Genomic DNA, 67,226 nt, shown 5'->3' on the forward strand with positions numbered 1-67,226 from the left:
GTGAGCTTCTGCGGGAATTCTTGTCACAGCCTTTTAACTGCACCTGCTCACTCAGGAGCCCTGGTCTCCACGTGCTGACTGTGGCTGTTAGGCAACCGCACAGAGCTCACTGCAGATCGCTCAGAACACCCGCAGTTCCCGTGGAGGCTAGCCATGTTACTGAAGCCTCTCTGTCCACTGGCCTGAAGCTTATCTCTGATGGGAGGCTCAGTTTGTGGGACCATGCATGGCAGGGACTTTATGAACATGATGTCTGGATGTGGGGGTGTATGTGTGTGTGTGTGTGTGTGTGTGTGTGTGTGTGTGGAGGGGGTGGTGTATGTGCCCTGGGGGTGGGAGTCGTGTCCTCTGGGATGATTCACCTGTATCAGGAGGGAGAGTGCATGAAATCCGCCCCTCAGCAGCCATTGTGAATAAAGTTTTATTGGAACACTGTGTGTTCATTAAGACAGTGTTGATGGGTATCCTGGCACTACAACAAAGCAAGTAGTTGTCTGCCCCTTCCAGACATTTTGGCTGAGCCCTGCTCCAAGTTAGACTGGGATCACCCTTGTTAGGGCTGTGCAACCTTCATTCCTATCAGCATCCCCTCCTAGGACTCACCAAGTCCTCTCCCGATCACAGCACCACCTGGGAGATGTGAGTTCAGCTGAACTCAAGCGCTTGCCTGCTGCTGTCCCCAGAGAGTGAATGTGCCTCGCCTTCCAGGTCTCCCCTCTGTGTGCTCAGCAGAGACGCTGCCCCTGCCGGGAGCTGCAGCTGAGTGTATAGGAGCCCTGAGTGATCAGGCAGCTCCCGCTGCAGTTTGCCATCAGGGTGTGCCCACTGCAGGCCAACAGGGAGGCACCCAACAAATAGGTGGAGGCCAGTTGCCCCCACCCCTCAGCCCCAGGCCCTCAGAGCAGTTCCTGGGCTGGCACAAGCAGCTCACCTCATCCCTCCTTTTTTCTCCCAGCTCTGACTGCAGCCAGCCAGCCAGCCAGCCAGGGAACAGCCATGCGTTACCTCCATCAAGACTCAGGACCCCAGGCGCACCAGACCCCCAAAGATGCCCGGATCACTCACTCCTTGGGCCAGAGCTTCGAGCAACTGAGGCAGGGGTGCCTGAGTAGGGGCACCCTGTTTGAGGATCCAGACTTTCCGGCCAGCAACTCATCTCTGTTCTACAGCGAGAGGCCTCCAGTCCCCTTCGTGTGGAAACGGCCAGGGGTGAGTGGGGATGAGCAGGCTGGGGCTGTAACACCATTGTAACTGAGAGGGCAGTGAGCTCCTGGCATGGGGGAGCAGCCATACTTGCATCTGCCCGCTCTTCCAGGGAAAACAGAGCTGGGTGAAAGCAGAAAACAGGAAATGCTGTGTGAGACTGAGACGCCCTGGGTGGGTGCCCAGGGTGTGTGGCGGCCCCTCTGCTTCTTCTCCGAGCTCTCTGATTGCCCTCAGGACCAGAGCCCTGGAGTCAGCAGAGGGTCTTGTCAGCAGGTGGTGGGACCCAAGGGCACGGGGCTGAAGGAGGGCACAGGGAACTGCCCGCTTCCCTTGCATGCATGACAGTGTGGGACTGATGAATAGATAGTGCTGCTTTGTGGCTTAGTGAATTCCCTATTGATGGGTAATGACTGCGTGTTCCCCAAGGAGGAAGAAGAGGAGAATCAGGGTCAGGGCTGCCCCACACCGACAGGCTGGAGGAGGTAGGTCCCCCGAGGTACCAGCTGGTCCCTGGACTCAAAGTCAATATTTGCTGCATTAGCCGGGGCTCTGCCTCTGACCTGGCGCTGGCTAGCTGCCATTGCCTTGGGGTGGGTGCTGGCCAGGAAGTGACTCCCAGGGGAACGGGCTGCTGCCAGGCAAGAAAGGGTGATGCCAAGGCTTTTAGACCCAAAGCAAGACCCTCAGTACTGGGCTACTCAGCCACTAACTTGTCCCGTGACTGTGGTCTCATCACTTCACTTCTCTGTGCTTCAGTCTTTTTGCCTATGAGATGAGAACAATAGTGAGTCATACAGCTCATTGACTAGTGCTCAGAAAGTGTTCAGTATCATTGCTGTCATACCATCACTAGTTCTGAATCTCACTTACCAGAAGCAAAGGACTCACCATAACTGTCTGTATCCTCCCACACCAAATAATGCTGGAATTCTGACTGCATGACACATTTACTTGGAAAACTGCACACAAGAAAACCTCTGGACTCTTTAGGCATGGGATCAAAGCATACATAAGTTGTTCTTTATGAAATAGTAAGGTCTGTGTTGCTATCTCCTGCTGGAAGGTGTGTGAGCAGTGTGAATGTGAGTATACAAGTGCATGTATGCACATCTGACCAAGTATGGGCGAGTGTGTGTGTGTGTGTGTGTGTACACAGCTATCCCTGAGATGCATGACCCTGAAGGGACTCGCTCCCACAGCCAGGCCTAAAGAGGCTAGCGCTCCTAGCAGTGGGGGCAAACCCTTTCTCCACAAAGGAGCAATAGACCACAGCAGCCACCAGAGTCTCAGATTTCCCTTTCATAAAATGGTGACAATTAGGCCACTTCTCCAGGGTCACTGTGTGACCAGCGCTTAGAAGAGCATTTGGCCCATACATACAGTAAATATTAGTAGCTGCCACATCTACAGCTGTGGCTGCAGCCTCTCACTTGCATTGCCCACCTGGGAAGGTCCCCAGCTCTCGCAGTTTGCTCTGACATCACTTGGCCTGCAACGCCCCTCTGTCACCTCCAATACACCTATTTGCTAAGTTGGAATTCCCAAGATAAAAGCTCCAGTTCAGGGCTCAAGAGACCAGCCCAGGAATATCAGAATCTCAAACTTCAGCTCCAAGAAGCTGTCATCTCCAATGGGTCTCTCTTCTCAACTCTTCCCCCAAATACTGGGGGAGGCCTGGAACCCCAGGCCAGAGCTCTTACCTACAGGTCCTTCCACTGTGCTCGTCCTCCCCTTCCAGCCCTCCCTCTCTTGCCCTTCTGTCTTTTTCTCTTAGTCACATGGTCCCCACCCAGGACTGAACAATTCCCTTATTTACCTTAACTCAGGTGCACTGGGTTGCTGCCCTTCCTGTTAATTCATTCTCAGAATCCATCCTACCCTTTGTCTGCCTCTAAGATTGTCTTCCGTGTCTCAGCCCACTCACAGAGACAGGGAGAGCTGGTGGCTTGGGTTGAGGCTTTGCACTGAGTCCTGTAGACTCCAGAAAAAGCAGGCACCTCACCACTGGCCCGTTGCGGCTCACTTGGGGAGTGAAACATCGGATGGAAGATCTTCCTCTCTGTCTCTCCTCCTCTCTGTATATCCAGCTTTCCAATAATAATAAAATCTTAAACAAAACAAAACAAAACAAAAAAGCAGGTACCAAGGGGCTTTGCCGGGGGTGGGGGGCCAGCATGGAGAGTCATCCTACAGGGCAGAGGGGCAAGGTCCCTGGCTGCTTTCACTTGTTGTAGACACAGAGCACCTCTCAATAGCAAGAACAGAGTGGCCATGGGCTTGGGACAGGGCACAGGAGGAAGGGTTGCCCTCCCCAGCACCATCTGCTTGCTAAATACAGCCAGGGCAGGGGAGGGGCGGGCAGGTAGCGTGCAAAATCACAGGTGATTAGAGGGTGATGTGCAGCCAGATTTGCTCTCTACAGAAACCAGGGCAGGCAACACTTAAACGAGAGGCTGTGAGAGAAGGTAGGATTCTGCTCCAGGAGGTGTGTGTCTAAGTGCAGCTGAGTCCTCAGAGAGGCAAGGGTAGGTAGGGGGTTTCTCCCAGTCGCTGCACAACCTCACTCTAAGCCTGCAGGCTGAGGGCACACCCTCCGGGGGTGCAACCCGACCCCCCCCCCATGGTGCCTCCTTGCTCTCTTCCTGTCTGTCTGTGAGTACCCATCTGCTTTCTCCCTGCAGGTCCTTCCGGGCCCTCAGCCCACATGTACTCAGGACCCTCCTCCCTGAAGGTGCCCTCTAGCATGCCCTTCACACACTTTGCCCATGACTAAGAGCTCTCATACACAGAAACTCTGCACTAACTCTGCGGCTCCCCCAGACCAGCAGTTATCCTGGGACATCCCTGGGGTCTCCACAGCCGCCAGTGTTGGGCACACAGTTATGGAGTGCGCCAACCAACATCTCCAGACTGTATTACAACAGTGGCATTTCCTGCTTAAAAGCTCTACTTTGTCCCCCATCCCTGGGTTCTAGGACATTTGGGAAGATGAGTGTGGCTTCTGCCTTTAACTCTCCCCTTCCCCCAGAGACAAGAAGAAATAGAGAATTTGGAAACAATGATTTCATCCACTTTTTCCTAACCCTCAATCCTTCCCACTCTGGTCAATCATGTGATCATCTTAAAAATTAAAAATTGAAAAAAATAAAAGCTCTGCTTTGGAGAGGCCTTTGGCTAGCCCTGTGATGCTGTATAATGATCATGAGAGGCCCTGAAAGCAGCCATCCCAGCATGCTCAGTGTTAATGCCCGGGGAAAGCCGCCTTATGCTGCAGTGGGGCTGTCGCCCTGGGGGGTCCTGGGGTCCCCAGGCACAATCTGAATTCACTTGATGCTTGTCAAGACTCCTGTGGTGGAAACTTCGTTATCACTTGGTGATTATTTCTGAGTTTTTCTCCTTTTGTATTTTCTCCTAGCTGCATGCAATTTGATAAATACTTTCTAAACAAAACAACTGGTTGGACCCAGTGACAGTTGCAGATGCATCTGGTTGGGCCAGGCCAGTGAGGGGTTGCATAATGGAAAAGAACAGCAAAGATGGAAAGGAGATAGGGCGTTGAGCAGAACAGCCTACCCTGGGAGGCTGGTCAAACCTGCGGGCAGGAATCTACAGGATTTCAGAGCCTGTTTTATGTCCCCCATGAGTGGGTGGCAGCAGGGACATTGCTGTTTAGGAGAGTTCCCTGGGCTGCGGGACCCCAAGCTGATGATCCTTGAGGATACAGCCTTGGAAGTTAAGTGGCCTGCCTGCAGTCTCTCCTGGTTTTTTATATCAAACATTTTCCTGGTTTGCATTGTCCCTTTGGGCTCAGTTCTGAGCCTGTGGCAAACACTTATGCTGGTCCAGGTCAAGGAGGGCACACTATGCCTCCTTGTCCAAATGGAAGGAATGAAGGGGTGGCAGAAGCAAGCCAGGACACTGGCGCCAAGGCACCGCCTCCCTGCCCTGGTTGCCTAGTCCCCCACACTGGAGAGTAGGAACAGTGAATGAAAAGTCTCCCAGGCTACTGGGCACTGAGGGCCGGAATGCACAAACGTGTAAGGCCTCCCAAGAGGAGAGGCTGGTGTTCCCAATGCAGTGACTCTGCTAGGCTGGGCTTTGGGAGCCCTGTGACACAGCCTCCTTCCTGGCTCAGCTTACATGTGTACTTTAGGAGCTAGCCAATCCAGGCAGCCACCCCAGGGCAGGTGGCCCAGGGTTCTGTCACCCCCAGGCTGGTGCATTATAGAGGAGGCAGATGGCAGAGCCATTTCAGAGCTCAGCTTTTTGCCCTGGAAATCTCTTTGACATCAACCATCCCCCAATCCCTCGGATTCCTCTATTTTCTGTTGCTAATACCACCATGGCAGAGACTGGGTGCGTCATAAAGAACAGAGGGTCACTTGGGCTTCTGGATCTGGAGGTCCAAGAGTCAAGGGTGGCATCTGGAGGTGGCTTTTTTGCTGGCAGAGGTCCAAGAGGGCACTGGGCTTCACGTGGGAACAGGACAGGGAACACACATCTTAGTCTCATCTGGCCTCCCTCAGTTCCTATAAAAGCCATCAATATTTACCCATGGGGCCCCATTTAATCCTGATTAGCCCCCATAAGGCCCTGCTCTATACACTGCAGTCAGAGTAAGCACCCACCCTCTGAATACCTCACCGTGGGGACTGAACACCATTAAGAGCTTCACAAGGGACAAACCACATCCAGAGCACAGCACTCTGTTGGTTCCTCTGAGACCAGAGAGGATATTGTGTCCTAGGGTGCCTGAGGATAACCAATCCAGGCCCCAGGAGCTTCACCAAGATCTTCAATACTGGCACATCAGCCCATGCAGTTTGGGCCATCTTCCACTGCTTTTGCAAGTGCATTAGCAGGAAGCTGGATCAGAAGCAGAGCAGCTGGGACTCCAACCAGAACTCATACAGGTTGTTGGCTTTGTGGGTAGTGGCTTAACTCTTTATGCACAGTGCTGGTTCCAATATACGTGTTTTCACCTTGGTGCATCTCTGAAGAACAGGGTGGGGAGTGCAGATCAGTGTTTGATCCCAGGCACATGCCTGGGTGCATGCTCACCTCACCTCACCTCATACTAAGATCACGAACTTCATAGGTGGGGAGTTGGGACTGGAACACTTAGCCCTTGCCTCCCAGTGCACAGCCTAGGTGATAAGAACCCTCTGGGTGGAGCTGCCAGCCTGCTCTGCAGCCAGGTATGGCATGAAGGGCTGATGGCTGAGAACTCAGGACCTCGCCCTCCACAGACACAAGCAACAAAAGAGCCTGGGTGCAAGGACATAGAGCCTGGGCAGCGCTTCCCTCCTCTTGGCCCATGCAGAGAAATAAATCACCTCCTGTCCAGAGGTCCCCTCTAGTAATACTCTGTGTTCCTCCAGGAAATTGTGAAAAACCCAGAATTCATTCTTGGAGGGGCCACCAGGACTGACATCTGCCAGGGGGAACTTGGTAAGTGTTGAGACAGGTGGCCAGGGTGTGGCACTTGGCTAGAGGGGTGCTGGGCAAAAAGCACTGTGGGGTCAGCACCACAAGGCTGTGAACTGCACAGAGGAGGCCCCTGGCTTAAGGGAGCACTGCTGCGACCCTTGCCACTTGCTCCTCCCCAGGGTGGGACCATGCCCCTCTGAACAGAGCTCTGTGGCCTCCACTATCCTGGCACTCACACATCTCTGGGGCTGTGGTTGATACTTAGGACCTCCATACTGAGCAACTGAATGAGCCCCAACACAGAATCCAAAAATCACAAACCTGCACTGATGATGGTTAATGAAACAGGTGGGTAGAGCCTTGATCTGCTTGTGCCGCTGTGCTGAAGTTCTGAGACAGTGATTTGTCAGGAACAGGAGCTTACTGCTCCATTCTGGAGGTTGGAAGCTCAAGGTCCAGGCCTGGAGACACATGGTTCCATGCATCCCCTCTTCTTGAGAGAGGGGTTGGAGGTTTAAGCGTCCTCCTGTGCCAGAAGGGATACATGCGACAATGGGGACCATTGCAGTGACCTCGCATGACAGAATGGCAGTAAAGCAGATAGGCTCCTTGTGTGAAGTCTCTTGTTAAAGGACCTCACTTTCGCGCACAAGGGACGTGCTTTGTGATCCGTTGTCCTGCCGAAGGCCTCACTTCTTGGCACCATTCTACTGATCACTTGATGGGGAGAGGGGATAAAGTGACAACATAATTGCCTGGCTGGTGTGTACTTAGGCATGTAGACAGATCAACACATACAAGGATGACTGACAGATAAGGAGGCAGGCAGATAGAGGGCAATTGGGTAGCTGATAGTTGAAAGAAGAAAGTAGCTGATACCTATGTATACATGGCCACACAGGGAAGGTAGATAGATGTGTAGATCATGATAGGTATGAAAGCACAGAGCAAGGTAAGCGAGCAGATGACAGATGCTTGGATGGAGAGGATTGCACGTTCTAGAAATAACTTGACTTTTCAAAACTTTGCATCCAGGCAGTCTTCCTTGGCCATGTTGAGCCTTCCCTAGGAGATTGTTTCTACCCTTCCCTTCACCACCCACTCCTCCACCTCTTTTCCAGAGTCCTACGTTGCAATATGATAGCAAAATATTTGTACCAACTCCTTTGTTTTCCAAAATTTTGGCTTGGGACAGTGGTGTAAAAAATATAGAGTTTCACTTTATATTTCTCCTTAATAGAAAGTTGATTCAAAATATCACTTTGTGACATTTTATTATACCCAAACATAGTACATAGCGTATGGCCAACCTATGAAGGACAATAATGAAATGAACCCCTGCGAGCTATCTTCACCTGCAGTAAGAAACAGATGTCACCAGCACCACTGGTTGCTCCTCCTGGTAGTGTCCTGAAGCCATCATCCAACTGGCCATATGACAAAGTGACCTGCAGAGATTGCCTCCTCTTGGGCCTCTCACTGGGTGGCCAGTCTTGTCCGCTGCGCAGGCCCTACAGAGAGAAAAGCCATCTTGTTCTATTGCTGACTGCATAATGGCTTGTGAATTGTGTAAGGAGTATGAGCCAAGTCTCCACTTCAACAGCTCACAGCATTCCCAGCTAGACGGATGTTGAGTGGCATGCTCTGGCCAGAAACAGACATGTGTTCTGTAACATGGAAGAGAAGCTGGAGATCATCTCACAACGGCAGTGACTCCGTCGGACTTGGGCTGGCCCTGTTTGCCTCTGACCTGAGCATCTTTCCTCATCTTTGCATCTGGTAGCGATGTCAGCTACCAGAAAGCTACTCAGCAGCTGTCAAACTGATGCTCTTGCAAACCTGTAGCCCATATCACTCCCCACTGGCAACCCTTTAAGTCCACCTGAGGCTCTCCCAGGTCACCAGAGGATATATCAGGTACCAGTGTGTGTGCTGGAGCTGAAGCTGGGCTGGCCCACGCCCTGCCTAGAGACCCTCGGAGAGCCAGGATGGAGTGAGTCCATTACCGACATCTGGGCCCTGGTGAGCCTCTCTTGCTTGTGTCTGATAACCGCAAAATGGTTCTATTACAGTGTCCAGAGTCCCGGGGGACCTAGCCCTTTCCAGAAATGTGCTCTTTGAGCAACTGATGCTGAGTGAGATGGTGATACTTTTTACTAAACACAAAGAGAACAGGATGAAGCTCAAGCTCCTATCGGATAACTGGGTAGGCCCCGGATATACCACCACATCTTCCAGGCTGCGAGGCACATCCGGTGCAGACAAAGGAACAGAAAAGACGCTGCTGGATGTTGGACATCACTTCTCAGTCTTCTTCCAGATACGTATCAATCTAAAGACATTGCTGGCAAGTTCAGAAGATGAGTCAACATGTCTGAAGAAGGCAAGGTGTTTGAAAGTACACAGAGCTGCCCTGAGCTGCTGCTGCTGCTGTGTAACCACCGACTATCACCACCGATGCCCACTTTGAGTCCTCGTGGGGGAGGGAGTAGAGGAGCTGCAGCTGCACATTTGGGCCTCCCCAGGCCTACAGGGGCCATTTCCACATCCCCCTCCCCACCACGCCTGCTCCTTCAGCCCACGTGGGACACCATGCAGCCTTGGTTACCTGGAGAGGAAGTTGCTGGAATTTCACAGCCGCAGGGCCTAATGGAACCATCTGTCTTAATTCCACATGAGCAAATCCTCCAACAGTGCCAAGGAGCAGGCAGTGTCTGTCTTTGCCAGGCTGAACAGGACAAGGGCAGGCCAAGGGAGCTGAAAGGAAGGACAGAGGCACTTGTCCATTTTCTAAATGTAGAAAAGATGTGGCCACCCCCGGACCTACCCACCTGTCCTCCTGGCACCAAGTCCACCTCTCATCACACACACAAATATACCCCCACCCCATCTGCTGTGAAGCAGCACTGGGAACCAGGCCCTCTGATTTTATTTTGTAGGTGACTGTTGGCTGCTAGCTGCCATTGCTTCGCTCACGCTTAATGACAGAGCGCTGGCCAGAGTGGTCCCCCACGACCAAAGCTTTGGCCCTGGTTACGCTGGGATATTCCATTTCCAGGTAAGAAGGAGGTCTGGGCTGGTGGAATTGCTTCTCTGTGGCCCAGTGACAAGATGCCACGTGTCTTTTCCCTGCCCAGTCACCCTGGAATGAACATGATCTTGTCTGTGTAAGAGGCAGGATCCTGAAAGACACAAAAACCACCTGTTTATTGTAGAATCACATCTAAATGCATCAGAGCAATAAAAGCACTGTGTGCTGGGTTCTGACAGCAAGCATGCAGGAAAGCTGTGAGTGATATTTTGGCAAACACAGAGGGGTTTTATGTTATAATCTTATTTGGGATTTCTTGTGCTGCATGCATAAATGGCCTAGACCATTTATACCTCTGGGAGAACTGGATAATGTCCACCAACAGAAAAGCTCTCCTTGCTGATGAAATTGAAATTACGGGGGGGAACCCCACAGAGACAGCTTTGGTTGGAGTCTGTGTAACCCAGTACTGAGCCATTGACACTGGCCAGGCTGAAACTAGGAGCTAAGCACTCCTCAAGGGCGGGTATCAGCATGTGAGCCTTCCCCTACAGCATCCCAGGGTGTGCATGAGCAGGACTTGGGACTCACATCCTCATATGGAGCTAGCACTCAAACCCAGGCACTCCCATCTGGCTCGCACATGTCCCAAAGAACCTCTTAGCCACTCCATCAAGCACCTGCTCTTTCCTTTGGTCCTCACTCAAGTGGTAGTTTCAGGCAGATTTCTCAATGAGCCTTCCCATGCTAGTCTGAGAAAAGGGAAGACTGGAAGCTTTCCATGGTTTGGGGCAGCAGGCCATCACAAAGGCAGACCTGCCCCCAGCCCTGGCTGTTCACACACAGGCCTGCCCTTGGGGTCGGTGCTGTCCCTCTGCCCCTGAGCCTGCAGTGTAGAAGCAGTTCTGGTCCTGACAGCATGTAAGTGTCTTATGGGCTGAGCCAAGGCAGCAGACAGGAAGCTTAGATTGCAGGGAGGTCATGGCCATGGTCAGTACTCAGGCCTCCTGTGCCTGCTGGGGCAGAGCCACTTTGCAGTCCAAACAAATTTCATTCCTATCCTCCAGAGGCAGGACCCCAGCTCTCCAGGACTCCTGCCTCTGGCCCAACACAACATTTCTGAAACATGCTGTGGAGCCAGGCAGGGGAGGTAGGGTGCAGGTGGTAAATTCAGAAATTGCAGACCACCACCGCCTGGCCTGGGGTCCCCTGGGTCCTGTGCAATGTCACAGCTGAGAAGTCCCTTGGCAATATTCTGATTCTCATTTTACTGAGTCCCAGGGAGGAAAAAGTGGCTGATCCAAGGTCACAAAACAATCAGCCACTAAGCCACTAAGCAAGGCCAGTGGTCTGGCACGCTGCTCCCAGGCTGCCCCATCAAGCAGGGGGCTGGAATGCCCCTGCCTGGCTGGGAACTGGCCCCTTGGGTGCTGAAAATGCTCCACTTGCTTCCCACTCCAGCCTACTGGGAGGCACAGCATTAGAAACAGACCCCTTCCATCTGTCACACTCCGCTCCTGTCCCTCAGCATCAGGCAGGAGTGTGACAGAGCCATCTCTCTGTCCCTGTCAGGTCCCCTGAGCCTGGCCCTCCAAGGCAGATCTCCCTTGCATACCCTTCCCTCTGCTTTCTCCAACCCTCCTTCACCCTGTGTCCTGGCCTGGAACTTAAATTTCTGCTGAACCTGAAGCCACAGGTGTCTCCCCCAAGAACCTAAAAGGATGATGTGCCAGGAGGCAAGGTGTCAGGTGAAAGCCCCATGCGGAAGTTTAGCTTGGGCAGGTAGCAGGAAGGTTCCTTAAAACATAACACAACCTCAGGTCAGGCCTGATCGAATTTGGATTGCTGATGTCAAGGGATGCTCAGGATACCATGGCAACACTGTTTAAATAAATGGCTTCCGGAGGCACAGCACCCATCCTCCTTTTTTGACATTTTCTTTGTTCTCACACTTCACTTCACTGTTGCCCTGGCATCACCTTCTGGCCAACTGAACCAGGAGAAATGGGGGAGAGGTAGGTCCCCACAGAGCCAAAGATAGGCAGAGGAACTAACGTGACCCCTGCTCACACCAGCCCTCCTGCATTTGCGGACCACACATACATGTGCACATAGGCACACAAACACACATACTGCTCTGGCAGACATGTGAGCAAATGCAGACATTTCCACGTATACAAGACATAAATGAGTGTGTGCATGCCTGTGCAGCCTCCATATGAGTGTGCTCACATGCACACACATGTAATCACACTTGCCCACACTGCCCTCACAGCTCAAACCCCCGGCACACAGGAAAGCCAGGTCCAACTGGCATTCCTTGTGTAGATGGACACAAAATCAGCCTTAGGGTTCCACCTATGGGCAAAAAGTGAGTTCACCACAGAGCAAAAAACTGGTGGGGACAATGGGGCCCTGTGAGTGGAGAGATCACACACTGTCATCCTCAAACCCCTATCAACAAGTCATTCTTATGAAGAAGAACAATGGGGCCAACGCCCCGTGGAGTGTCTGCCTGTGACTGTTGTCCCCCAGCACTTGGCTAACCCTGAAATGCAGAGCTGTTGTCAGTGGTGGGGAGAAAGCTCAGTACCAGAGGCAGTGGTCGACATCCCAGGGGTCCCTCCACGGGGTCCATGAGAGGCCTTTCTCAGGCTTGTGAAGGCAGTTTGCTCAGAGGGGAGCAGGGGCAATGGTTAAGGGGGCAGCATTACTTCCTGTGTGACTCACCCTCCATGCTTTCTGTCTGCACCCTGGGCCACAGTTCTGGCAGCACAGCGAGTGGCTGGATGTGGTGATTGATGACCGACTGCCCACCTTCAGGGACCGCTTGGTTTTCCTCCACTCTGCTGACCACCGGGAATTCTGGGCCGCCTTGCTGGAAAAGGCCTATGCCAAGTGAGTAGCAGCATGCCCTTTGGGGAAAGCCTGGTCTCCACTCTGCAGGGTATGGCAGGGAAGGCCGAGGGCCTGAGTCTGCAGGTGAGGCAAGGGTGGGGACCTCCGGCCTGGTTTTCCCCTTACAGTCTAGATGTGCAAGAGCCACACATGCCCCCTTCTTCTCCCACCCCCCAAGTCACTATTCTTGCCTTTGGAGACCTGGTGGGAGAAGAATTGGGTGGGGGGAAGCAAGTGGCAGGCAGCTGTGGCCGTGCCGGCACCACGTGGCTCTTTGCATTCTCATGAGACCCTGCTGTGGCTAAAACCTCTGGGCTGTTGAGAAGGTGGCTGTTGAGGCACTCATTATCCCTCTTTTGGGATGCTTTTTGGGTAAAAGCCCAGGTCCACATCAGCTACCTACAGATGCTTCAAGCACTGCTACTCATAGTTGCAAAAAAAAAAAAAAAAAAAAAAAAACTGGAACAACCAAGATGAATAATGGGCAAGCTATGGCATTTAATGGGATACTAATCAAAGATTAAAAGCAATGAATCTTAAATGCCTATTGCTAAGAAGCGAAGAAATCAACCTGAAAAGGCCATTGCTGCAGGAGCCCAACGACATGCCTTTCTGGAAAAGGCGAAACCACGAAGACAGGAAATAGGCCTGCAGTTGCCAAGGTTTCGTGGGGAAAGGGGAAGGGAGGGGACTGAGCAGCAGGCAGAGCACAGCCTGTCACCGATTTCTTTGTGAAACTGCCCTGTGTGATACTGTCAGGGTGGACAGGTGACAATAGGCATGTGTCACATCTGTAGAAGTTCACAGCCAAGAGTAAGCTGCCTATATGCAAAAGTTAGGAGTCGCCCAACAGGATAGGGGCTTCTAGGCTGAAACACAGACTACGGCAAAATAACCCAACTGCATTACAAACCAAGAAACAACCTCCCTGAAGGGAGAGAAGGGCAAGGTACTGACTGGAAATGAGTGCGGTCTGTAGGATTGCAGGCCAAAGAAATTGCACATCAAATTGTTTTTCAAAGAGCACAGGAGGAAACTCCTGGCACAGTTAAAGCTGTATCCTGAATGGGAGAGTCAGTTAGTCAGGGTGGTGCAAGGCAGGTTTCCCATTTTCGGGACAGGAGGTCTAAGAGGAGGTGGCTGGAACCATCCATGGCTTGGTGGCTTAGAACTGAGTGCACCCTAATGAACAGAGATTAGCCATGTGTTCACACATGGCTTAATGTGCATGCTCACTGTGCACACCTTGCTTTGCCAACTTGAGAAGATCTAGAAGTGACTGCAACCCATGGCCACAAGCACATCTGCTTCCCAAGTCTTAGTTCTTCCTTTTCCACTGAAAGGAACCAGGATTCCTTGGAGATATGGCTGATGTAGAAAATAACACAGAATGAACATCTTATAGTTCCTGAAAGTGAGAAAACACACACACACACACACAATTAATGTCTCAAGACTACAGAGCCAATTGAAGGGACTCCCAATAACCAAAACTACAGCAGAACAATTCAACTCAGAAAATAAACAAAGCAGTAGCAGATTATGAAATGAAGCCAATGTCCATGCGTCTGTACTGATTTTAATATGTGATTGAATAAATACATGGACGTGAATGGACAAATCTCCCCGTGCAGAATAATTCCAGGTCAATTGTATTGATCCGACCTCACGGGAGCAGTTTAAGTTTGCACTTCTGAAGTGTGCCCTGCCAATGTGACTTCCTTCCCACGAGTGAGGTGCAGCAAGCACAGGGAAGCGCTGCTTCTCCCCGGGACACCTCCCCACCACATCACCCAGGCGCCCAGGGCCGCTTCCAGTAGTCATCACTCATGTGGAGAGCATGAGCCATCGATAATGTGACTACGATACTTTACCTGTGTGGCCTCCCCCCCGACTTCCCCCCCAAAAAAAACCCGGTGAGAGAAGTAACAGCTGCATCTAAGAAACAAGCACGCTCAAACCTACCTTATCAGCATTCCTCCGATCCACCTGTCACCATCATCAAAAGTGAAAGCTCAGCCGTCGTCCTGGACACAGGGAGCCTGCAGTGTCCCCAGTACGATCCTGGAACAGCCAAAGGACGTGAAATAAAAACTCAGAGCATCTGAAGCAGCTGTGGACTGCAGGTAGCACGAACCGACTGGCCCAGTCATCGTGACGCACGATGGAAGTGGGGTATGGAGAATGGGGGAGCACTACACATTCCTCTGCAAGTTCTACAGCGAAGTTTTATCCAAATATTCAAACAGAGTCTGTTGCTTATCTCATATTAATACGAGAGATGACCACGAGGCCAGAAAAGAAGGGTAACGGCCTCAACTCTTGGTGCACACACCATGAGTGTCTGCCCCCAGGCGCTGGCTGAGGGCTGCCCCCTGGTGGCCGCTCCGGTTCCCTGCTGCAGTGGTTGCGCTCTCTTGCAGGCTGAATGGGAGCTACGAGGCTCTGAAGGGTGGCAGCACCATTGAGGCCATGGAGGACTTCACCGGGGGCGTGGCAGAGAACTTCCTAACCAGAGATGCTCCGGAGAATTTCTACGAGATTCTTGAGAAAGCTTTGAAGAGGGGCTCCTTGCTGGGCTGCTCCATTGACGTAAGTTTGCATCACTCTTCACGCACTGGCTTCCTTCCCAGGGTGCAGAGGAGCTGCAGGGCGACTCCAGGAGTCCCGGCCACCCTAAGGGCAGGGGATGACCATGCTGGGGAGGGTCCGTGCTGATTTCTGTGCATTAAGACACTTGTTCTTATTTAATATTCTCCAAGTCACTCAGATAGACTACTCTTGCTCTGCAGGTGGAGTGATCCCAAGATATACAAAGGCACATTGTCTCTCTCCCCCCACACTTCCTGTCTTTCTCTCTCCAACACTTTCTGTGCTGTCTTCTCCAGCCCCACCACAAGCCCCTTTGCACTTCTCTCTCTCTCTTTAAATATTTATTTATTTTTATTGGAAAGGCAGATATACAGAGAGCAGGAGAGACAGAGAGGGAGATCCTCCATGCATTGATTCATTCCCCAAGCAGCCACAACAGCCAGAGCTGAGTTGAGCTGAAGCCAGGAGCCCAGAGCCTCTTCCGGGTCTCCCACACAGGTGCGGGATTCCAAGGCTTTCCCAGGTCACAAGCAGAAAGCTGGATGGCAAGCAGGGCTGCTGAGATTAGAACCAGGGCCCATATGGGATCCCGGGTGTGCAAGGCGAGGACTTTAACTGCTAGGCTATCACGCCGGGCCCCCTTTGTACTTATCATTCAGACAGCCACACTTATCCACACAGAAACATAGGGGTAGATGGCTTTCATTTTACTAAAATGGAAGTCTTCTATAGAACTTTCTCAAATTTGTTTTTCTTCTAATTTCATACATTGTGAAAAATACATCACACCAACTGATAAAAATCAAATAGCAGTTTTCCAATTACCTCTTGCAGATTAATGCACAGGTGCAATTTCACCTCAACTATGCTTTTGTAATTTATTCATATTTTCTCTTTTGCTAACAAATTATCCTCCACACTTTCAAATTTGTGACACAGAGCCACCTACTTCTCGGTATCTCGTTGGTATATGTAATTGTCTCTCATGCTATTCCTCATGTCAGTAATAGTCAAATTGTTCTGTCTTGGGGACTGAAAAATGAAGTCTTCCCTGGAGTGCGTGCTATGATCGAGGGTTCCCCACCCTTGGAGGAAACTGGCCTTGCTGCCACTGACAGGCATTCTAGAGGTGTCCTGTGTACCCAATTTAAATGGCCCACGCATGTGGCCCGCACCTGAGGGAGCAGGAGGCATTGGTGGGTGTGATGGGGCTGGGCGTGGAGCTGAGTTGGGGAAGGTTTGTCTTAGCCAATGGCTCTGACCCTGTTTATCCTGTTTTAGACCAGAAACGCTGCCGAATCGGAAGCCCGGACACCTTTTGGTCTGATTAGGGGCCACGCCTACACTGTAACTGGGATAGACCAGGTAGGTGAGCAGAACCGCTATTACAGGGTACGGAAGAGATGTGGCAATGCCGCCCCCTGCTGCATGGATTAGGGCATAGCAGCCTGGACCAACTCAACACGTTAGAGGTTTCCTCTGAACGAGGTAAACTGGAATTCAAAACAGAAGAGAGCGCAGGTGAGAGCTGTGTGAGTCCATCATGGCTCCATCATGGGAGCCCAGTGTTATTTGTTTGTGGTTGTTCCTTTCTTTCCCAGTCCCCTATCACTCCCGAGTTAGGATTTTCCAAAGAAACGGCGCTAGCAGCAGGTGTACTGGATGGACTTGGACCCGCACTTACAGAGACAGAGAGAGGCCAGGAAAGCCCCTGGTTTATTTCTAGTCCCAAGCTGAAGGGAAGCCCAAGAACCAGATGGTCAAATACAAGACCAGAAAACCATCATGTCCCACTCCACCGGTGGGCCAAAAGAGAGTTCTCCTGGCCTCTGCCTTTTTGTTCAGAGAGCAAGACGAGGCCCGTCCACGTGGGACAGACAGCAGTTGGCCTCAGTCTGCCAGCTGGAACTCAACTCCATCTAGGAGCAGCCTTGCGGACATGAGCAGAATTAACTGCTAAGCAGGTGTCTGGGGACTCCCCTGGCCTAGTGTGGCAGACACTTCAATATGAACCACCACAAGTAGGTCCTCTACGGTTGTCATCCAAGGGGCCACCCAGACCCCAGAAAGCTTCTCACTGACTTGTGCAAGTGCTGGTTTGGGGAGGCACAGTGAGGGACCTGAGAGAGAGAGAAAGGAAGAGCATAGGCTGCAAGAGGAAGACAAGAACTGAAGTTTTCACCCAGTCCCTCTGAGCCCCCAACTGTAAGCTGAGCACCAGGCCCGGAAGCTGCCCCTGCCAGTGCCACGGCCCTCCTGGGTGCGCCTCAAGCCCTGGGGCGGTGGCACAGGTGCCTCTGTTGTCCCACCACAGCTCACAGGTTGAGTGATGTGTTCTGTATGTTTGGAGAATAAGAAACCCTAGGAGATCCCACCCACTTCCCCCGTCACTGGCTGGATTCTCCAAGATAGAATTTCAGTCGCTTGTGTTGGTGCCTTTGGTCCTTCATGCCTGGCGACACAGGCTTCGCCGATCACTCCCTTGAGAAGATGTGCGATCTGGGGACAGATCCTTTACAACATTCTTCCATTGGAGCAACAGTGCCCTCCTATCACTTCGGTTCAGTTGTTTCTTCCACCTTCAAGGAACGTATTTTCCTTGCACATTTCCAATCAATGAGCTCCCTCGACGGGGAGCTACAAGCTATATCATGGGCTCCGGACAGCTGACATTGTTTGAATTATTTTTATACATTGGAAATACAGACTAAGCCAAATGCAAGAAGACTAAGCATTATGATAGTGGAAGTTTCTGGTGAGTCGATAGATGGAAGTCTCATTTCCCTTCTCTCGCATCCGAAATCTTTCTCAGCTGCATTGGCCTTGTCTTGTTCCAGGGCACAGCAGGAGGGCATGGCTGAACTGACTCTGTTCCCTGGCTCAAGAGTTATCAAGGTCAAGCACAAACCTTCACTTGGTACCCAAAAGGGGGCTATTAGATTTAGAAGACAGAAACTTTCTTTATCCTTGCTGTTATTTAAGTTCTTTATTAACAGATTTATATTATTATCTATTTGAGAGGGAGAGTTACAGAAAGAGGAGGAAGGACAGAGAGATCTTTCATTGCTGGTTTGCTCCCCAAATGGTGCCATGGCTGAGGCTGCACCTGGGTGAAGCCAGGAGCCGGGAATTCCATCTGGATCCCCCAAGTCTTGAGTCAACTTTTACTGCTTTCTCGGGCACATTAGCAGGAAGCTGGATTGGAATAGGAGCAGCCAGGATTGCAGCTGGCACTCACGTATGGGATGAACCTGCACTTCCATTTGGGTTGTCTGCATGGCAAACTGTGGTTTATCCCGCTATACCATGCTGCCAGCCCCAGGGACACCTCTGCCCTGCTAAGCTAGAAGTGGGGACACTCTAACAAACAGGCCCTAAGGGATTCTAGTTTAAGGAAAATGACTCATTCATGTGAAGATTTACGTGAACTCATGCCTAGACTCTGCTTTCCAGATGTGACAAAGCCACTCTGAAGTGATCATCAAAGCATCGTTGGAAACACTAGCAACGATGGCCCATAGGAATTAGGACATTGTGAGTGCTCGTTAAGAACTGATGAACTAGGTTTAGTGTGGCATTCTAGTGGCTAAAGTTCTTGCCTTGCATGTACCGAAATCCCATATGGGCGTCGGTTCTAATCCCAGCTGCCCTATTTCCCATCCAACTCCCCGCTTGTGACCTGGAAAAGCAGTTGAGGATAACCTAAAGCCTTGAGACCCTGCACCTATGTAGGAGACCTGGAAGAAGTTCCTCCTCTTGGCTTTGGATTGGTTCAGCTCCAGCTGTTGTAGCCACCTAAGAAGTGAATCAGCAGATGGAAGATCTTTCCCTCTTTCTCTCCTCTCTGCAGATTTGATTTTCCAATTATATATGTAATATATAATAGTATATATTAATATATAATATATGTTATATATAATTTTTACATTAATATATGCTATGTTATATATAATTTAATATCAATATGTTATATATTGATATGTAATATATGATATATAATATATATTTAATATGTATACATATATATGATTATATAAAGAACTGATGAGCTTTTATCTCTCCTCAGAATTGTGCTAGCTCTGGATACAGAGGAACCATCCCGGAGACTAAAGATAGAGGTGTCCTGTCCCCGCCTTATGGGTCATTTCACATTTACCTGATGCTTTTCCCTTCAGGTAAACTTTCGTGGCCAGAAAGTGGAACTCATCAGAGTCCGGAACCCCTGGGGCCATGTCGAGTGGAACGGGTCCTGGAGCGACAGGTCAGTCACCTTGTGCCAGCTCTCCAGCTGGTTCCGAGAGTGTGGGGTCAGAACTGCCTTGTGCCAACCTGTGAGGGAGACGTGGCTTGTCCGTAACTCTCCCTGGCTCCCACTCTGCTTTGGAGGTAGCTTCCCTTCCTCCTTTTTAGGACCCTGGGTCCAGTGACTGTTGAACCTCTCAAGAAACATTTTTAGACCAGCTCTGTTGAACTGTCGCATAACTGTACATATGTCAATGAATGTCTTACGTTCCATGGAGACAGTTTATATCTCCATGATGCTGTCAAAGGCTTTATCTAGTTATAGGTAATTCCCATAAGAGGTGTGTGTGTGTTTGGGGAGTAGTGTCTTGGCAAGGAGTATCCGGGGTACTGATATCCCTGAAATGGTCAAGTCAGGTGGGCAGCTAAGAGGTTTGTCTCTGATGGTCACTGACCCTGCGGAGGCTCCTTGGCCCAGCAGAGATAGAGGAAGTGGGATAGGAAATTCATACCTTGCAATTAACAAGCATGATACATTTGGCTCTCAATTACAAAGAAAAGTTTGTCTCTGCTGAGTGTTCCTTTTCTCCATGGTCCCTTGGTAAGCTGCTCCAGTGACTGGGAATTAAGGACATTGGGTGTGGGTGTGGCCAGGCCACTGGGTGGGAGCTGTCCCTCTTCACCCTCTGTCTTGGGTTCTGGCAGTCCTTCCTTGCCTTCAACCCATAGTTTATGGGGCTTTGGGAGCCCTGAAATTAGCATAAAATTTGGGTGAAATTGAGCTGGTGTGTGTGTGCGTGCTCAGACCTAAGATAGTTCCCCCAGTCCCCACACATCACTCTGGTGCCTGTTTTATGAACCAGACCCTGGTGTGGAAGCAGAGGCTACAGCTGCACCTCTCCAACTGCTGGCATCTCCATCCAGGCTCTGGTGCCCACCCTCCCTTGTCTCAACCTTGGCTTCCATCTGCTCAGAACCCAAGGACTGGGGATAAGTGCAGGCCATACCTATGTGGAAAGAGAGAAGGGACCAGCCAACCTCTCCTGACAGAAACAAAGAACTGGAAACCACTGTGGCAAAGACCATGTGATGTCATAAGATGGACCATACCCCTCATTATAACAGGAACACAGCTGTTTCCCCTTCTCTCCACAGTTCCCCTACAGGCAGAAAGAAAGAGAAAGCTTTGGGTCTGGAGGTCAAGGGTGGACAGATACTTGGCTCCTCCCACACAGCCTCCAGGTTGCGTGGCACCTGTTGTAGGAGAGCAGCATAGAAACTTGTGTGGACTGCTGTGTGGGTGATCCACATTGGAGCCATTTAGAATACCTCTTAAGGCAAGTCACGGCACTGGTATGGTTTGAGTAGAACTCGCAGTAAACTGTGAAGGCCTGAGCTGTGGACTGAGGAGACTGAGAAGTAGAGACTTGTCTAATGATGGCGTCGAAGAGATGGGCCTAGGCCATGGCAAGAGTGTCCTTGGAAGATAGTTCTCAAGAAGATTGGTTACAAAAACACCGAGTTGGGTATGCTCTGCTTCCCGGCACGTGGTGGTCCTTCATATACACTCTGCCATGCCATCTTCTGGCTTCCCAAGATGGCTGAACCTACAAGTCCACCTAGTCTCAGCTTGTGAACCCCAAACCTATGAGTCAAGATAGCTTCCTGGGGACTCTGGGATAGCACCAGAAACTGACTGGAGTTCGTGGCTGCAAGAGCCACCTGGAGGGATGTTCCTGCTAAGTTCTTCACTTAGATTTCCTGCACTCACCACCCTCGCCAGCACTGGAGATGAAGCTAAGGTGTAGATGAACGGTCCCCATCTAAGCGCCACCCACACTTCACTGTGATTTCCATTTCTGCCGATTCAGCTACCTCTAGTTAATCTTGGTCTGAACATACAGTCTTAAATGGAAAATCCTGAAGAACAAACGATCCATAAGCTTTACGCTGAGTTCTGAGAGGTGGAGGAATCCCACACTGTCCTGCTTTGTCCTCCCTGGGATGGGAATCATCCCTTTCTCCAGTATCCTCATGCTGTATATATATACTATCCACTGCCCAGGTTATCAGATTGACTGTTGTGGTCTTAAATTGCTTGTGCTCAAGTAAGCCTTATTTTGCTTATTTATTTTACCTCAAGGTGCAAAAGAAGGGATGCTGACAATTTGGATATGTCAGGGAGACACCACAAAGTTTTTTAAAGTGAAAAGTTTCAACTTAAGAAGAAAATAGATAAAACTGAGTTGTGGGAGTTGCCAAGATTTGCAGTACATTAAATCATTTGGTGGGACATTGGGTCAATACAGTTACATAATTCATGATAGTATATTGTTGTAATTATTTTATTAATAGTTTCTATTGTTAATCTCCTACTATGCCTAATTTACAAATTGAACATTATCATTGCTGTAATTGTACAGGAAAACACATCATATGTATTTATATATGGGCTTTGGTACTGTCCAAGGTTTCAGTTATCTGCTGGGACCCTGGGCCAAATCCTCCACAGTAAAGGAGACCACTGGATTTGGAGCAGCTGTCAGGAATTTAAAAACCACAGTGAACTTGGAGACATGATTTCTGGGTTTGGAGGGAGCTGGGTGGCTGCTTGCTCACCAGCTCTTCCTTGAGAGCTGGTCTGTGGGCCCACCTGAGTCATTCATTTCCACGGAACCAACTCCATAGAGTCCTGCCTAACTTCCCAGCGAGCTCAGGTAAAGAAAGTGCTTGGCACATAAAACACCAAGCATGGACAGTGTCAGCTTATAAACTGGGCCATGTCAAATGCTGGAACCCAGAACAAGAGTCAGTCAGCCTGGGTTCCCACAGAGCTCTCCAGTAACTGCTTTGGCATTCAACTCTGTCCATGGTAATCTTGTACATGGGAAGATCAGATGGCCCTGCAGCACCTGAGCAGCCCTCATGCTTGGGAGCCTCAATCTCTGTGTCCCTGGTGCATTTCGGGGGCCCAGCATGTAGTTACGGAGGAGGACTTATTCCCTACAAAAATCCATGCCAGTGCTCCAAGGCATGACAGCCCCTCACATTGAGGTTGTTCTCTGTGACCTTGCCCTAAACATTGCTTTGTTTGCTCCTAGCTCTCCTGAGTGGCGCTCTGTCAACCTGGCTGAGCAAAAGCGCCTGTGCCACATGGCTCTGGATGATGGTGAATTCTGGTATGGTACCCCTCTCTTTTTGCACTTCTGTATTGAGTGTCAAGCAGGTACGAGTGTACCTCACCTTCCTGACGTGAATGAAGCACCATTCTCCTTCCTCCTCCACGGTCTTCCTTCCATCCTTCATCAACAATCTGCCTTGACCCTTCTCCCCACCAACACACACCCCCACTCACTCAGTACGGCACTCACTGCCTCCTGGGCTGCCATGCTGCCCTGAGCCATCCTCGCCTCTTACCTGAACCATAGCACTAACCTTTAGTGGATCTTCCTGCTTCTAGCTATGTCCTGACGTCTGTTCTCAATGTAGCAGCTGTGGACCTCCAAACACCTTCTCCTGGCTTCCCGTCTTCTCAGGGCCACAGCACAAATCCCTACATCTCCTGACCTACCAGTCCTCCTGGCCTTACTCCTTACTGATGCCTAATGTCTCATTGGCTTCCTGAGCACCTTAGGGCCTTGCTTCCTGTCTGCCCGGCGTCACTCTGCCCCATCCTCAACTTCAGGTCTCCAAGGAACACGTGCTTAAGCCATCGGGCCTTCCCTTAACTCCTTCTTTAAATCCTCTAATTTCCAACTCCTACACGCCCATCCTCCAGCCTGACTTAACTCTTCTCTGCAGCCCTTTTATCATCAATCTTTATTTTTTGCACCTTTAACGTACCATGTTTGGTTACTGTCTTTGTCTTTTCCTTCTCCTCCAACCTTGAGGACAAGTGTCAGACAACGGGACAAGTGAACAAATGGCGTTACCCCCATTTGCCCTTCTGCACACTGTGTTGCAGGATGGCATTTGAGGATTTCAAGACCCACTTTGACAAGGTGGAGATCTGCAATCTCACCCCAGACGCCCTGGAGGAGGATGCACTGCACAAGTGGGAGGTGATTGTCCATCAAGGAAGCTGGGTGCGTGGCTCCACAGCTGGGGGCTGTCGCAATTTCCTGGGTGAGTCATCTTCCTGTCACGTGGTCACAGCTAAGTGTCCTGTCCAACCCAGGGGCATCAGAAAGAATCAGGGCCAGGAAGGGGAAAGCTCAAAGCATGAATTAACAAGATTCCAAGGATTATAGGGAAAATAAATTACAGAGGCTTAGTAGGAATCTGGGTAAGAATCACTCAGGCAGGCTCCCTTGCTTTACCCCTCACCCTCAAGGTTTTTTTGATTTTTGTATTTTGTTTTTTCCCTTTCATGAGTAGTAGAACAACTCACATCATTTTAACAATAGAAAGGATTGATTGTTCTATATGACTGAAAAGCTCCCAGAAGTAGCATAGACTTCTGGTGCAATTCTATCAGGATTCCCACTTCCCTGCTGTCCTCTAGCTGGCTTTCTTTATAATCACAGAAGGACTGCTAGACACCCCCAAGGTTCCCTGAGTGCTGGGAACTACTAAGGACATCATCCAGGAAGTATCCTCCACCTCCCTCCTGGTGGAAACTCCTAGAACCAATATTGCTTGGTGAACTCCAGAAGCAGATGGGCTTTGTTCAAATTCCCATGGGCAAGCAGGACTGGCAGAGCTCATCCTTGAATTGGGAGTAAGATCAAACTTACACTGCATGTCAATAAATGTCATGCTAAAGGGAAAAATAAAGTGAACTACCACAAACTTGAGCTGGCTAGGCCCCAAAGAATGTCACTACAAAGTTTTATGAGAACTGGACTAATAGACAGTGGAAGTGTCTGGGGAGGACAGTGGGCATTGTTCCTAGGGGTTATGGAAAGTGGGGTAAGAAGGTTGTTAGGAACGGGAGGAAAGGTACTGCTTACTTCAGGTTGGGAGCATCTGGCTATAAGTAGAGGGCGGTGTGTGTGTGTGTGTAAGTCATCTCCCTCCTTTACAAGGCAGATACCTTTTGGACCAACCCACAAATAAAACTCTCCCTGACTGAGACAGACGAAGGGCAAGAGGAGTGCACGTTCCTTGTAGCCCTGATGCAGAAGGATCGAAGGAAACTCAAGAGGTTTGGCGCTGACGTGCTGACTATTGGCTATGCCATTTACCAGGTAGGTAGGAGTCCAAGTGCCCCCAACATCTCCCATCTGAGCTCGCTGTTCTCAGTCTCAATACTTGCAACTCAATGACCATTTTCCCCAAATTGTCTGAAAAGCCTGGCCTGATGTCCCTGCTCACCCTAGCATTTCCCTCCCCCAATACTTTTCATTACAGTGCCCTGACAAAGAAGAACACCTCAACAAAGACTTCTTCAGATACCACGCCTCCCAGGCCAGGAGCAAAACGTTCATCAACCTGCGGGAAGTGTCCGGCCGGTTCAGGCTGCCCCCTGGAGAGTACATCCTGATCCCCAGCACCTTCGAGCCTCACCAGGAGGCTGATTTCTGCTTGAGAATCTTTTCGGAGAAGAAAGCCATTACTCGGTGAGGATCAGGAATGGGTGCCGTGAATGGATCCTTCATCCCCTGTCCCTCTCTCTGCAAAGGAAGGGGCTGGGGACTGCTTGGAGCCCAAGCCCCGTGGCTTCCTCTCTTCTACCTAAGAAATAAGGCAGCCTTTAAACTTACTTGCAAATGGGGTTCATTTCTACTTCAATTATGCCCTTCCATGCAGCCAACAAACTGTCCAACAATTGTTCTCTCCAGGGTGTAGCTCTTTGTTTTCAGAACCTAATACCAAGCAGCTTCTGGGGTGGGACCCTCCTTCTGAAATGTTCCAAGAAGCTGTTGGCTGTACAGATTTCAAGAATGGCATGTTATCCCGGCTCCAGTTGAAAAAAAAAATGTTGGTATGTCTGCCTGCTACTTTACATACCCAATATCCTGCCAAACCTTCCTTGCAGTGTCTTGGCAAGAGTCGCTTGAATCAGGCTTCAGTGGAAATCAATTTCCCATTACTTCCCATTTGCCACTGGTTGCTCTGTGTGGCTGAGGAAAAAAATGGTTCAAGGTCCAAGAATCCATTTCTTGACTTCATGAAACTATTCTTCAAATGGCAGAGAATGGCAACTAACTGTATGTAAGCTAGACAAATGCTCAAAAAAGGACCGTCTGCATAAAGTTAACAAGAAAAAGATGGATCTGTTGAGTTGATCTGATTCCCTATTTTGTTCAGTGAGGCAGAGCTGGATTGGTGGTATATGTTAATAAGACTTCCAGTTACCAAGTCTTGTTGGACTTCCCACCTTGATTACCAAAGTTTTCCCACTTGGCTAAATGGAAGCAGTAAAGTCTTTAACTTTTTAATACTCTGTGCTTTCTCCCAAGCTCTAATCCAAGCAGAGTGAATATTCCAGTATCTGTTCACACAGTAGCACCCCATACAACACCTACATAGACGTGGCTTCTCTTGTGGTGGCAAGATCAAGGAAAAGAAAAACACGCTACATTAATCCTATGCCTCTTATTCTGTTTGCTTGGTGTGGTGAAGTCACAGCCTTTTTAGGAGGCTTGTATGTGGCAATGCTACCTCTGCACTCGAGTTTGCCCTAAACAAGAGAGTTTAATCTGCTGTGACAGTGAACATAAGAGTCAGCTCCTATAGCTTAAACACAGTAAACTCACAGTGAGCTCTGTTTCCACTGGTTTAGTCCAGAGGGAGAGAGGGAGAACTGTTCAAGTGAACACAAGTTTGGAAAGATAGTGGTGCATAAGCTTAAGGGATGAGGAGGGAAGGAAGAACTACCCTGGCCCAGTCTTCTGTATTCCATTCAGGTTTTTATTAATTTTCCCTTGGGAGTGCTTCAGATTTTTTTAACTTTTTCCATTTCTTTATTATATTTTTGGCAATCTTTACGTAGTTAATTAAGGTAAAAAGTTCAAGGGCTACAGGAAAGTGGGTAAGACTATTATTTCCACATTGTTTCCTTCATGTATCTGAGTAAAGGGGGAGGTAAAGGGAGACTCTCAACCCAATTTCCCAGTCACCCCAGGTCCCTGATGTGCCGTGCCGCATGCTCCGAGGGTCTTGCTCAAGTGGTTTGATAGTTCAATAGTTATGAATTGCTGCCAATCTCACCACTCCAAGCACAATGAAGTCGTTGAAGAATCCACTGATTGACATAGTCCATCTTAGAGTCTGTTTGCACTGCGAACATATGACTGAGGTGGTTGACTGACTTGTTCTGTCCTCTGTCTTTTCATGGTTAGGGTTCCAAGTCCAGCAGTTCGATGGGGGAGATCCCAAAAGAAACTTTGTCTGAGGTGATCCCAGACCAGATTCTTGTATGTACTAGCAAGTACAGGGCCCGGCACAGTCCATCACCCCAGTCAGCTGCTGGATTGGTTCTGTTTCCAGCACTGTCTTCCACTGGAACCAATGGGTGTTGCAGTCCAGACTGGTTCTGCCTAGCATACACTCGGCCCTCACATAAACCAGTGGGAGCTGCAGCCTAGTCGGAGTGACCCACAATAACCCCCACTACGCCTGACCCCTATCCTCGTTTGCCAGTATGTGCAGCAGACGAGTCCAGTCTGTCCCACATCCCATTCAGCTCCCATACATGTCACTGGGCATTGAAGCCTAGTTCAATCCAACCAGCCCAACTATCCAGCCCACACAGATATTGTTGGCTGCCTTTCTGTCTAGCCACCGCAGCCCCTGTCCTGGTTTTCATGCCCTCTAGTGGGAGTGGTAACCCAAAAGGGAGGAGCCCACCATTTCCCTTCTAGGCCATTCCCACTCCCAGATTATGCACTCTCCAGGTGGTTCTGTGATTTAACTTGACAGAATTAGCCCCCAGTGCCAGCTTCTGCCAGCTGATGCTGTGGCTAAGCCCAACCAACCCTTACCCACTCTAATTTTTGTTTGCACCAGTAAGAAGAGTCAGCCCAGTCTGGCTTTTCCCTGATCTAGTCCACATGAGGCGCGCAGGTGTTATAGCCTTGCCTAGTCTGGTCTGCACCCATTCCAGCTCACACTCTCCAGTAGGAGTGAAGTCGTCCAGCAGGGAACCCCCATATTCCCCCTGCCGGCTTTGTCCCCTCCCTTCCTGGTTCTCACGTGTGCTGGTTGGGCGCTGCTGTCACATCCGGTACAGTAACCTCACCTTGGCATTCCGTAATGTGCACTGGTTTTTTGTCGCAACCGAGCCTGGCTCGACCTATACTCTGTTAAGGTGTTTGGATTCACCAGTGGATGATGTGAACTGATTCAGCCTGGTCTGTCAACGACCCATGCCAAATGTATGCCAGTGGGAAACTTTCCATGAAGTTTCCTTTCATGCCTCTTGTGCTTACCTGCAGGGTCTGTGTCCTGCCAGAGGAGTTGCCCAGGTTCCTGCATCAGAACCTCTCCCAATGCTAGATTTTGTGCATACCAGGGGGCCCATGAGCCAGTCCTACTCAGTTTATCTCCTGTCCTAGCAGGAACAGTGGCTTTTCCTGACTGGACTTCGACCCAATCTGGTTCTTACTGTTGGATGTTTCAGCCCAGCCACGACTTGTCCATACCCATATACAGCTCACACATGGCTCAGTAGGGGCTGAGACCTAGCCTAGTCTGTCCCACATCTACCCTGGTCCTCCAGAGCACCAGACGGTGTTGGGGTCTAGCGCAGCTTGGTGCGTCCAGTCCCAGTCCACACTTGTGCTAAGTGAGACTACAACCGTTTCCTGATCAGAACGCAGCCCCCATTCCAGCCTGTGCTCCTTGGTGGGAACCTCAACCCAGCTAGGGTGTCCCCTTTGCTCCCCATCCGGGCCTGTTCCCAGCCATAGATTGCACACACGCCAGTGGTTGTTCTGACTCAGCTTGGCACAGCCCCTCACCTGTCCCAGCCCTTGCCTTAGACACTGTGTCTTAGCGTCCCTGGCTCACACACACCAGTAGGTGCAAGAGCCTAGCTTGGCATGACCTCTGCTGCATCCTGATTTCTAATTTTGTTTGTGGGCTAAGGTTTGCTCAGTCCTGCCCAGTCCTTCCCATTCCATTACCAATTCCACATTAGCCAGCCATTGGAGCTACTCTGCCCAGCTTGTCCGACCCCCAGGTCTGGACCATGTGTTCACCAGTGCAAGCTATGACCCACCAGGGGAGTTTCCCAAGTTCCTCCACTTGACCCACTCCTGAAACCAGTTCTCATACATGCCATTATGTTCTAGGCCAGTGTCCGGCATAGTCTGGCCTTCCTATTGGCCTCGTATGAGCTAGTGAGTTTTGCAGCCTGGCCCACCCCACACCCTGTTTTAGGATCTGCATTCGGGTGCTGCTACCTTGACCAGTCCAGACTGTTGTGGGTTCCTTTACCTGTGAGTGATGGCAGGCTCCTTGGTCACACCTAGTTTAGTCTATCACCCCTTCAACTCTTGAGCTAACCAGTGGGGCTAGTGTTTCCATGGGGCTTGGCCCACATATCCCCCACACAATCTACCCCTGGATATGGTTCTCTCATGTGCTACTTAGTTTCATGGTCCTGCCTAACATGACCCATTTCCTGATCCATCATCTTGTCAGGTAATAGGATATGGTCCTGCTAGACAAACCCCGAGCCTTAGCTTTTGCATGGACTGGTGTTCGGTGGTCATCATTGTTCAGTGATTACAAGTACTACACTGGATTTAAAGGAGTTTGGTATATCAGTCTTATCCATAAATATCATCTGGTTCCTTTCCTATAACTTGCTGAGTCTCATTACCCTCCCTTACCTTCAAAGGAAAAGTTACTCTGTCGTTGCGAGTCTTAAGGATTGATTGACATCCCAGACGTATAGTGGGCTTAACATGGAGATACCTAAGCAGCAATTCAAAGCCCCAAAACCCCAGAGCTGGCCGCCAGGCGTCCACTCGGTGACCGGAATCGGGGCTCCGAGCATGGAGACGATCCTGGCCTGGCACTCATTAAGGAGTGCTTCAAAAATTAATCTGTAAGATTGGATTCCTCCAAATGTTTTTAGAGTCAACAAAAGCTGAAGCATACTTTTGACTCAAGTGGTTGGGTTCCTGCTGCCCATATGGGATACTTGGATTCAGTTCCTGGCCTTCAGCCATTGCAGAAATTTTGGGAGTAAACAAGCAGAGAGAAGTATTCTTTCTCTCTCCCATGAGCCTCTCCTCTCCCCAACCTTGTTCATTTGAAAATGTGAAAACTCTCCTTAGATTAAATAGTCTCCAACATGTCTGTCTTTCCTTTGGAGATGCACAGTTTTTGGGAAGTGACTTTATACTAAGCCTGCTGAATTAATGTATCAGTGGAGACTCTACCAATTTTCTTTTAGTGTAAGGAATTTTTTTAATGGGGAGAGAGATAGAGAGAGATCTTCTATCTGAAACAGCAAATAGTGATCCTACTGAAGCCAGGAGCCTGGTATTCAAGGTGTTTCTCCCATTTTGGTGGCAGTGACCCAGGTACTTGTGCCGTCATCTGCTACTTCCCGGGGTGTGCATTATCAGGAGGCTGGTTCAGAAGCAGAGCTGGAAATGGAACCAGGCACTCTGGATATAAGATGTGGGTGTCCCAAGTAGGACTGTAACCATGTTACCAAACATCGACTCCAAGTCTCTGCTGTTCTGCATCAGACTTCATCAATAGCTCTTGCTAAAGTACATCATGGAAGCATGGAAGCCTGCAGTGACTGCAGGTTTAACATTTGAACTTCTCAAAGTTTGGAACCTGAAAGTTCTCATTTGCAAGAGCTTTCTTTGCCCCCTTTTATCAGCACCAGGGACAGGGTCTGAGTAATTGAAGTGGGGTCTTCATCACACTTGGGTCTTCAGACTGTATGATGTGAAAACAGCACTGAACCAGAAGAGCAGTGGAACAGGACCCTCTGGTTACCGTGGGCCCCTCAGCTGTGCCAAATAGGACAAGAAGTGATGATGCACAATTGAGGCAGTGTGTTTTCTGTCCCTACAGGGATGTGGATGGAAACATAGGCATTGACCTTCCTGAGGTAAGATTCCTGAGGCTGCTGGTGGCTCTGGAACCCTTCCTTCTAACCCACAGGGTCATTTAAAACTAAAGTTCAGGTTTATGGCTATTTGTGATCAGGTAAGCATCTAGGAGTCTAAACTGCTGAGGACCAAGAAGCGTGCTTCCCAGCTCTCAGATCCCCTGCAGGCATGCAAAGGAGCTAGAGATGTGGTATCAAGTTCCCCTTAGGGGAATTATTCCCTGTGCTACTAATTCTACCTGAGAGGTGGCTACCTGAAGGGGATGTGACAGTGAACATAAGTGGATAAACTCTACATAATAAGTGGATTTTAGAGTCAGGTAGATTGTTTCACCATGTAGTTGGGAGAACACATTGCTTCTCTCCTAGTGGTGTGTATGCATGTGCTGGCAGAGGGTGGTAGGGGTTGATTTTGTCTTGTCAAAGAACTATGTTACTTTTAAGAGGTGTTGAGGTGTGCTAACATCCTGGGGCTACAGAGATCTGTTCTGAGGAGGGAACTTACTGCTCTGTGCTCACAGGCCACCCAACACATGGATTGAACTCCTTGCCTATATCAGGCCCAATCTTTGGTGCTAGAAACAGATTCATATCCTCAAGGATTGCACCATCTGTCAAGACAAAAGATTAAGCAATTCCAAGTAAGGAAGATGAGCGGCTAACACAGACAAGTAGCAGGAAGCCCGACAATTCCAAGGCCCAACTTAGGGGCTAGACTTCCTTCGGCCTTCTCATCTGTATTGAAAGAAATATATGAGAGGCCATTGGTTTGAACTGAGCTCCTGCACTAAGTCCATCAGACCAAACCAAACTGAAGTCACTCGTGCTAACATTCCATGGCACTGAGTAAAAACTAAGTTGTTTATTCGACCTGTGAGAAACTAGGGACCCATATTGTGGTCCAGATGGTTAAACCAATGCTTATGACACCAGCATTCCATATTAAAATGCCAGTTTAAATCCTGGCTGCTCTACTCCTGATCCTGCTCCATGCTGGGACACCTGGGAAAGCAATGGAAGATGATCCAAGTACTTAAGGCCACCGATATGGGAAAACGGTATGGAGCTCCTGGCTCCTGGCCATTTGTGAGTGAATCAACAGATGGAAGGTACATATTCTCTTCCCCCTTGCTTTCTTTCTTTTAAGTAAATAAAATAAATCCTTTTTATAGAACAGGAGAGTGATGAGACCTAAATGCCCAAAGAGGTCAGTTGTAGCCGGTGTGATAAGGATGTACTCTGCTTTTAACACTCACAAAGACTGAGACTTGGAATAAGCAGACACTAAGCAGTTTGCTTGTTAGCATATGCTGTTTCCTGTCTTACTCAAGTCACCTGACCCAAACCTACTGCTCTGCCAAACGCAGCAGAGCTCTTTCTGCTTTTCATAGGGTTCTTCCTGACTCGTGAATCATTAATAAAATCCAGCTAGATCTTTGAATTTCGTTTTGTTGAAATTTTGCCTTTAGACATCTGCAAAGCAGGAGGGCTCACTGGATCCAGTTCACAAAGTCCTCCAGACTCGCATTCTAAAGAACACGCACAAGGAATGGAGACTGCCACTCCTAATGCTGCAACCAGCAGTCCGTGCATACCACATCAAGATGGCGTTGACATGCAGCTGGGCATGGGAGGTCCCCACTTCCCTTGGGAACAGCACTGTCTCCAGCCAGAGCTTTCTTTTCCTGCTATTTCTTTAGAAAAGCAGATGTCATTCCTTTTCTGGTCGATACTTTCATGTAAAATCTTTTGGTTATTTTTCAGCCTCCAAAGCCTAACCCGCCTGGTGAGGAAACAGAGGAGGAACAGCAGTTCCGGGCCATGTTTGAACAAGTGGCCGGCAAGGTAGGGTGCCTCTAGCCATGGATTCCTCACTGGACTGATGGCCTGGACCCAGTAGAGGCTGATAGTTGTGGGATGAGGTAGGACTGGTTGCAAAGGGAGACCAAACCAGGTCACATGAAGCTTAAAGATGGCCTTGCCCACTGCATGTCTGATAATTGCCTGCCTCAGCTGATGGGGCAAGAGATCCCAGAGAGCTCAGAACCAAGACAGACACCTTCTTTGGGAGGCTGGAGAAGACCTCAATAGAGGGTCCTTTGAACTCTGTCTGGAAATCATTGCCATCAGAATGCCCTGGGTTCTGGTTTAAGGCAGTGATGACCAGGGGAAGCCATCATTAAGTTGCAAATACAGATGCAAAGAACTCTCTCTGGTTTCCTGTCCTTGGTCTGTCACCCTGTTCCCAGGCTCTGGATGGCTCAGCTTTCTTGCTAGGGGTCCTAGTTACTGACTCACACAAGTTAGGGTCTTCCTGCTTCACATGAAGAAAATAGAAGACTTACTCATAGAAACTGCCCCTTCCAATAGGTGAATTCATGTCAAGGTGCTGATGACCATATTAGCTTCCTGGACTTCTGACTGCTGTTCCTGGATTAGGAAAGGGGTTTCTCAGATGGGGTGGCCCTGGTGACACAGTAGTGGGGAGTGAAGTAGGTACCTGGGAGGTAAATATCAGACAATGGCATGTCAGTCACTGAAATAATCCAGTAGGGCAGGGAGACTTGTTGACCACTACTAAAGCACTCACTGGCCATGACTGAGTGTTCTAAGCCCCCACTGCCCAGTGACTTCAGGGACAGAACTCAAGCAGGGGCAGATGGGAATAGCTGCACAGGGGACTGTACTCCTGGTCTTCTCCTGCTTAGTCTTCTCAGGCTGGGTTGAGCCCCCTGCAAGAAAGGAGTTTGGCCGTAGCTACATGGGACACAGGTGCATCTGCCCGTAGCAGGGGAGTGAGGCCAATTCCTCAGCTGAGCCCAATCAAGCTCACCACTGCAGGAAATTAGCACAAAAGGACTGAGAGGCCAGGAAGAGCCATTGTTTTTGTCTCCACAGGACATGGAAGTGACAGCAGAGGAACTGGAGCACATTCTAAACGCTGTCCTGGAGAAGAGTAAGTGCTGCACCCCCAGAGCCCTGAACCCCTGTGGAGGGGTGGCAAGGCCTGGATCCCCTTCAGGTCCATCCCACATACCCCCATCCTTGCTTCTACCCCAGCCCCCACACCGCTCCTCAGAGACACAGACCTGCTCCCCAGGGCAAACGGGTGGAGGATTCACTAGGGCTTATCTTTCTTTATCTAGTTCCTAATTGCGGAAATGACGTAAGCTCAGAATCTAAATTCCAAAATGCAGAAAAGCCTAATGACAAAGATTAAAGTCACCATACTCTCACCACCAAAAATAGTCGCATGTGTGTGTCTGTGTGTGGATGTTAGATGTAGGCATCTCTGTGTGATCCATGTGTGTACGTACAGAGTCCATTTTCACTACAGGAAACCCTATGCCCATGAGCAGTCACCCCTCCTTTCACCCAGCTTCCCCCTAACCCTTAGAAACCACTATTCCACTCTCCATTTTTAAAACTAATATATTCTGAAAGAATGTTTCATAGTTTATGTAATTAATACATTCTTACATATTTCAAATTAAAGGAATCACAAAACAGGTTTTGAATGTTCCTCAATGCTATGCATGCATCTTATGTTTTTCCTTTTTATAGCCAAATAATATTCCATTACTTGGATAGATCCAATTTTACTTATTTGTCTGTGGATAGACATGTGAATTGTTCTGAGTGGGTTTTTTTTGGTTTTTTTTTTTTTTTTTGTCTTATGAATAACACAGCAGTGAACATTCATGAACAAGTCTTTTGGGTGGGCATGCCTTCATTTCTTTGGAGTCTGTCATTAAGAGAATTACTGAGTCCCATTGTACTCTAGGCTTGATAATAAAAGGAACTGCCCAGTTGTTCTCCAAAGTGACCATTTTACATTTCTCCCAGCAGTGTATCAGTGCTCAAACTTCTCCAGGCATTTCAAATCCTGCCTTTAACCTCAACTTTCACAAGTATTTCCTCAAGTCATTAAATATGCTTGAACCATGAAAACATGGTCTCTCAGGATTATGTAATACTCCGTCATATGAACATAGCCTCATCAATTGACCGTTTCCACCTATTAGTCTTTTACATGATTTCTCCATTTTTGCTATTATAAATAAACTGATGGTAAAAAGCTTGGTATGCTTAATGTCCTTTCTAAGCTTTCTCTATTTTAATTGATGCATAGCAATTGTACATACTTATGGAATACCATGCTTTTTAAATGCATGTGTGGATACGTAATGAGATCAGATCAGGGTAACTACCATAATCATACTTCCAAAATTTATCCTTTCTGTGTTACTTAGGATTTTTAAAAGCAGAACAAAATACATGAAAGAGAATTCCATTTTTAAGGTCTTCTTGTGTTTCATCAATTTTCTCTTTGAAAGATCGTGTCACTCTTACCAGCATCATAAGAAAATGTCCACGTGGTGCCCCTATTCACATGGAGCTATTCTCCCTATTTGGCCCTCAGCCAACAGGGAACATGGATTTGTCTGCTCAGGGGTCAAGTGAGTGAAGCTTTTGTGTGTATTTCAGAAAAGGACATCAAAGTCAAGAGGCTGAGCCTGCTCTCATGCAAAAACATCATCTCACTAATGGATGTATCCTTTCCAATACTTGAGCAAAAATGGGATTGCTCCTAGGCTTCAGGGGAGTGCACTCTTCCTGGGACAGTGACACTGTGACTTCACACAGTGCACCAAGACCTGGCCAGCCCTGGGCTACCGATGCATCTGATCTGAGACACAGGGCTGCCCAGTGGGAGGACCTAGGAAGGGACTTGAGGCCTGTAACCATGTGGGAGCCCCATCCATTCTGTCCTCGTGCCACCCTGTGCCACCCTTATGAGCCTTCTTTGGAGATTCATGGTTCAATAATTGTAGCCACATCCTCAGGATCCTGATCCATGTCACCCATGTTGCCCAGACCAGGCCACTGACCCCCCCCGACCCTCCCAAGTCCTAGAATTGAGGTCCCTTCAAGGTGTCCCAGGTTGAAATGCCACTTGCTTCTTTAACCCAGCTGGCACAGAGAAGCGGCAATGGAAAGCTGGAGTTCACTGAGTTCAAAGTGTTCTGGGACAAGCTGAAGCAGTGGATGGTATGTAACCTAGCACTGAGACTGAGCTCTGCGTGGCCTAGTGAGCCTACTCTCAGCAGGTGGGATTTCAAAGGGCCTACATGCTGCAGGCTGGGGTGTTGTGCATGGAAAGGGTTGAGGGCAGACAGCATGACATCATCCTGATGCTAATGGAAGCACTCCAATGTTTCAGAAGCAAAAGAGCACCTCCTAACCATTGCTTGGCACCCCCAGGAACATCTGTCCTCCTGGGCTGGCTGGCCCACTGATGTCACCCTCTGGGTGCTCTCGTTCAATGCCCCTGCTCTCCTCCCTGCAGAGACTTTTCGTTCAGTTTGATGCTGACAAATCTGGCACCATGTCCTCCTATGAGCTGCGGACCGCACTGAAAGCAGCAGGTGAGTGTAGCCTTGACCATGAAGGTGGGGATAGGCAGAAGCTCTCCATGTGGTTCCCTCCCAGGGGAAACATGCAGCTGCAAACACTCCCAACTTCATGGTCAGACAAAGAGGCAGAGAGCACACAGGGAGGACCAGCTGGGGCCTTTCTATGAAGAAGCAGCCAAAATGAGCTGTAAATGTGGAATACACCACAGCTGAGAAGGAGGACTGGTTTGTTAGGGGCTGGACACTCCATTTCCAAGGCATGAAGGCCTGAGCAAGGGATAATCTTTAGAGAGCAGGGACAAGCCCTTTGTGTAGGGAAGAGTTGCTTCACACCCCACTCTTTCAACCCCTAGAGGGCAGATGACAAGATTCAGGACCAGTGATATGTCCCATTGTGCAGGCTCCAGAAACCCTGTGCTTCCAGTCCAATGGGAGACCTGGGAGAAAAAGCAAGATAGCCCAGGTCAGACATTGTAACTCCCCTGTGCATACTTCTGGGAAGGGAAGATAAAGACTGAAATGAAAAAGGCAGGATGCTCCTAAGAGCAAGATGACTTAGAAATCAAGGTACTAAATATCAGATCTAGAAGGAACACATTTGACAAATGGGGAGAAATCCATAGATGTGAACTCTGAAGTTCATGACCAGAACAGCCCTGGGACTAACTCCAGGCCTCCTGGCCCCAGCCCGACCTCCTCCCTCCATAAGGGGATATGTGGGCATGAGCTGTGATGTGGTGTCCACTGTGGGCAGCAGTGTCTCCTCCAAGACACATTTCTAGCCCCCCTCCCATTATCTTTGACTTAAAACGTCCTTGAGAAAGTTTGACTGATGCAAGTGTCTTAATCAGTATCCTCTGGAAGTGAGCTCATCAACAGAACTGAAGGGGAGGTGGTATGGCAGTGAGTGTGGGGCTCACACAGCATCCAGCACTAGGCTCCCTAAAGAGGAAACTTCCTTTTCCATAGCAAGACCCTGGGTGCAGAGAAGGGGACAGTGTAGAGTCCAAATCAAGACCCAGACTCATGAAACTCAGACATCAAATTCAGAACACTGTTGAGTTCCCCTGCCTCCCACAGTACGTACACACACACACACACACACACACACACACACACACACACACACACACAGCTACCAGACCCAGGACAGGGGCACACTGTGCCTGGGGATCATGTTTCACTAGGTCCAGGGGCTTGGGAAGGCATATCCTCCTTCTGTACCCGCCCCCTAGGCTTCCAGCTGGGCAATCACCTCCTACAGCTCATCGTCCTCAGGTATGCGGATGAAGAGCTGCAACTGGACTTTGATGACTTCCTCAACTGCTTAGTCCGGCTAGAAAATGCAAGCCGTAAGTGTCGTGCAGGCCAACAGTGTCCTTGACCCTTGGGGATGGTCTGTTTCATGATGTCATCTCCCATAAGCACCTGATAAATGGGCTGGCACAAATTACAGCCAGGACAGAGCCCAGAGAGGCATCATCTAATTGGTATGGCCGATGCGAGGGTAGGCTAGCCATGAGGCAGAATGGGTGAGTGGTCCGTGACATACATTTTCTATCATTGCCATTCTCCATACACAAGAACTTCAAAGAGTTCATGGAAAACAGATTTCAAAGATAAGCTGGGTTTCATGTAAAATTCTTAAATTCTATGCATAGGTTCCTCATAATACCCACTTTTTATTAACATTTTTTAAAATTTAAATATATATTTATTCATTTTATTGGAAAGGCAGATTTACAGAGAGAAGGAGCAAGAGAAAGATTTTTTATCCACTGGTCCACTCCACAAATGGCTTCAACAGCTGAGCTGAGCTGATCCAAAGCCAGGAGTCAGGAGCTTCTTCCAGGTCTCCCACACTGGTGTAGGTTTCCTGGCTTTGAGCCATCCTCCATTGATTTCCCAGGCCACAAGCAGGAAGCTGGAAGGGAAGTGGAGCGACCAGAACAGAAACCAGTGCCTATATGGGATCCCAATACTAAATCTCCTCAGTTGCCAACATGAGGATGCTCAGCTTGTGCTTGTGCTAGAGGGGTAATAGGGAGAAGTCCTGGAGGTTTAGACCCTCCCCTTCCAGGATCCTCCCATTAGAGTCACCTGCAGAGTTTTTAAAACTAGCAAGGTTCCTGGGATGGCTAGGACACCCATATTTCCTATGGGGGTCCCGGGTTCTAGCCCTGGCTCTACCCAATCCCAGTTCCCTTCTAAGGCACAGCCTGCGAGGCAGCAGGTGTTGGCTCAAGTACTCGGCTCCCTGCCACCTGCAAGGGAGACCTAGATGGAATTCTGGGATCCTGGCTTCAGTTTGGCTGAGCCCCAGGGAGTAAGCCAGTGGATGGGAGATTTCTGTCTGTCCATCTGTCTCTGTCTTTGTCTCCTTGTCATTCAAATCAGTGAAATGCATAAGTAAAATTTTTTTAGCTATCAAGACATTTTCAGTCATTTGCTGAAACACAAGTGATGATTTTCCCTGAGCCCAGGAGCCTCACAGCAGTGCTGCCCAATGCTGCTACCCACTGCAATTGTAATCATGCAGAAGCTGTGACGTTGAGGCTGACAGTGCTTGATTGAATCAGAATCCCAGCAGTGGTAGGCAGCATTAACTCCCAGGAGGTTCCAGAGCTCCACATGCAGCCCCATGAACTGCCAGCTTGCAGCTTTATCTCTGCATCCTCCAGCATGCCGTTCCTCCCTGGAGTTTCTAGTAATGGGGCTCAGAAACTCTGTACTTGAACCAGTACTTGTTTGCGGCAGAATTTCCATGTCATTTGCATACCATCCGAAGTTCTCAGTAAATCCTCAACGTCACCCAACACTCAGTCAAGATCACCGTTTTAGAGATGTGTGGTTGACTTTTGATCCAATCTAGGCCCGCATACTGTGTGTGGCCAACTTTTGTGATAGGACAGCCCTTTCCTGGTGTGGTGCTGTCAGAGCTCCCTAGATGGGTCTCAGGTGAAACCAGGTGTGACTGGCTCAAGCTCTCAAGGTAGCTGAGGCCCTGTGATGACAGGAGTTCACCCAAGGCAGTAGACTCCATGTCCATCTCAGCCCCGGTGCCCTCCTCACCCAGATCTTGCCTGCTGAGAGCATCCACGGCCCTTTCTTTCGGGGATTTCGTGAGAGACACTGAACAGCTCTCAGTCTTTTGCAGAAAGCTCTCAGCCTTTTGATGCACATGAGCTTTTCTGGGGTCCGTGGGTTCCTAGGGACCTGTTACATCCAAGAGGTTAACACTGGGGAAGTGTCTGGAGCTAGGACCCACATGCAAAGTGACACACTGCCCAGGAACCAGCTCCCACCTGGTGAGCTATGCACTGCCCATGACACCTCAGCTTCTGCTTCCAAAACCACAGGCTTCAGCAGGACTCAGAGAGACCTCACTGGGTGGGAAAAAAAATGCCGCTACAGCCTGCCTGGGGCTGGTCTGCCTTGCTAGATCAATCCCTGTTTCCCACCAGAAGGAGCAGCTCCCCACAGGCTCTAGGTAGAATGGGTCCTTTGGTGGCTGGGAAACAAACCTGACCTTGGAGTTGTGTTGACAACCTTTCTCATGTCTGTCTCCCAGGAGTGTTCCAGGCTCTCAGTACAGAGAACAAGGAGCTCATTCATCTCAACATAAATGAGGTATGGCCAAGCCAGGCCCTCCATGCAGAGGGAGCTTGCCCAGACCCAGCAGAGTCCACATAGCACAAATGCTAGCTGAGCGCAGAGTTTTGGGTGACAGTGAATTCTTAGCTGTGGGAGGGAACACAATGATGCAATAACCAATGCTCTGGAGGTACTGTTCATTTAATGATGGATTTAATCACTCAGTAGTCCCAAGAGGTAAGTACCACAGTGGCCCTTTTTCACAGAGCTGGAAACTGAGGCGTATAGAAATTCATCACCTTACACTCTGCCTTCTTGTCCTTCTGTCCCTCCTATCAATTGGGCTCCTCAACTTGCCTGCCTTCCAGCTTCCCTTTGCTCCTACTGCCATGTGGCCCTCGTAATGCGCGTGTGTGTGTACTATAAGGCTTGTGCCAGTTACAGTGGCTATCACAACGGTGGTGGTGGGACTGAGAGAACATGGATCAGAGCTCCAGAGGCAGGGAAGAAGCAAGTCAGGGCACTTTTGTGGTCCTCTTGCCTGTTGTTTGGAGCTTGTTGTGTGGACCTGCTGCCTGAGACTCACCCCTGGGAGTTCATCGAAAAATGCAGAGTACCAGGCCTTTCCCCAGAGCTGCTCCAGCAGGGGCCGTCTTTACAGGATTCGCAGATGCTCCCGTGCACACACAGCCTGAGGACACTGCAGGGCAGAGGAAACGGCAACATTCTCCCTTGTAATTTCTGTCTCTTCCCTTCCATTCTTTCCCTCCCTGCAACTCTGGTTTCCCTCTGTTTTCCATTGGACTTTCCCATCCTAAAGCCAAGCAGCCTAACCTCCTCTTCAATCTCTGGGTCTTACTGTCCTACGCTCACACCATAGACATCAGCTCAGTCTCAAATCCTGGAGTAATTTTGGAACTGAATACCAAGGAAATGTCCTGACCGTCCAAGACCCAGAGAGCAAGGGTGGTGTTTATTGGATGGGGCATGGGACTTCCTCCATCCCTTGTAGTCTCATATTGACTCACCAACCTGCTTGTCCCTCAATTACACCATTTGCAGAAGCAGTCCCAGGCTTTTATCTTACGATTTTTAAATTCCTGGAATTTGGCAATCGATGAAGTCAATTTGCCACTGATTTTTTTTTTTTATGGGTGTATGTCAGATTACCGGACACATTTTAATTTCCCTGAGAATAGAAACAGTGCTTTCCTCCTCGGATAGTCCCTTGCTCTTTCAGCATGTTGGACATATCCAGAAAATGTAATTCATTTGAGAGACAACTGTACAAAAAAAACAAAAAAGGAATCCAAAGACAGAGGAGTGTCCTCAAACTATTACATGAAGACACAACACCCACCTTGATTTCTTATCTACTTCTGATTTTGTCATGAGTATAGAGAAGCAAGTGTGATGCTTCATTCACAGGAGAAGGGATGAGAGGGCAGCCAGCAGACTAGTCAACTCCCCTCAGTACAGGGAAGAAGCACTCCCTTGCCTCAGGTTCAAGGTCTCTCTATTCCTCCAAGTGTCCACAAGGGTAGAGGCTGCCAAGTGTTGCTGCCCCACCATATTGTTGTTATACTCCCAGGCAACAGGAAATCCCTTTGCCTTCTTTCCTTTGCACCTGACCCCTCACCTATGGCTGCATGTTAGCATCACCTGGGGCAATTTTACAATTCCGCTGCCTCATACTGCCCCTCATCCATGAAATCAGAATTTCTGGATGGCTTTCAAATTCCTCTGCTGGGTCCAGTTTGCCCAGAAAGTTGGGGAACCTGTTTTAAATCATGCCCTCTTCACACATAGCAAACTGGCTGACATGGCTTCACCTGTGACCACCAGGTTACCAGAACTGGCGATTCTCCCTAGGCTCAATCATCTCTGTCTGTCTAACCCTCCGTGTTTGATATACACTCACTCAGAAGGGCTCAGGGCCTCCAGACAATTTAGAGTGGTGAAGACTCATCAACTTTAAAAAAAAAAAAAAAGCAGCTTCTTGTTGAAGCAGCAGTCCAGGTTTGTAGAGAAAATAACCAGGGGACAGAGCCCCTATGGTATAAACAAACTCATGAGGCATTCCTGAGGCTGGTGATGGTGTGGGGCAACCAAAGGCTTCATTCCTCTCTCTTCCCAGTTCATCAACTTGACAATGAACATCTGAGGCCACCCTGATGGAGATGCAGCCTGCCCAGCTGACTCTGACCTTCAGACCATGAACTTCAGACCTGCCCCTGGCATAAAGCGGTCATGCCCAGGGCTGCCTCCCCTCTGTCATGGAGTTCTCCCCATCCCCACATCGCTCTGTGAAGAATGACATGAACTCAGCTGCAGTCTCTGAGTTGTACTACTCCCTAATAAATCACTGCCTTAAGGTGACCGACGGTACCTAGTGCCGCTTCAGGCTGGTTTTAGACTTTGCTAACATTGCCTCCCTCTGCTTTTCTTTCCTGTTCCCAGTAAGTTTTGCAAAGTTTCAGTGCCCAGAACCCTGGCTTCAATCATCACCCTCAGATATCCTCTAGAAAGCAATGTTTGTCCAGATGTGTGTGTATGGAGGCTGACAAAAAGGAGACGCTGTGAAGTTACCACTGAGCATTGTCGGCCTTACCATGTGTGTTTCCTCAATGGGGTGGACATCGGAGTACTGAAGTCTCCAATAAACGAGAAACAACATGAAAATTTCTACCTCCCCCTCCTCCAAGAGCTGGCAATGAAGACAGTCTGTCCTGCCCAGACAGTCTTTGTGTTCAAAATTTTGCATTAGAAGAGCCACATGCCATGTGATTTCTTCTGCAGGAGAACAGAGAAGCCACACTTCAGCTTTCTGGCAGCAAATGGAAAATCTCACTGAATCAGAATAATGGAGAATAGCATGAGAACACAGTGTATGAGTAAATGATCTCTCTCTTTTGCTAAGAGGTGAGACAGAGAGGAAGGTTGTCCCTCCGCTGGTTCACTCCCCAGGTTGCCACAATGGCCAGAGCTGAGCTGATCTGAACCTGCTTTAGGCCATCCTCCACTTCCCAGGCCACAAGCAGGGAACAAGATGGAGCTGGATGGGAAGTGGAGAAGCTGGGACATGAACTGGCACCCATATAGGATGCTGGTGTATACAAGGCAAGGATTTAGCCACTGAGCTATCACACTGGGTTCTGGGTCTTTCTAATTTTGATTTACTTGTGATAGATGAAGCAGGAGATAGGGACTGGGGTGTGAGAAGAAGGCAGTAAGGAGAACAATTGTGGTGAAGATTCAGTTAGAAGTGAAGCTTCGCAAAGCTCTTGTCCTGAACTCATGGCTGAGGAAACCAGCGTGCTGTGGTTACTTCCTTCCTTCCATCCCTGGGTTTTCCCAGCAGTGAATGCAAAACAGAAACAGGCCCAGGGCCACCACCTCATGGTGGGGCACATCAGGACAGTCACATGGTGCTGGCTCTTATGCTTGGGCTGTGCTCACTCTTATTGGTTCAGGCTGCTGTCATGTTGTCTTTTAAATATTGCAACTATTAGCTCTGCTCAAGAACTTGGAGCAAGTGCTCACCATATGATCCCCTTCTGCTGCTGTGATCTCCATAGCACACAGTCAGCTCTTTACATTCTTGTGCACACAGGAGTTGCTCACCTGATTTTTCCCGGAATGCAAGTCTTTGTAAGGTTGGTGTCTACTTTTCTCTTCTAGCTGTGTGTCCCAGGGAAACTTGCTAACTTCTCCAAGACTTAATCCCATCAACTCATAGGGTTCTTGCCACATGCGCATGAAGTCATGCACAGAAACTGCCTGGCATGTACTTGATGTGGAGTGACACTCGTTTTTGACCTCTAAACTCCTGGCAGAGTTACCTAGTATCAAAGGTGTTTGCCTTACCTCTATTCTTCATCATGTCAAGACTGTAGGAGAATCAATCCTGAACTCCCAATGGGATTAGGCAGACAGTCCTATGATCATGAGCCTGAAACCACAAGAAAGTGTGCATGCAGCTTTGATTTTCTTTCTGAACTGTATATCCTCAGGATACCCACAAGCAAAGGAAGATGTTTCACATACATGAATGTAACGGACTATAACACTGATTTTATAACTTGTAATTCCAACCAGAAACTTTTAGGTGTCATAGAAATGATATTAATTATTACAACATAACAGCAGATGTAAACCAGAAATTTGTTTTTTTAATTGGGAAGGAAGATTTATAGAAAGTCAGAGATACAGAGATCAAGATCTTTCATCTGCTGGTTCACTCCCCATGTGATGATCACAATGACCAAAGCTGAACTGATCCAAAGTCAGGAACCAGGAGCTTCTTACAGGTCTCCCATGCAGGTGCAGGGTCCCAAGACTTTGGGCAATCCTTTACTGCTTTCCCAGGCTACAAGCATGGAGCTGGACAGGAAGTGGAGCAGCCAGGACATGAACTGGTGCCCATATAGGATCCTGGCATGTACAAGGCAAGGATTTAGCCACTGGGGCACTGCATTGGACCCATGAACTAGAACTTTCTTAGGCACGTAGAATTTATACTCCCCTGATTATATCCATCATCATCTGTGTAACCTATGCTTGGGATCTTGGCACCCCCAAAATACATGCTCTGCAATCTCCAAATCAGACAAGATGTAAATGAGCTGCCAACCACTCCTCATTGCACTCAAATTACGTAAAACACAAAAAGATGTCTAGGCCTGTCCGAGATGTATAAATACACCCCAGTCAAATCATTCAAAGGAGAACAAAAAATCTGTCAATTGATGTGAGAAAAACAATCTGTCATGTGCAGTAAAGAACAGCACAGTTCAAAATGACTTATCAAAAATAATGGATGGGGCCTGGCGGTGTGGCCTAGCCGCTAAAGTCCTTGCCTTGAACACCCTGGATCCCATATGGGCGCCGGTTCTAATCCCAACAGCTCCGCTTCCCATCCAGCTCTCTGCTTGTGGCCTGGGAAAGCAGTCGAGGACGGCCCAATGCATTGGGACACTGCACCCATGTGGGAGACCTGGAAGAGGTTCCTGGTTCCCAGCTTCGGATCGGCGCGCACCGGCCCGTTGCGGCTCACTTGGGGAGTGAATCATCGGACGGAAGATCTTCCTCTCTGTCTCTCCTCCTCTCTGTAATCTGACTTTGTAATAAATAAATAAATCTTAAAAAAAAGAAAAAAAAACAAAAATAATGGATGACAGAGGCTCATTCAAAATGCCTAAAGAAATGCGCCTTCTATCAGGAATTCTGTTTCTCCAGCAAAACCAGAAAATTTGAGGAACAACCTTCAGTTAAACAAAGCCTTGGAGAGCTTAATCTGAATCTGCCACTAAAAAAACATTAGCAGGGGAACTGGCACAGTGGTACTGCCCACTGATCCTCTGCATACAGTGCTAGCATCCCATATAGGCACAGATTCATTTCCTGGCTGTTTTACTTTCATTTCAGCTCCCTGCTTATGGCCTGGAAATACAATGGAGAGTGGCTCAAGTCCTTGGGCTCCTGAACCCACGTGAGACCCCAAAGAAGCTCCTTTGGGTTGCGGACTAGTTCTGCTCCAACCGTTGCAGACATTTGGGTAGTGAACCAGTGAATGGAAGGTCTCTGTGTGTGTGTATGTAACTATGATTTTCAAATGAATAAGTCTTTTTTTTTTTTAAAGTTTGTTCTTTTAAAAAAAATAGCTAAATTAAATTAATGAAGTTTTAGCTAATCTGACTCCAAAAAGACACATGTTCAGAAAAGTCAGGAATGTAAGAACATGACCACTGACTCTACAGAAGTAAGAACAAGTGGCTATCTGGACTAAGGCTCGCCACTTCCATACCATGTTTCTAGTAGTTCTGTCCAGTGTTTCAGGACTGGCGAAGAGCAATGAGATGCATAAAGCTGAGGAAGGAAGAGGTTAATCTGTCTTTATTCACAAGTGTCATGAGTCTACACAAAGAAAATCTTGAAAATACTCTGTAGAAGCTGCACAAATCAGGTACATGAGAAGCACCACTGTCACATGAAGAACAGGGTGCACTATTCGATTTTAAAACTTCCCAGACAGCTACAATAATCAAGAGGTTGTGATTTTGGCACAAGGAAAAAGATACAGATAAATTGAAAAGAATAAAAATCCAGAAATAAAGTATTATCATGGTGTTCTCATAATATTATTTCCAGTTGGTTGAATTGCAGTTGTATAAAGCTAACTCAATGGGAAAATTAAAGTCTTTTAAACAAATGATCTTGGAATAATTTCTTATCCATACATCCATATGCCAAGAAAAAGGGGCTTGGGCTTTTATTTCACACTCTATATAAGAACCTCATATGTGTCAGACTTAAATATAAAAACTAAACATGCACAACTTTCTAGAAAAAAGGAAAATCCACAGGACGGGGACTAAGTCTTCCTGATCTTGAACTAGCCAAAAATCTCTTAGCTATGACACCAAAAGTGTAAATCTTAAGAGAAAATTTTAGCAAGTTAGACTTCACTGAAACAAAAAAAAAATTGCCTCCAAAAGGCATATTATAAAAAATAAAAATTAAAGTCACAGACTGGAACAAAATATTCACAAACCACATGTCTGATGAATGATGCTATGTATTCAAGAGTACATAAAGAAGAATACAAGTGATGTAATTTCTTAAATGAGAACAGATTTAAGTAAATATTTTTCCAAAGAGGATATACAAATGACTAATAAACACATGAAAAGATATTTAATGTCATTAGTCTTTAAAGAAATATAAACACACACATTCAAAGCCTCAATGAGATTCCACACAGATTCACTGGGTTGATGTTCATGAAAAAGACTGATCGGAGCAAATGATGGTGAGGATGACCAACAGCTGAAGCCACGCCCACTGCTGGTGGGAATGTAAGCAAGCACAGCCACTCAGAAAAACAGTTTGCTTGATAGGGCCTGATGCAATGGCTCAGTGGCTAAATCCTCACCTTGTAAGTACCAGGATCCCATGTCCTGGCTGCTCCACTTCCCATCCAGCTCCCTGCTTGTGGCCTGGAAAAGCAGCAGAGGATGGCCCAAAGCCATGGGAACCCACACCCAAGTAGGAGACCCAGAAGAAGCACCTGCCTCCTGGCTTCAGATCAGCTTAGCTCTCATTGATGCGGCCACTTGGGGAGTAAACCAGTGGACAGAAAAATCTTTCTCTCTATCTCTCCTTCGCTCCATAAATCTGATCTGCCTTCCAATAAAAATAAATACATCTTTAAAAAGAAAAAGGAAAGTTGGATAGTTTTTTTTTTTGAAAGTTAGACATATACTTAACCACATAAACTAGCAATTCCAACTCTGCCCAAGAAAAAATAAAAGTATGTATGCAAATACAGAAAAACTTATATGAGATCATCCATAGTGGTATTGTTTATAAAACCAAAATTTTTCATAATAGGATTTACTTACCAACAAAAACAGACTACTACTGATATGCAACAGCACTCTAAAATGTTAAAAGGAAAATGAAATTGAAACATGTTTATTTTGGTACAAAAGTCTTCAAATCCAAGCATAGCATTTCCCATGAGCTTTTTGAAATACCTCCATTTACTTAAACTCTAAGAAATGGATTTTTGAGGTGACAGAGATGTCCTAAAACTATATTAAAATGATGACTATTCAACTGTATAAATTTACTGGACAGTGTTTTTTATACCTTTATGATGGATATGTTTTGCAGTGTGTAGATTACACCTTAGACAAGCTGTGAATGACTGGCTTGTGTTCAATTACTTTAAATGAATCAATGCTTGTGTTTTTCCTTGACTTCAACAACTGTTGCTTTCCCTCGTCTTTTATAGGACAAGAGCTCTTTTTGAGGATAGTGGCTAGCAACTCAACAAAATGTGAATTAAGCTAAGCTGGAATGTATCTTAGGAGGCTAATCTGTCTACTAAATTTGCAACTTTAGATAAGAAACATTAGTTTGGTTTAAACAAAATAGGTTTTTATTTAAACCCCTTCTCTGACTGCAGGGATGATCTTCACATTATTGAACAATCACGTGGCCATTGGTCAAGTCACTGTACTCAATGGGTTCAGCCTCCAGGGCCCTCTAGACTGTGGGACATATATTTTGATGTTTGGCTTGTGATTAGTGTGGGCAGATCCATAGGATCACAGGAATAGGAGGGAATGCCAGGGCACAAGGAGATCCAGACCTTGTCAGTGTATTACAGTGAGAGACAAAATCAAAGTTGCTTTCTGACTTCATTTTATTCTTTCAAAAAAGTTATACTTTAAGTAGTTCATTTAAAATTGTGCAGTCTTCGGTGATTGGGAATCTCATCTCTGTAAGATCAAACTTTAAAAGCAGGTCAAAAGTGGCTTCTAAATTGGCAGAGGAACAGGTGCATGAAAACATTGGCACTGTCCCTGGTCAAGCAAAAGGTGAAAGATGTTCAAACTTCCCACGAAGTGAGTCTCCAGTGTGGAGAGTTTGTAATGCCACTTGAGTAACTCAAAAGCTATTCTTTCAGTAGTTTAACTGGCTGATGACATGACGTTTAACAAGTGATCCTCTCCCCTCTGTACTTGGGGAAGGTGTATGAAAGGCTCATGTTAAGGAAGGATGTCCCTGGTAGCATTCACCTGGAGGGACTGGGACGGATTTTGTTATCTTGACATCTCCCTTAAGAGTAGCTGCCTGTTCACTTGAGTGGGCTCAGCACACACAGGACAGCCACTGACATCCAGGGATCTTAATTTCCCTAAACTCCAACTGGGTAATAAATTAAAATTCCACACATGATAGCACAGTGGGACGTGGAGCACTCAAAGTCCCCAGTAAAGTACAGTACCAACCCAAAAGGTAAAAACCCTGTATGTAGAAATCTACAGGCCCTGTGACAGACAGAGCAGAAGCACGCTGTGGCCTATTAGTAAAGAAGGTCACTCTCAGAGACCTATCACATCAGGCTACAGACAAGCCGTTTTTCCCAGCATCTCTCCCACAGGGCAGTCCCCAGACCCAATGCCCATGGTCAGTTCTATTGAACATGCAACCAACAGAGAGAAGGGACACTTTCTCTCCATGACCTCAGGCCAAATCCTTTGGGTCCTTTGTCTAGATAAAACTACAGACCACAGTCACCTTTATCTGAAATGTAGCACCTGCCCTGGGCTCTCCCATCCAACTTGCGAAGAGCCACTTGGTGCCGTGAGGGGCCAGGGCTCCAGAAAAGCAAGAGCATGTGACTCGGGGAGCAGGCCAAAGCTGCTAGTGCCAGCCTTATTCAGTGTACTAGATCACTTGTGGAAACAAAGCACCATTGTACCAAGAGCCAGGACTGCCTGGCAAGCACTGCGGTGAGGGCTGCCTGGTTACTGCAGCTGTGCGTCAGCCAGAGGCTGGGCTTGCTACCAACGCTGGCCGGGTGCAAGTCCCTAGCAACATGGTGCCTCCCTCAGTGGGAAGAGAAACAGGAGCGCAGAGAGGGAAAGACTCCACAGTAACTGAAATCCAACTGTGTCTCCCGGCTGGAAGGATTTAGAGCAGCCATGCTCTTAGCGAGGAGATCAGTCGGTTTATTACCAGCCCTCTTGGGGGAAAAGTAAGTCTTTCCAAGGAAAAGAAAACAATCAGTCAAGAAGCTGAACTATAAGGAGCAAATACAAGATCACAGCAGTCGAAATGGCATTGGATTTTGGATTTTGGTCTACAGCTTATGTCCGGCTAGCAGTGTGACCTTAACCATATCATACTACTTCTCTGGGTTGCCTTGCACTGTGTGTTCTGTGATTGCTTCTCTCACACTCTGATCTTGAAGGCTAAGTCAAATATGGTTCAGTCTTGGCCAAAATTAGTGGGTGGAGAGACTGGGAGGAAAGAGAAAAGGGGACCTCCTGTTGGGGAGTTCATGTGATTCCCTGAGATGGGGTTCTGAGAAGACTGGTCCTCCAGGGGTTGTTTCTAGGTCACATCAGCACCTGGCTGTTTGCACAATGTTCTGTACTCTTTCCTTTCAGCACCTCAGCATGCTCGTAATTTCTTTCATCTCATGCACTTAGTAAACCCAACTTACACGTGAGTTAGCATCTTGTCTCTCCCAGTCTATCTTTGAGATTCCGACACAGTGATCACTTCTCAATGCACCAGACAGCTTCTTCTGTTGGAACAGAGGTAGTCATCTGAAAATGGGCCAATCCTAGGCCAGATGGAGCATGTGTCAGCAACCTGGTGTGAGGTCTCTGCAGCACCAGGCGGCCCTGAGACTGGCTGCTTCTTCTCTGGACACACCATACTCCAGCTACTGTTCCTTCCCACACCTTTGCTCCCAGCATCACTGGAATGCTACCCTCCCTTCTTTCCCTACTTCAGTGTTGATGCTCACTTCTCCGTCTCCACAATCCTCCCAGTTAAGGTTTCTGTTCGTGTGGTTTCAATCACCCTTTCTGTTCCATTGCCAAACCTGTGTCTCTACCAGCTGATCAGGCTCGGGGACAGGACTCCATAGAGAACTATGTCTGCCCTTGCACTACCTCTGTGAGTTCTCTCGCTCTTCCTCTGCATCTTCAAATACTGAATGCTCATACCATCAACCTGTGATAGCTGCTGAGTAACCCTGCCACAATGAATGTGTTGGTGCCACTCCCTGCTCCCAGGGAAATGCCCAGCACTCTAGCACAGCCCTGTGTGCCCCCTGAGGAAGACTTGTCTTCCTGGTCTCCTATTTGGAACCAAGGCTCTTGGCCTGGTGGGGTCACCGCACTTCCACCATGTATTTGCTCCTGTTCACTGCAAGAAAGACTGGGTACAGCTCAATAGTAGGAACAGGGGCAAGTCCGTTTCACTCCTGGGCACACCCCATGTTGAGTACAGTGTCCACCCATTTGATATTTATGAAATAAAGGCATGAATGAAGGATCATCCTGTATGCAGAATACTACATGACACAGCAGCTTAAGCCTCTCCCTCTGCAATGGGCCTCCCATATTGAGGCACTAGTTTCAGTCCTGCTGTTCCCCTGCTGATTTAGCTTTCTGTTCATGCACCTGGCAAGGTAGGAGATGCCCTCTGCCACCCATATGGACACTTACAAAACTGCACCTGTTACATTGTTGAAGACCCCACAAAGACTGAAAACTTTGAAGGTAAAATAACAGCCTTAGTCAGAGGCAACGGATCCTAGAAGACTTGTGTGTTTGGGGGGAAAAGAAAGAGATTTTTAAAAAAGATTTATTTATTTTTACTGCAAAGTCAGATATACAGAGAGAAGGAGAGGCAGGAAGGAAGAGTTTCTGTTTGATGATCCACTCCCCAAGTGGCTGTAATGGCCAGAAGCTGCACCAATCCGAAGCCAGGAGCCTGGAAACTCTTCCGGGTCTCCCACATGGCTGCAGGGTCCCAAGGCTTTGGGCCGTCCTAGACTGCTTTCCCAGGCCCCAAACAGGGAGCCGGATGAAAAGCGGGGCTGCCAGGATTAGTACCAGTGCCCATAAGGGATCCCAGTACGTTCAAGGCAAGGACTTTAGCCACTGAGCTACCACGCCAGGCCCAAGAAATAGATTCTTAAGAACATCTTTGACACAAACTCTGGGGATATTTAGGGCCATCTTTGGAGAAGCTGAATTAAGAAGATTTCACTAAGTAACAACTTCCAGTGGAGAAAAACTAACTTCTGATTCCTCTTCAAATGCTCTTTAATTGAAATCCATCTCACTATAGCTCGCCATCACTCACTATTTCTATAGTTTTAGATTTCTCATGCCTGCCTGCAGGTCAGGCTCCTCCCAAGAGTTCTCATCTGCCTTGGTGCAGGAGGCTGGGCTTGACCACAGCGCTTTGGAGACCAAGGGGCCCTCCAGCCTCCTACGGTCTCATCTTCAGCTCACAGCTCTAGTCAGCTGCATAACTATTTTTACTCCACCAAGGACCTCTCTAACCTGGCCATCCTTTGGAAACCACGCTTGGGTAAAGCTTCTTGCCAGACATAGCTGAGCCTGAGGTTTGAGCCTGCTACAAAGATATGTCAGTGTTCTTCCTGAAACTCGGGTCCCGAGAGCTTTTCAGGACATGTTTGGTGCTTCTCTAGGATGTTGGATGTTGGACTAGGATGTTGGTTCTGAGCACTCCCACAAACACTGTTTTAAACATGTAAACATAAGCCTGGCATCACGGCACAGCGGGTTAAGCCAACATTCATGTGAGCACCCAAGTCCTGGCAGGTGGCTCAAGTGTTCAGGCCCTTGGCACCTACCTGGGAGACCTGAATGGGGTTCCAAGCTCCTGGCTTTGGTCTGGCCCAGCTCCAGCTGTTGTGGCCATTTGGGGGAGTGAGTCAACAGATGAGTCACTGGTCCTGAAGCAGGTCTACCTGAGCATTGTTAGCAGCTGTCCTCATTCTCTGCCTCTGCAGTCCCAGCCCCTGCACACATTGGCACCCGGTCCCACCCACATGGCTCTCCGCAGGCCAGGGTGTCATACCACCAGTGGTGTCACAGCCTGCTTCGTGGCCCATATTTCTGAATCATGGGGCATTTATTTTTCCAGTCAAAAGATTTTCCTCAAATAAGTTACACTTCCAGAACATGTGGCTCAAGGAATTTTACTCCCATAATGTTGAAAGAACTGTGTCAAGATTTATGGAGGCACATACGTGAATCGGAGTGTTTTGTACAATCACCATGTATGAAATCACTTAGAAGCTTCCAGATGCTATCCAGGTATTAAATCTTGGAAAATGAAATGTGCCTTGTAAATATAAGGTTTTCATTAAGACAACTGATGTCATATCCTGAGAAAGAACTGAGCCAGGAAAGAAAAAGTCCCATACACTCAGGCTTTTGCATTGTAGGACATCAAAAGTTCAAACCAAGGCTTCTCTGTATGCTCTGCAAGCCAAGGGCTTATACTATTTTTCATTGTCAATGAGGAAGAAAGAGAACTGAGGAGGATTTTGATGTTCAGTCTGAACCTCTTTCCTCCTCACTCCTCATGTCCCAAAAATCCACCCACTGCCAGAGGTCTACTGATCAATACAAACCGATCAGGGCTTCCTCCGTGAAGTCTGGAATCCTAATGCCATGTAAGAGGGTGGAAAAGGCATGGAGAAGCGACCACTTGTTCATGTCTCTTCACCATCTGGAGGATATGTGCTGGCCAACCCACAGCTGGAGGGAGAGCAAGAGTGATGTATGATATCAGTGGGGACGATGGCTAACTGTGACCATCAGACAGAGGAGCCAGTGGCACTGCCAGCTAAAAAAAGGTCCATGATGACAAACAGTCCATTCTACTTTGAGATTTGCAAACCACCATTGTGCAGGCATCCTGACGAGCTTGGGGATGTAAGAGTAGATTGTGAGATTCTAGACTAGGGGTTTGAGTTGGAAAGGTACTGATTCAGGTAGATCACTCCTAATCAAAACCCAAATTTTTACAAGAAAATGAGTCTCAAAATAGAATACCTAGTGAAGAAGAGCCTAGAGTAACCCAATGTTAAGACACAGAAGGAAGGGGACATTTTAAAATCAACTAGTGCATTTATTTTAAAAGCAAAGCGAAGGGGAAGAGTGAGAGATTCTTTCATCCATTGGTTTGCTGTACAAATGGCTGCAACAGTTTGGGCTAGACCAGGCCAGAGCAAGGAGTCTGGAACTCCATTTAGGTCTCCCACAAGGGTGGCATGGGCACAAGCACCTGTGCCATCCTCTCCTGCCTTCCCAGGTGCATCAGCAAGAGCTGGATTAGCAACAGAGCACCCTGAGACATTTTTAAAATAATAAAATGAAAAGCACATCAAGGGAAAATGAGAGGCATCATGCAGCCCAGGGTTTTGCTGAGGCAGAGGAGAATGGGACTAGAACTCGTGTGTTTGAATCTGAAGCCCATTTTTCCCTCCATTGCTTCTGGAACAAAAATGCAACTCTTCAGCTCAATGCCTGCCTCTTCTTGGGCCTCCAAGACTTGGAGAAATGCAGCAAACTACTAGATCTTCAGAGAAGGAGCATGTTCACTCCAAGTCACAGACAGGGAGTTGTAGTGGGCCAGTAGTGAGGATCTGGAGGGATGTGGAAGTATACACCCCAGATCAAGGGTCACACAACTCAGAAAGTGGGCAAGTAGCCTGATGGTTGAGATACCTATATCCTACATTGAAGTTCCTGGCTTCTAGCCCTGGTTCTAGGCCCTAACTCCAAGTTCCTACCAATGCAAACTCTGAGACACACCAACTGATGGGAAGTAGTTGGGTCCCTGCCATGCACATGAGAGATTTGGGTTGAATTCTTAGCTGCTGACTTTGGCCCTGTCTAATAGAGCCTATGGAGTGTCTTTGGGAAGTGAACCAGTAGATGGGCGTACTCTTGAATGCTCCCTCTCCCTCCCTCTCTCTCCAGGGACAAGCCACAATAGAATAATAGATGTTAAGTAGGGAAATCGCTTGGGTCTCAGGGGCCAAAGACCAAGTACCATACACAGTCCTGCTGCTGAGGGGAGACTATTGTGAAGAAGTGATGCCTGTTTGCTTCTGGAAACTCAGGGAAGTCTTTGATGCTGGTGAATAACTTGAGTGTGTCCAAGATCACTAGAGGTTTGTAAAAGTCCAGTTTGGGATGGAAGAATTACAATTACAATTGCTGTTAATCACACAGTCAGCATGTTGACAGGGAAGAACCTGAGCTTAGGCCTTAGAGAACTCCATGAGCAACAGGGACAAGAGAGGGCACTGGATTACAGATGAGCCAGGATGGCTGTTCCAAGCACAGCGTGCTGAGCTCCTTGCATCACCACTGAGACCATCCTCGAGGGCCTCCCACGGACCAGGCAGGGTGCTGTGCCTTGGAGAAAAGTCTCTGCACAGGCCTGATTTCAGACCCCCAGGAGCTTTGCTGTGTGGGCCAAGGCAGCAACAAGGCCAACACACAGCAGCTGTGACACAGAGGGCCAAGTGCTCCGTGGAGCAGTGTGAGGTGTGCTACCTGGGCCGCCTGCACCCTGACCCCTGGCCCTCATTTTGCAATCACTTCTTTTTACTTGCTTTATATTGGCCAGTGGGATAACTGGAGAATTAGAAAGCCTTGTTTGTGCAGGAGTTCTCTCTATCTTGTTCTTGGCCACCGAAGTAAGAACATAGTGTGGATCTGGGAGAGACACGCAATGCAATGTCCCAGTGGCAGTTAATCAGAGACACGAGTGAATCCAAGGTCAAAACATTTCTCCTTGAACCTCAATCTCTGACTCACAGGAAATGGGAACTAAATCAATGTCTATTCTAAAGCTTGGAAGTCTCAAGCTGGTCTACCACAATGTAGAGCTGATACATCATTTGAACAGCAAGAAGCCAGCATTGTTTCAGTTACTTTGGGATGGGAGAGACAGACAAACAGACTGACACACAAAGAGAGAGAGAGAGAGAGAGAGAGAGAGAGAGATTAAAGGCTATTCAAACAAAAGCCTGGAGTAACATAAAAGGGGCAGAGTCTAAGGGCAGGCAGGTGGTAGAGGAAGCAGGGAGCTCCAGCTGGAGGATGCAGCGGGAGGCTGTGGATGCACTGTGAAGGACCTTGAGGCCACGTGGAGAAGCTTATGTTTGGCCCCATGGTGACAGGGAGTAGCTGGTCCTCATTCTGGATGGGATAAGCTTCAGGAAGAAATCAGAGGACAAGCTTTGAACAGACAGCTCTGCCTCCCGAGGCAGACAAAATAACAAACATGCTTGTTCTTAGAACCTTCCTACAGTGGCATCCGTCAGCCTTGCCTAGGGCTTCGATACCATGGTCTCATCCACATCCGTCACAGAGGAGTCTGCCTGCCCACACCACCCAGCTCATTCACAAGAGAGAGCCAAAGTGGAGGTGGGGCAGGGGCTCAATGGAGAGGGACCAGCTGAGGTAGACTAAGGAAGGAACACTGGGCAATAAGGCCTTGACCAAATCTATCCAGCTCTTGTCAGCAGCCAGAGATCAGAGATTCAGGGCCGGGGGTCTTCCTACAAGGCATTACCTGGCAGCCATGGAGTTCAGAATGGGAGAAAGCCAAATGGGGAGGGAAGGGAAGAACCCAGCAAGTCCAGGAGTGGACCAAGGGACTATCAGATGAAGGAAGGTGAGCCAGAGTGTCCATGGAGGGCTGAGTGGGGTGGTGGTGGTGGATGAGACCCCCTAACATGGAGAATGTGGTCAAAAGGGAGTATGTGCACATGGGGCAGTGATAAGCCCTCTGCCCACGGTCAGCATTGTCCACATCACAGAACTTCCAGGGTTCAGTCTAGGACCATCTACAAATGGCCTATCTCCAAGGGGTATGTTCCAGATAGTAGTACCAGCTACATATACTTCCCCTACACATATAAACACATGTGCGTGAGCACACACACACACACACACACACCTATGATGAAGTCTATATATGAGGCACAGTAAGATAGTAACAATATTAAAATTGAATAATTGTAACAATATACTGGAATAAAATTTGTGTGAAGCCACACATGCGCTCTCTCTCTCACTCTCTCTCAAAATACCTATTGTCCTGTAGATCTTTGTAACCTAAGTATTTTCCTACTAAGTCAAGAACTGGCACCATTTTGCTTACAGGAAGCATTTTATGGCTTATTATTAGTGTATCTGAGTTGTCAGCATCATTACTCACATGCTTTAGGGCTATTATTAAGTAAAGTAAGAGTTACTTCCACGTAAGCACTCTAATACCAATACAATCGATCTAACAACGCAGATGGCTGTTACGTGGCCAACCGGCAGGTAACATATACTACACAAACATGCTGGAAAAAGGGATGACTGACATGCTCAGAAGGACAGGCATGAGATGGCAGAAGGATGGCATTAGATCTCATCATGACACTTAGAATGATGTGCAATGTAATTTCTATGTATTGCTTCTCTCTGAAATTTTCCATTTAATTTTTTTTCAGAGCACTACTGGTAACTGAAACTGCAGAACTTGAAGCCACAGATTAGAGAACACCTGTGGGACTCTCCCAGGGCCAAGGGACTGTGCACATCAAGTAACAAGCGATTTGTCTCCTCAGAATTGCCAGGAGAGCCTCTGCAAAGACAGAGATGGGACGATTCACCCCGATTTAATTATGTCCATGGGGCGAGGGGGGTGCAGGGAGGAAAACCCATTCCACTCCTTTTCTTTTGACACTTGGCTTCTGCTTCCTCTCCCACAGTGCAACCAGTGTGCTGATGGGAAGGCAGTGTCCATGCTGGGGAAGACGTCATAGCTTGGGCCATAGAACTAAAACATCCCTGGAAAAAGCACCTTCTTGTGCATCTGATCTGGTAAAAACAGTGCCTCCGTCCACAGCAAGAGATGGGCTCCAGCTGGCTGGTATGGCTACCAGGCAACTGCAGGGTGTACACTCTGAGATCCTTAGGTGGGGGAAAAAAAACTCCCTACTTGCCCTGCCAAGTGGATAGTCACACTGGCAGCCTTGTTTCCAGAGGGGGGTGAAAAGTTGGCTGGGGAAAAAGCCAAATGTGTTCCCACAGTAAACGAATCAATAGCACCAATCCTGGATAGGAGCTGCAGGCCCTGGGGGCAGCAGGGCCAGCAGCCTGGTGGGTGGAAAGCTGGCTTGACCTGGATGTCCAGAAATAGCCCATGCTGAAGCCTGCTGGAGGAGAACTTTCTCCCCCAAAAGCCTGGAGAACTCACACTTCAGCTCATATGTCTCTGCAGAAGCCAGCAAGGCGTTCTTCATCTCCATGGGCCAGCAGAGGTGGCATCCTCAGAGGTGGCAGACTCCTTTGCACAGTTCGAGAGACTGAACTCCCCATACCCAAAACTGCCTGTGCCAGAATTTTTTTACTTACATTAAAGGGAACTGGAAAACTGATAAAACCACCCATGCATTGAGAAGCCAGATGGCTTTGAGAGACGATTGTGGGATACCACAGGTGGTATGGTTTGCCTCCAGCAAATGGGCTCCACTGGGCAGCGCCACTTATGTGGTGCCAAAGCTGGACCAAATCACTTCTGAAACAGGATGCTGGGATGCTGCACACCAGCCAGCTGTGGACCCAGAGCCAGAGGAAACGGTCCTAACCAGAGCATCTGTGTCCAATTACTCGGGAGGCATGCAGCACTGTGGAGAGCACATTTTTTTTCCACAACCCGGGGAAGGAATACATGTGGGATCCAACAGACCTCCCCCGCCCCACTTCCTGTCCAAGTCATGCTGCCAGGGTGGTAGCAGAAGGTCAATGTTCAGAGAGCCACGTCAGTCCTCCGGGGCCTGGGCCAGACAGCTCCAAGAGGCCCTCACCAGCATCGTGGAAGTGACTTTTACACTTCTGGATCAGAATCTGAAAAATAACTTGCAAAAAATGATGAGTCTTTGCTTTTACAAAATGCACACACACTCAAGAATTTTGTCTCTGCTATCCTTGGGGACTTGTAGACTCAGCTAGGCCTGCTCCGGTCCTTAATTGATTGCCGATCAGATCTTAGCATCAGCATTCTCCATCTATCTACCCGGTGGATTTCAAAGCTTCTGAGGTCCAGCAACCCTTCTCAGGAGGCCTGCAAACTCCTCTGTGTCTGGTCTATCCACGGCCTCATCCACCTCTGTCCCACGGCCCCCACTCAGGTCCTCATCACTCCTCACATTGTTACAGGTTTGGGCCATAATCCCAGAAGACACATCCTAGACGATATGGTGTAACCAAGCAGTTAGCTAAGTCAGCTGCAGCTCTTGTACCGCTGCAAAATAATGCTGTCTCTTTAATTGTTAGCTTGATATACCAGTCTTTCTAGGATACACCTGTCACATCTGGGCCCAGGGCAAATGCTCAGACCCTGCCCCATTTATATATCCAAAAGGGACTTACCCCTGTCCTTACAAAAGAAAGTGGAAAAGTGGGGAGAGCTGTTTCCACTGAGGACTGCTCTCAGATTTGCCACTCCTGTTTTCCACTTAGTGATATCGCCCCTGATTTCTTTCTCATTCATGGGCAACCCTTTGGCCCACGTGTACAGCGTATTTCTCTGTGTAGAGCAGCCGCACTCGTGTGTGAATGTACTCTTATTCCCTCACTGTCAAATAAATGTTGTTTCTATTTACACACAATGTTAGTCTCTGTTTAGTATTCCTATCTCTGTGGGAGACAAAAACCTGGATTGGAAATTAATGTACTTGTCCACCATAGACACCTTCATCTTCAATGTTGAAACCAAAGAAGTCTAATGTCTTAAAATATCAAAATCCTGAATGGAATGTGTCTAAATCCTGAAGTGCCTAAATCCTTGCCTGCAAGTGTTGGGATCCCATATAGGCACTGGTTCAGGCCCCAGCTGCTCTACTTCCCATCCAGCACCCTGTTTGTGACCTGGTAAAGCAGGGAAGGATGGCCCAAAGCCTCAGGATCCTGTGCCTTCGTGGGAGACCAAGAAGAAGCTCCTGGCTCTGGATACGCTCAGCTCTGGCCATTGCAGCCACTTGGGGAGTGAATTAGTAGGTGGAAGATGTATATATCTGCCTTTCCAGTAGAAAATGAATACATCTTTAAAAACAAATCAAAATCCTGAAATGGAAAAAAAAACAATTGAATAATTATTTGAGTATATTTATTTACACTTTTAAAGAGGATTTATTTGAGGAATATAAACACAACCAAGTACCTCAGAGGTTACTTTACACAACAAAATGGGAGCAGCATAGGATGGCAAATGCACATACTTAGGAACGCTGATACCAGTCCACAGATACAATGGTTGGGAGAAAACACACTGTGCTCATAAACAGTGCAAAGTGAAATGTGGAAAGGGAGGTCCCATGGTTGGTAATCATATGCCTCTGACTTGATCGCTGTGGCCATCTAGGGCAGCCAACCTGTGTCTATCAAAAGCCACATGGGTCTTCACTGCGCACACACGCAGTCACCCAAACAGGCTGATCCATCTTGCAGAAGTTCAGTATCTGGGATTATCTTGCTTGGGATTGTGTCTGTGGGAGTTATGATGGCCACCACAATTTCTGGCTCAAATCTGTGGTTTTTGCTGTCCTGAAGCCCTGGAAGGCTGCTTAGGGTTACCCAGGGCTTGGAGGCTGGTAGACTGCTGCTGGCCTGGGATAGGATAGAGTCACAGGCCTTACCCTGAGGAATGCGTGTTGGACATTGGGCCCCAAGAAAATCACTAAGTGAACAACAGGGGTCGTCTTCAAGTGGAGATTGTAGCCTGAACTAAACTAATGAAGTTGAACGCACCAGGGAAGCAGGAAACAGCGACTTCTTTCCAAGCATGAACTTTGCTGCTTAAGTCCAATTCTCCCTCCCTCTTTTGGACACTGTCTCCATCATTTCTGACAGACTTCCAAGAGGACACTCATTCACCTTCTGGCACTAAACATTCAACTCAGACCAAGTTACCTTCTGAGTATCACATGCACCTTAAAGCTGCAGACGGTGCCATTGCTGCATCTCTTGCTGCCTTGCAATGCAGATGGCCCCTGCCAGCAGCCCCAGTACCCCTGCCGTGGTTGCCGATGGGAGGGCTAGGGCAAGGGCATGAGTCAACAGAGCAGCATGATGGCAGTGAGGCTTAGCATGTGCCAGACGCAGCCCCAGGGGCTGGAAAGTCTACAGGCTTACCAGGCTCTCCCCCAAGGAGCTCCTGTTCTAGAGGACACACAAATGAAGGGCACTTTTAGCCGGTTGCCAGAAGGCAAAACTTGCTTTGTCGTCTGACTTGATTCTCAAGACCCTTTGAGAGCCAACTTTTGTCTCTGTCAGTTTGCATTAAAATTGGCTGTAGCAAATTCAAAAATAGCTGTGTGAATCACTCAGCAAGGTGTCCTTATGGACACCTTGAGTCTGCTTGAGGACCCAACAGGCTGAGGAGAGCAAGGCCACCTTGGACACCTGGGGCCTTGGGGTGGCGTCAACATCTATCTGTGTTTCTGATTCACCATTTGCTATGGAAGACAAGTGTCAGGACAGGGACACGCTGGGCAGCTCTTCAAGCTGTCAGATGATATGCCCCATGGCTTCAGGAGAAAGAAAAGCCTTGGGAGCTTGGTTTCAGGCTAGGCGCCAATGCATCTACTAACATGGAAAGCCAGGTTCTGTGAACTGTGATGTCCTTCCTCTCTCCTTTCATCTTCGTTCCAACCCTGTGAGACAGCACTGTCACTGCACCATATTACAGAGAAGAAAACTGAGGAACGGAGGAGTTAGGGATGTGGCTTCTGTCACTCATTCCTGCGAAGGCACCTGCAAGCTGAGATGAAACTGCAGCAAGTCTGTGTGCCCAACAGCAGATGTAACCAGTGGCCAGCACAGGGGATTCCTCTGCTTCTACTAAGCAACTGATTCAGAGAGTAGCACACTCTCTCAAATGGCTTTGCAGAGTAGATGGGGCTGGAGTCATATGGGATTTGGGATGCTGACAGTGGAGGGTGGGGAGGTTGAAGGAGATGGGAAACCATCCAGGAGAACAGGCCTAATGAGGACCCCGATGGTAGAAAGCTGCCAGCAGCCCTGGCTGAGCTTGGGGCACAGCTGATGCCAGGTGAGTAATGCCAGGAGAAATCATCCATTGTGCCTGCCTCCAACGGGCCCTGGAGTCCTGCCATCTGCTTTCAAAGCACTACTCAGGCAAAAGCCCCTGCTGCAGGAGAGACAAGGCCCTGCAATGGGCTCAGCTGGGTGTGCAAGGACTGGAAGAGACCACCAGGGAGTGGGGGTCCAGGCTGCCAGGAGCAACTCTGGTCTCCTGCCCCTCCTGGTGCCCATGGCTGGCCAGTTTTCCCAACCACTGTTTCCTCCACAACCCCAACTTTGTGCTGGCAGGTGCAGAATATGCCTGAAGGAAATACTAGGCAGATTGATGATAGGAAGGTGGGAGCTAGCATGTTGGAGGAAACATGAGCTTGACCCAGAGCCAGGCATCTGACACCTCCGCAGGGTCAGCCTGCATGGCTGGGAGAACCCAGGTGAAAGCAGATCAATACACACAGCCAGAGTGTCTCTAAGATAGGAAGGAAGTCACAGAATGGCCTCATGCTCCCTTGTGGTGGTGGGCATGGTCTTGGAGATCAAGACAAGAGGTGTATAGGAATATGCTGAGCTGTGTAGAAGGCCTCTTGCACACCAGGAAGGGGAGCTACCTTCTGCATCTTCTCCTCCAACTGCCTCATTGAGTCATGTGCACCTGCTAACACAAGAACAGCTGTCATTGGTGGAAAGGCCACTACCTGCCAGGTATTGTGCCATTGGTTGTTAGTTCAGGCCTTGCAGCACCCCATGAGGTTGCTGCAAGCTTTCAGGAGAGGTTGTATCATCCACTGCCTTACTCCATCAGGAAGGACTCTCAGGCTGGGCAATCCTCCACTTGTCCACACATCCCTGCAGCTTTAGTCCAGCACTGGATGAACACTGCAGCCCCTAGCACTAGGACCCTGGCTCAGTGTGCAGTGGGTATATGGCATGCCCATGCCAAAGGAACTCAGCCCTAGGATTCTGGAGGCATCTGTCTGTGCTTTTCCCCCCTCAACAGTGTCTGAGCAGTCCATGATGCTTTTTCAGAAGCCACAGCTTTAACCTGCTCTGTAACAAACTCTGAAAGCCACATAACACCCAGGAAAGGCCACAGCATTCTCCAGATCCTGTTGTGGGCACGGTCATCTGCAGGCATGCCAGTAGGTGAGGGAGAGCCAAATGCAGCAAGAGGCCCAGAACAACGGTCTGTGAACAGAAAGCCAGCCTCTCTGCTCTTGTTTCTTTAGCCAGAAAACAGAGAGCACCATAGTTGCCCCTCTCACAGAGGGTGAGGGGATGAAGAGTGGCCCCTTGGAGGAACGCCTACAGGCTGAGCTCCAGCCCATTCTGGCTGGCTCTGTGAGGTCCAGCTTGTTTCTTTGTCAAGCGTACAACCCCCAAAGGCCTGGCTGGGCCACAAGGCAGAGCTTCCCCTTGCTGCTCCTCTGCTGTCACATTAATCTGTGACAACTGATGGGAGCAGTGGCCTGGAAGGAATGTGTCCCTGCGAGGTGAGTGGGGTAGTCCTGCAGGAGAGAGAGACGGCAGGGTGGCCTTGCATACTGCCTGGAAGGGCCATGTCACCAGGCTTTCCTCTCCTAATCAAGCTAACACACCAACTCCCCCAGCCCAGCTGAGTGGCTCCAAAGGCTGACCTGGCGAGGGCCACATGTGGCTGGCCAGGGAAAGAGAGTTATCTGTATGTTATAAAGAAAAAAAACCAGACTTGTTGGAAGACACATGGTCTCAGTCTCCTGTCCTTGTGGCTCATGCTGTCCAGCGCAGGCCTTAGCAGCAGCACAGAGCTGTTTATTGTACTTCTGCAATGACAGGCTGCCCTGGAAAGAGGTGGAGCTGCACCCAGCACTGCCCAAAAGAAGCACCATGCAGGTCACATGAGTCATCTGCAAATTCTTCTGATAGCTGCATGTCGAGATATGAAAAGAAGCATGCAACACTTACTTTAACTGATAATATATCTGACCTTATAGAATCAAAGTACTATTTCAATATCAATCAATGAGATATTTTACCTTCCCTTAGACATACTAGATGTTCAGAGGCTCTTTCTTCCAGCACATGTGTGTTAGCACCAGCCCCATTTCAAATGACCAGTGGCTACTCCAGGAGGCAGCTCAGCTCTGTTAAAAAGCAAGATGAGTGACTGCACACATATTTGAAGCATGCACGAGGGGCTTGACTCTTAGTTTGGTCACTTGCCAGTTCTACAACCTTGGATAAGCTGCTTAGCCTGCCCAAACCTAGTTCACCATCTGAAAAATGGAATTAAAAGCATCATGGGACCCGGCACAGTAGCTTAGTGGCTAAGGTCCTTAGCTTGCATGTGCCAGGATCCCATATGGGCACTGGTTTATGTCCCAGCTGCTCCACTTCCCTTCAAGCTCCCTGCCTATGGCCTGGGAAAGCAGTTGAGGTTTGCCCAAAGCCTTGAGACCCTGCACCCACATAGCAGACTCAGAAGAAGCTCCTGACTCCTGGCTTCAGATTGGCTCAGCTCTGGCCATTGCAGCCACTTGGCGAGTGAACCAGCAGATGGATCTTCTCTGTCTCTCCTCTCTCTGTAAATCTGACTTTCCAGTAAAAATAAATGATGTTTTTAAACTATCATGCAGTATTGTAAGGTGTGAGTGGTATAAAATCAAACACAATATGCTGGTTAGCACATACGAGAGGCTTCATAAATGTAAACTCTTTTTATGGTCATTCACATGAGTCCCTGTGCACAGTCTTTAAGTGATCTGGGAGAGTTTGCTATCTCAGCCCAAATGATGAGCCATACACACCACTCCATCCCCAGGAGGAAATGGTATCTTGCTTCCTGAGACAGACATCTGAGAGGTGATGGGGCAAGGTCACATTGAAGGTGCTGTGACTTTCCCCAGAACTCCTGCAGCTGTTAGTTTCCAAAGTCTTCTGTTAATGGTACTCAGTGTGGAAACTTAATTCAATTCCGATGTTTAGAGGTGGGAAGTGATTCGCTGGATTTGGTCATTAGGATGGAATCACCATAGGGGAGTCCTGGCGGCATTCTAAGGAGAGGGAAAGAGACCATCACATAGAGGTATCAAGATCCCTCTTGCCATCTGATGCCCCTGCCACCATGGATCTCTGCCAACAAGAAAACCTGCCTTGTCTGTGAGCCTGCAGAACAATGAGTCAAATGCAATCTTTTCTTAATAAAGAAAGCTAGCTTTAGGTCTCTCTGTTCGATTAAAACACACACACAACACACACACACACACACACCCCAAAACAGCAGGACTACCGAGACCAGAATGATGGTAAAACCAGCGTTTATTGGGGTCTGCTCCTCCAGGGTGAGGTTCACTGGTGCGCAAGGGAGTGGGCCGGGAAAGTCAGGCAGGACTGAGGTGTGCCTAGCTTAAGTAGTAGTGATGACAAAGTTTGAGGTATGTGTTGTCTTCTGATTGGTCAGCTCCACTTAAATGTGTTGGGTGGCTATTCTCGGCGCCACCTAGGGACTTTCTGCCTGCCCTGGGGCCCTCCGGGCTAACAACTCATTACAGTAACTGACTAATACAGAAGACAAAATCCCAACACGTTCCACAGCTTGGATCTCTCTATTCTGGTATCGTCTCTAACTATAAAGTACTGACAGTAAAACATAGACGAACAGTCAACACCCTTTTGCCTTAGCTCACTTTGCCTCTCCCAGCAACAAGGATTGTGCCTTTACGCCTCTTTGTTGTCCCCCACTATCCCAGCATTAGGGAGCACACACATGTAGTTGATTTACCTCCTGGAAGTGTACAATGGATACTGGGCATCACAGAAGGGTCTTCGTGTTTGTCCTCAGAGCTCTCCTCAGTCTCCAGTAGCACCTTCCAGAAGGGGTTTCCATCATCACTGATATCTCCTGCTTCTACTCACAGCGCAGATGGCCATCATGGATCATCTCAGCAGTGGAAAGAGAGTGAATTTTTGCTTTTTTCCTCATCTTTCTTTTGCGTAGCACAAAGCCATTGTATGCTTTAGGTGAGAGGGTATAGTTACTGGTGGTGGGAGAGATACTGGCTTAAGATAATAGCTTTATATCTTGACTTTCTTCTTTCACCTGCCTGGTACTTGGATTGACTGAGTTGCCTCAGTACTATGTCTCTCACCCTTCAACAAGCTAGGCAAGAGTCTGCATGAAAAACATCTAAGATTTTTTGGCCCGGAGCAGTAGCCTAGTGGCTAAAGTCCTCATCTTGCACGCCCGGGGTTCGGCTCCACTTCCCATCCAGCTCCCTACTTGTGCCCTGGGAAAGCAGTCTCAGCTCCAGCCGTTGTGCTCACTTGGGGAGTGAATCAACGGACAGAAGATCTTCCTCTCTGTCTCTTCTCCTCTCTGTATATCTGACTTCGCAATAGAAACAAAATAAATTTTTTTAAAAATGCAAGATGTCTGACTTGCAAATTTAGGGCAAACGTAAGAATTCCCTGCTGACAACACAGGGAAACCAATCCATCCCAGCTAAGTCCTGTCCAAATTGCAGACTCTCAGAATGATGAGCTTATAAAGGCTTGCTGTGTCTGCGTCTGCCAATTCCTTCCACCCTTGATCTGAGGTATTTTTTTCATAGCAGCCCAAATGGACCAAGACATGCCAGGATGATAATAGATTCCATTTGCCTGTGGGTTGATTCCCAAGTGTTTCTAAAATCTGTCTATTTCTTTCCATCTGCACTGCCAAGTCATCCTTACTTCTTGCCTGATCGCAGCAGTGCTAACTGTTCTCAATCCCTGTAGCTTCCTGCCAACACAGACTCTTGGAGGCACCAGTGATAGCTCAAATGATTGGAAGACCTGGATTATATCCCTGCCTCCAGTTCTGAACCCAGTCCAGTCTGATCTATTATGGGCATTTGGGAAGCAAATCAGCAGATGGGAAATCCTTCTCTCTCTTGTGCTCTCTGCTTCTCTCAAATATATTTTGCAATAAATAAATACATAAATGATTTTTTTGTTGGGTGTTAAGTTATAGTTGAGTGTTTTAATTTTCTTTTCAACACTTTAGCACTTTAGCTTCATTTACTCCAAGGTTGCATATTTTGGATAAGATGTCTGCAGTGATCCTTATTTTTCTGTTCTCTCTGTTCTCTTATTCATCTCCTCTCACTGGCTTCTATAAATTTTCTTTTTCTTGCTGATTTTTTGTCATTTGTAGCATGCTTTAGGGTGTGTGTGTGTGTGTGTGTGTGTGAGTGTGCGCGTGCATATGTATCTAATCAGGGTTTATGGAACTTCTTCAGTCCTTGGGGCTGATTTTATCAACTTGGAAAAATTGGCATTATTCCTTTCGATATTTTTTTCTCCCTTCTCTTTCTGGCACTCTGGTTATTCACATATATTAGATCCTATAATATCTTCCAAGACATAAGACTCTGTACATTTTTCCATAATCTTTTTATTTCTGTGTTTCATTTTGAAGATTATACTGCTGTGTCTTCAAGTTCAATAATTACTGCAGTGTATCTGTTAGTTTTAATCCAATCCGGTGAAACTTTATTTATAAAAGTCCTATGTCTCTCTTCATATTTTAATTCATATCCTTGAGCATATACTCCGTATTTACAGTAGTTGTTTTAATACCCCATCTACTAATTCCATCTTATTACTTCTGGGATGATCTATTGAATTTACCTGCTGTATGTCAGTCACATTTTCTTATTTTTGTATCCAGGAACTTTTGATTGGTCACAAAATGCTGGGAAATTTTATGTTGCTTAGTTCTACATTTTATAATATTCCTACAGAGATCTATTTTGAAAGTCAATGAAATAATTTGTGAATTGATTTGATGTATTCAAGTCTTGTTTTAAAACTCTTTAAGGGAGCAGCCAGACTATCCTTTATTCCAAAGCTATTTAGCTTCGCTGTTGGCACATGGCTCTTCTAGAATTTCTTGCAAGAGCCTCACGTATTCATCATGACCTGCACTCTGGCTAGCGGGAACTTGAACAGTTCTTGGCCTTGTATGAACTCTGGAAATTGTTCATCTGAGAACTCCCTGATCACAGTTATGTCCTTGCAAATTGTTCTTGTCTAGGCATTAGTCTACATGTGTACAGAATGTTCTCTCGCCAAAGACAAGAGCAATCCCTATTCAGGTTGCTGAAAATCGGCCTTTTTGGAACTCTGCCCTGACAATTTTAGTTCCTTTGGTTCCTTGGCTCCAAACTCATGCATTTTCAGATCAGCAAGGCTGCCTTGTTCTGTCTGGGCTGCTCCTCATTCTGTGCTGCAATCCAGAAGTTACCTCCAACACACTCAAGGAGAAACTAACCCATATTTTGGAGCTATTTCTCAGCACAATTCCC

At 48.2% G+C, this 67,226-nt stretch overlaps 1 protein-coding gene across 3 annotated transcripts; it reads left to right on the forward strand.

The window, feature by feature from the left end:
* The first annotated feature begins 981 nt into the window (after window positions 1-981).
* On the forward strand, window positions 982-41,668 carry CAPN9 (calpain 9). Of its 3 annotated transcripts, XM_004578547.3 has the most exons (20): window positions 997-1,209; window positions 6,588-6,657; window positions 9,576-9,694; window positions 12,432-12,565; window positions 14,989-15,157; window positions 16,439-16,522; window positions 19,333-19,418; window positions 22,501-22,578; window positions 23,364-23,524; window positions 24,431-24,588; window positions 24,752-24,960; window positions 30,389-30,425; window positions 32,190-32,270; window positions 33,324-33,381; window positions 34,914-34,978; window positions 35,409-35,477; window positions 35,776-35,854; window positions 37,078-37,194; window positions 39,414-39,472; window positions 41,574-41,668. In XM_004578547.3, the coding sequence occupies exons 1-20, from the start codon at window positions 997-999 to the stop codon at window positions 41,598-41,600; spliced, it is 2,073 nt and encodes a 690-aa protein (XP_004578604.2). In that variant the 3' UTR covers window positions 41,601-41,668. The 3 variants fall into 3 exon arrangements, with proteins under 3 accessions (XP_004578605.2, XP_004578606.2, XP_004578604.2); XM_004578548.4 differs by lacking the exon at window positions 22,501-22,578 and having other exon boundaries at window positions 982-1,209; XM_004578549.3 differs by lacking the exons at window positions 6,588-6,657; window positions 9,576-9,694 and having other exon boundaries at window positions 982-1,209.
* Window positions 41,669-67,226: the final 25,558 nt, after the last annotated feature.

This window comes from Ochotona princeps, chromosome 10 (genome assembly GCF_030435755.1).
Source record: "Ochotona princeps isolate mOchPri1 chromosome 10, mOchPri1.hap1, whole genome shotgun sequence".
Classification (NCBI taxonomy): Eukaryota; Metazoa; Chordata; class Mammalia; order Lagomorpha; family Ochotonidae; genus Ochotona; species Ochotona princeps.

What these genes read in the sequence shown, in the direction of transcription:
- CAPN9 (XM_004578547.3), top strand. Translation starts at nt 997, where the DNA reads ATGCGTTACCTCCATCAAGACTCAGGACCCCAGGCGCACCAGACCCCC. An exon ending in ACAAGCTGAAGCAGTGGATG is followed by an intron (nt 35,478 to 35,775) that starts GTATGTAACCTA and finishes TCCTCCCTGCAG; the next exon opens with AGACTTTTCGTTCAGTTTGA. An exon ending in TTCATCTCAACATAAATGAG is followed by an intron (nt 39,473 to 41,573) that starts GTATGGCCAAGC and finishes CTCTCTTCCCAG; the next exon opens with TTCATCAACTTGACAATGAA.